The sequence below is a fragment of the Pyrus communis genome, chromosome 17 (genome assembly GCF_041283825.1).
Source record: "Pyrus communis isolate YQ-2024b chromosome 17, ASM4128382v1, whole genome shotgun sequence".
Lineage (NCBI taxonomy): Eukaryota > Viridiplantae > Streptophyta > Magnoliopsida > Rosales > Rosaceae > Pyrus > Pyrus communis.
The window spans coordinates 23,066,112-23,138,200 of record NC_142581.1 but is presented as its reverse complement, the minus strand read 5'-3'; the positions used below and the strand labels follow the sequence as shown (position 1 = coordinate 23,138,200).

At 36.8% G+C, this 72,089-nt stretch overlaps 4 protein-coding genes and 2 pseudogenes across 7 annotated transcripts; 3 read left to right on the top strand and 3 right to left on the bottom strand.

Moving 5' to 3' along the window:
* The first annotated feature begins 2,306 nt into the window (after window positions 1-2,306).
* On the top strand, window positions 2,307-6,325 carry LOC137709337 (uncharacterized). Of its 2 annotated transcripts, none has more exons than XM_068448423.2 (4): window positions 2,307-2,438; window positions 3,732-3,797; window positions 4,991-5,301; window positions 5,491-6,325. In XM_068448423.2, exons 3-4 carry the CDS (start codon window positions 5,023-5,025, stop codon window positions 6,238-6,240), a joined length of 1,029 nt encoding a protein of 342 aa, XP_068304524.2. In that variant the 5' UTR covers window positions 2,307-2,438; window positions 3,732-3,797; window positions 4,991-5,022; the 3' UTR covers window positions 6,241-6,325. The 2 variants fall into 2 exon arrangements, with proteins under 2 accessions (XP_068304524.2, XP_068304523.2); XM_068448422.2 differs by having other exon boundaries at window positions 5,413-6,325.
* Window positions 6,326-7,557: 1,232 nt separating this feature from the next.
* Window positions 7,558-11,850, bottom strand: LOC137708853 (uncharacterized). Of its 2 annotated transcripts, none has more exons than XM_068448009.2 (2): window positions 11,349-11,850; window positions 7,558-8,404 (listed from the first exon to the last, which is right to left on the bottom strand). In XM_068448009.2, the coding sequence occupies exon 2, from the start codon at window positions 8,356-8,358 to the stop codon at window positions 7,795-7,797; it is 564 nt and encodes a 187-aa protein (XP_068304110.1). In that variant the 5' UTR covers window positions 8,359-8,404; window positions 11,349-11,850; the 3' UTR covers window positions 7,558-7,794. The 2 variants fall into 2 exon arrangements, with proteins under 2 accessions (XP_068304110.1, XP_068304111.1); XM_068448010.2 differs by having other exon boundaries at window positions 7,558-8,394; window positions 11,349-11,723.
* Window positions 11,851-24,288: 12,438 nt separating this feature from the next.
* LOC137708851 (putative UPF0481 protein At3g02645) lies at window positions 24,289-26,414 on the top strand. The gene has a single exon (XM_068448007.2). The coding sequence runs from the start codon at window positions 24,525-24,527 to the stop codon at window positions 26,205-26,207; it is 1,683 nt and encodes a 560-aa protein (XP_068304108.2). The 5' UTR covers window positions 24,289-24,524; the 3' UTR covers window positions 26,208-26,414.
* Window positions 26,415-37,003: 10,589 nt separating this feature from the next.
* LOC148689635 (uncharacterized) lies at window positions 37,004-39,143 on the bottom strand. The gene is made up of 2 exons (XM_088689968.1): window positions 37,985-39,143; window positions 37,004-37,796 (listed from the first exon to the last, which is right to left on the bottom strand). The coding sequence occupies exons 1-2, from the start codon at window positions 38,219-38,221 to the stop codon at window positions 37,065-37,067; spliced, it is 969 nt and encodes a 322-aa protein (XP_088546094.1). The 5' UTR covers window positions 38,222-39,143; the 3' UTR covers window positions 37,004-37,064.
* A 199-nt stretch (window positions 39,144-39,342) lies between these two features.
* LOC137708603 (3-isopropylmalate dehydrogenase 2, chloroplastic-like) lies at window positions 39,343-43,906 on the bottom strand (annotated as a pseudogene). Its single transcript, XR_015958863.1, has 11 exons — window positions 43,684-43,906; window positions 43,313-43,442; window positions 43,107-43,217; window positions 42,877-42,919; window positions 42,667-42,806; window positions 42,104-42,190; window positions 40,925-41,041; window positions 40,709-40,815; window positions 40,504-40,558; window positions 40,270-40,422; window positions 39,343-39,738 (listed from the first exon to the last, which is right to left on the bottom strand). The product of XR_015958863.1 is annotated as a 3-isopropylmalate dehydrogenase 2, chloroplastic-like (transcript).
* A 23,247-nt stretch (window positions 43,907-67,153) lies between these two features.
* Window positions 67,154-69,118, top strand: LOC137709523 (putative UPF0481 protein At3g02645 pseudogene; annotated as a pseudogene).
* Window positions 69,119-72,089: the final 2,971 nt, after the last annotated feature.

Genomic DNA, 72,089 nt, shown 5'->3' with positions numbered 1-72,089 from the left:
ATCTATACTATTAATTAAATAGTCTTTGTCAACAAAATATGCACGGAAAAGACGATGTTAACCTTATGCACATAACTTTTTTAATGCGACGATGTAAATGGGTGGATAGGATAAGTCATACAATGAGCCATAATAATTTAGTTTCGAACTGGCTATTTACGTAGTCGAGTTTAAGACATTTCACTTATAAGTCCAGAAGAATACATATTAAATGTAGATCATATGGACGTAACTTAACCTCATTATAAACTCCAATTAGTACTCTGGTCAAATAACATTCCTCTTCACTTGTAATTGAGAAGTCTTAAGTTCAAATTTCATGAATGACGAGTTCGAAATCAATTTATTCCCTAATCGTTGTATCAAAAGTTTTTGAGTTAGAAATGATAGCGCCTTTATTCATTTAAACACGAGTACAATCAGAAAGTAGACATCATGGATTAAATCCGATTGTTCATCGAACCAACACGAATTCAAATTGAAAAATATGGCCATACGAGCTAGCCTGTGAGCCACTGAATTGGCAGACTGTCGAACATGTGAGACTCTCGCACCATTAGGAGAGCGGAGCCACAGTTTGATGTCCTCGGTAATCTTATTAAGAAGAGAAACAGATTCCGGCGGATAGAGCTCACAGCTTGCACAAGTTTGAATGAATCACTTTCAACCAGCAGGTTGGAGAAACGGTGTTCTAATGCAGCCGAAGACCTTCCCTAACTGCCGAAAATTCCACATGATTAGAGTTGGAGATGTCTGAGAATCTGCGACAAAACCTCCCACAAACTCACCATTGTTGTCACAAAAAACCACCCCAATGCTCCCTGTTTTGTTTGAGCCATGAAGACCCCCATCAACATTAACGTTCATCCATGACGGAGGGGAAGGAGGCTAGGATGACGGGGACAACAGCGGTAGAGATGTAGGGACTGATTGCACTGCAAAAATATCCTGCAACTGCGAAGAGGGATCCGTGTACACACCACCCCACAGTAATGAATTACGAGCACGCCATACTTCAATCATTAAAAACATAAGAAAATCAAAGTGACCTTTATGGCATAGAGGGCAACAAAACAATTAAGGAGCCAGTTGGAGGAAGAGGAAAAGAAGGCAGCTTTAGCATATGAACACTCCTTGAAGATGTGCAGCACCGATCCCGAAGAGGAACCGTACAAAACACAAGTAGTGCCCATATTCACAGCTTTTTCACCAGATTCTCTCGAGAAGTATATAGGAGCAGGCATTGTAAATACAAAACTTCACTTTTCCAGGGATTTTTGCATTCCAAAAGGTTTTCCAAAGAGGAGAGAGGCCATTCGAGCCCCACATGAAAAGTCCTCCTGGATGGGCCTAGGACCATCTTAGTCCCTTCATGACTCCATCTTTGGTGATCGTCTTTTGAGTTAAACTATTTATATTTAAAGTCCCAACACTAAGACAAGTCTCAACATTGGGACCGTCTTAGTCCCTTCATGGCTCTGCCTCTGATGATTGTCTCTAATTTATTTTAGTTTTGTACGAGGGATCATACTTGTAGAGCACAAGGAATTTTCTTTTGCCACCAATATGGGACAAGAAAGAAATCTCAACTCAAACACATAATATACCCCCACATTTGAGGTGAAAATCTATTCGGACATTTTACAATACCCACATTTGAATGCAAATTTAAATGCAAATGAATGCTAAATAAGGAATAACTTATACGCTTTGGACTTGAACTTTGTCTGGTGAGAACATATCAGATTTACATGGTGGCCTAATGAATATCAAATTTACACGGATCACTTCTTAACAAATAATAGTTTATAAGTTTTTGTTCATTTTGGTCATGAACATATCCTAGGTTTCATGAGCGAGCTTTATAGAAAGTAGAGTTTTTATGATTCTCATAAATGGAACACCACATTTACACTACATCGACGAAGAATTTTGTGCCTAAATTCCTCTTAATGCTAAGAAATCAATGTCGTTAAATGCATAGCGTATGCTACACATCGACACATAACACACTAATCACCATAGATATGAGTTGAATTTGCATGTCAACTTATTAAGTCTCACCTAACATGTTTACCCTATTGAATCTAAATCATGAAATCTCTAATTAACTAGGTTAAGTTTTCGTCAGATTTGACAAGATTTAAACCTATTTAGTCTTGATTTGCTCTACCATTGAATCATAATTGAGCGGTAGGTGAACACTAGTCCCTTCGATTATAGGGTTTTAGAACCATTTGAGTCAATTCTTAAAAAAAATAAAATAAAAATAAAAAAATCAAGAGCTTATTGTGGTCCTTCCTGCACAGAATCACTCGCAAAACACAAAAACCCTCGTTTTGCATATGATTTGTCATCTTCCCTCACACAGGGGAACCCTCTCGGCCTCAACCCTCTCCTCTGCCGCCCAGCGACGCTTGCTACTCTTTTGACTAATGGTAACTCTCTCTCTCTCTCTCTCTCTCTCTCTCTCTCTCTCTCTCTACCACATTGCCTATTCGGTGTCTTGTAGCTTAACCTCTATGCATTTGTGTGGTGTGTTCTTTTTGATTGTTTGAGTTAAGTTGTGTTTGGTAAGCTGGAAACGAACTGACTTGAACTTTCACAATTTGGTTTTCGTAATGTGTTATGCCTGTTCGAGCTGATTACCCATTGATATTTCCTTGCTGGGGTGTGACATTTTCCCCCCAAATTGCTTTAAATTGCTCACTTTCTGTTTGTCTTGCATCTCTTTTCTCATCTGGGTTGGAATGGTAAGGGCTTTTATGTACTGTTATGCTCGTTTTGTCAAATAGGTTGTAATGGTTCTGTATATATATTTAAATTTGTTCAAATGTCGCTCGGAGAATTAAGGGTGATGTCAATTTCGTTTTCATTATTATCTTTTATTTCTTGTGTTTCGTTTAAGTTGATTACGTTCTTCCAAGTCGATTCTCAGTATTTTTGTTTGCTACCCACTCATAGTGTGTGGGGTGCCCTACTAACCCAAGTAGCTAAGGCGTGCTTAATGTGACCTTGCACACCAAATGGTGGGTGCCCTACTTGGCTACAAGCCCACGCTTATAGGCTCGGCTAAGTTGATTCTGCTCTTAATTTCATGTGCTGCTACTTATTTCTTTTTATTTTGCATTTCAAGAATTCTATAATTTTGGTTTTATTTCTTTCGTGCATTTCCGCTGACTTAATTGTGATAAAGGTGAGAGTTCGGAGTGCAATAATTTATTCTCATCTTTCTTTGTAATAATCTCATGTATAATATTTACTCCAGTTTCATGGAAGAGAGATGCATCTTTAAGAACTTGAAATACTATTTAAAGTATAAATAGACGTCATGAAGTGGAAAGTGCAAGTAACACCGTAATTTTAGGAAAGTATTTTCAGGTGTACATAGCTAATTAAGACAGAGATAACTGAAGACTAGAAAGTTTAATGCTTTTGAAAAGCCTTTTGTATTCCATTGTTGTGAGGAGAAATACTAAAGAGATTCTTTGCGGTTGTACATTTCATGTTGTGTGCTTCTGTGCCACTGTTGATGTAATTGTTCTGTTAATTGTATTTTTGATTTCGTTTGCCTCTGTTAACTGTATTTTCTGTTTCATCTTTAATGTTCCGATCACTATTGTTGGTTTACACTTTTACTTTTATTTCATACGTTGTTTATTGTAAGTTTTTAATCAAGTTTTGTTTTGAACTGTTAATTAATTTTGTTAATTGTAATTTTATGGTTGCAGACTTGCCAGTTGAGTTAGCATAAGGCTCTTGAACTAAGGAGGTTTAATTGCAGTTTCTGGCTACTAGTAAGTTTATTTCTCTTCCACTTCCGATTACAATGTGTGAGAGTTCAATTTTGGATCATAGTCCTGTGGAAACTCTGATATTTGTCTGTGTGGAACCGCATCGGTTTCACTTCCTCCATCTGCAATTGTGGTGGTTAGAAGTGTGCCTAACGACTATGCCTGTAACCCTAACCATTGTAAATATGGTTACTATACAATGTCTTAGTAAATGGAGCTGGGAATTTGTTTGTGGTGGGTTTTGGGGCGGGGGTGTGTGGATTGTCAAGGGGTGGGAGACTGAAGCCTCTATAGTGTGCTAAAGATGGAAACTTGGGCTGATTGACTACAAATTTTAATTAGAAATTTTTGTCTTCTGTCAGCTAGCCTAGGATATAGCTTGAACTGGTTAACTTGTAGAGTCCAGGAGAAAAGGCGAAAAGGCGAAAAGCAGAAGATGTAACTAGTAATGCTAGTAACGTTATCTATGCAGGGTCTAGTGAAGAAGTGTGTACAATGGAGGAAGAAGGTTTTTTAGACATTTTCTAGTGTGCTCTGTGTTAAGTTTCATCCGCCATATTGCAGATCAAATTGTTTAGATAAGAAATAATTAGTGCGTAAAACTGTGAATTCATATAGATTTTTCTGTCTTTATTTTATTTTTGATTTATTGACACTTGAATTTCTATGTAAACTTCGGGAATTACACAAAAAGAAATTTAAATGATTGCATGGAGTCATGTTTGCTTGATTGGGGGGTGTTTGTGATTATTGCTGATATTGAGTCTGCAAGACTGCAAATGATATATAATCATATGAAGAGGAAGTTGAGGGACTGAAAATGCGTATGTATTAGTAAGGCGTTACACTCAACTTCTTGTGATCTGTTAGCTTAATTGGAACTTAGGGTAGATACACGGGACTTTTGCATGAATATTCAGTGAGATATGCAGTATCCTTCCCATAAGGCTACCAAATTTTAAAGCATTTCAAAACTCAAAAAGTTGTTAAGCGGTTGGAAGAGAATGTACATTTTCTGAAACTTGTAAATAAGATCATGCTCTAGTTTTTTGTTTGTGCTTTGTTCTTGTAAAATTTTGTAAATTAGGAGGCTACTGACCGTCTTGTGATTTGCTGTTGTGTTTTACTCTTTTGTCGAAATCAGCCTGCCAGTTTATGTTCATTTTGCTGTTGTGTTTTATTTGTTATTACTCCAGTTTTGTTGAAATTGGATGACACTAGACAACCAATGACAAGGGGAAAATCATTCACGTTGGATCAAGATGTTGCTGTTTGCAATGCTCGGTTAAGTGTCTCTCAGGATCTGCTCAATGTTGTTCCACAATCAAAATGTATTTCCTGGGATCGAATATACCAAAAATATGTTGAGATAACTGGTGATCAAAATGAGCGATCACGATGTTCTGTCCAGTCTAGGTGGAAAATAATTCTTGGAAGTTGCAATCAGTTTCATGAATGTCTTACCAAAATAGAAGAGAAACAAAGTGGATTGACAGAATCTAACAAGGTGAGAATTTGTACTTTCCTTCACCTTCTTTAAAGTATTTCTTAAATACTTTTCTTTTTTTTTTTAGTCATAATTTTCCCTAAATAGCTATCTTCTTAAAATCATGTCTAGGTTCTTCAAGCAAATATATTGTACTTGAAGCTTGAGAAGAAACGTTTTGCATTCAATCATTGCTGGGAAATTTTGCAGCATAGCATCAAATGGAAAGGTTTGACACCGGCAAAGAGGTCTGATATTGATACTATGGTTACAGACTGGTATGATCCTCCTATTGTGGCTGCAAACCTGAACATCACTTCCTCACCGACGAGGTCTGGTACTCGTACTATGGCTACAGACACAAATGTTGATTCCTCACCCAAGAGGTCAGATCCTCCTACTGTTGCTGCAAACTTGAACATCAATTCCTCACCGAAGAGGTCTGATCCTCATTCTATTACGACAAACCCGAACAATGATTCCTCATTCTCTTCACAATCAAAGGAGTCTGACACTCTCGTCTCACATGACACTGACAAAGATCCATATTATACAGCTGAATTTCTTCAAAGGAAACGATCCAGAAGAAGAGCTGAAAAAGAAGCATGCAAAAGAAGCAAGGTAGTAGAAACTTTGGATTCTCGTTTATGTGACGTGATGGAGAAGCTTACCAAACAATTGGCCGAAACAGATGACAGAAAGGCGAAAATTGCAGAAAGAAAGGTAAAGGTGATGGAGGAAGCAAATGAAAGGAAGCAAAGAGAGCATGATGACCGAATTATGAGTATGGACACCACCAACATGGAGCCACGCGCAAGAGCTTACTACGAGCAGCGAAAGAATGATGTTTATTTCAAAACTATGGCACACAGTAAAGACTCTTCCAATATGGATCTGCACACAATAGCTCACTACGATCGTAGTGATATTTGTACGAAAATGATGGCACACGATTCATAATATGAACATTGTTCTTATGAATCATGTTCTCCGTGACGATGTATCTTGAATTATGAATGAATCATGTTAGCTATTTTGCTGAGCATTTTTGTCTTACAAGTGTCGCTAAGTTTTAATTTTTTCTTCGCTTGCCAACTTATTCAGCAACATCATTTCATGAGAACAGAGCATCATTGGTGGCGGATCTCCTCCATTCGGCAGCCTTTCAAGGTTGAACCGCTGTCATCTCTTTCGTCACGGTGAGATCTTTATCCTCTTGGTGTTTGTTTGTGTTGATTCCTTGTCATTTCGACGAATCAATGACGCTTTCACTTTATATCTCACAAGTGTTTGAGGCTCTCTGAGTCATGAGTAGTTTCCCACCAAGCGATTGTGGGATTAAAGTGGAAAATGAAAATGATACCTTGCTGAAATTGGAAGTGAAACACATTTTCAGCATGGAACTCACTCATTTTAGTTTACTAATTTTGATATAACGATATACTTACACTAATGGGTTTGAGAAATAAATTGGTATCGAATTCGTCATTAATAAGATTTAAACTTAAGACTTATCACTTTTATTTTCTTTTATTTGATATAACAAAATCAAATCGCCGTGAGCGATGTCTTCGGGGTGGGGGTGGGCCATCACGAGCGCCGTGGTCGAGTTGCCAGACCTTCAGGAGCGGCGGCGCCGTCGGGTTGTCGCAATCTGCGTCGTGGATTGAGTCTACACAAAACAGTAGACAAATAAACGAACCTGTCCAATATAATCCTAGCCTAACCAGTCCAAAATACAAAATCCAATCCTATCCGTTCCACCCCTATGATACAAAAGCCAACTTTTGGTACATGTTCAGAATACAAATTTTAGGCCTAAAAGGTTTCGGAGTTCCTTTTAAGGTAGCAAGAGTACAGGAGCTCTCAGAAAACTTTGAAAAATATAAATAAAAATCAAGAGGTGGAACGTAAGAGCAAGTTTCAAAAGGGAAGTTGGTTGCATAGAGAGAGGCAGTAGCTTCTTGATCAGCTTCGACTGCAAACACCACAACTTTCCTGGAATGAGTACACCATCACAGTTGCCTCCCATGCCAATGATGCAACGTTGCGGTGTACCCATGCCATGTAAGCTTATCTCCAATTGATGTCGAGCTAGGTGAAGCTGTAAGAGATTCCTTTGGCTACCATGGACTTACAATAAATAATTCAATCATTTCGATAGGTTATAGTGAGGTTAACAGTTAGCTGGTTTATGTGCATTCGCAAATAACAATTTGGTTGTAGTGAAATTTGGTCCTACAGCAGTTCGATAGCAGCAACATCAAACCAAAATCAGAACGACAAAGACAACTTTATAAAAAGTACGACAATTGAAGTAAGAATAATCTTGCAGAAGTTCCTGATAATATAGAATTTATATCAAAACTCAGAATCTCTAATGAAAGTAACGTTCAACAAAATCATCCATATCCTCATATTGATCAAAAGCTGAAGATCGACTTACATGACCCGCACAAATCTTGGGAAGACACCAACACATCTGTCATAACCACTGAAAACCCGTCTAATTATTCAAAGCTCATCCTCCATCCTCAAGTACTCTCCAATATCAGTCTGGTGAAGCACCACAATTCCATTGGGGTCCAACTTCCTACAATCTTGAGTAGACTTGGCAGCAATCCCAAAACCCAAAGGCACATCTGACATTGAAAACACAACCACGCCATCACCTGGCACAATATTCTCTGTAATCCTCCCCAAACCACCTTTCAAAACATGGTTTCCGTACAAGAACGACATTTCGGAGGTAGGTTTGAGCCAGACCTTGTGTTTAGCATTTGATGCCAATAAACTCAGACATTGAACAGTTAAATGGAACTTGCCTCCATGAGTGAACCTACCGATACAGGTGCCAAGAGAGACTAGCTGGGTCCGAGCTATATTTGTAGCACGCTTTACTAGTGACTCGCTAACATAGTAAACTTTGTTCTTGTGGAGGCGAAAGCAGTAACGACCTGAACCGGGGTCTGGGCCTTCATGAGAAGGGTTCTCGACAATGTTTTTGAGGTTGTTGCCTGTAAACTTGAACAGCTTTTCAAACACTGTCGTGGTCTCAGTCTCGTCTAAAGGTCTCATCTTTGTCCGTGTTATGTCACCTAAGGTTCTGTACTGCTGATAATTCCTAAACACAGCACCATTCATTAATATTTAAACACTTTTCAAGAGGCACACAACCACTGGAGCATGGCTTCCCAGAACAATCACAGAATATTTCAGTCAATCGTTTTCATATTTATTTGGCAGAAACTTAATCACTCATGAAATGTATGCTTGATATACTCTTCGACAAAAAGTATGCAAAACTGTTGAGTTACATTAGTTAAACAAAAGCAAAAGGCACAAAAAGATGAACAACTCCCAAACCACCATCCAAGCACAATACAAACCACAAAATGTTATAGTAAAGCCAATACAAACTTATTTCATAAGGCAACATAACTATCCGAAACTGTGAAGAAAGCATTTGCAAAAAATATTTAATCAGTTTCTAAATACTGAGGTATTCAAACAAAAAACTACTCAAGTTAACTCAAGAAAGGGGAAATGGGGGAATTTCAAAACACAGATTGCCAGTTTTCTACCGTCTAAAGTTTTAATGAGTTGGACTTGTTATTCTCAGAAAAGAAAAGTCAGATGAGAAAACTACTAGTTAGTTGTAATGGCAATAGAACAAAGAAAACATAACTGAACTAAGTCCAAGTTTTAGGAAAATCTATACAATAACTGTTGAGCACTGAAATCCAAGGGCTCTGATACCTTGTTAGACGTACATCCACTAAAACCCCAGAAGCTCAAGTTGTTTGAAAAATTGACCAACAATGTAGATTAAGCAAAACACTAATAAAGATTGAAACAACGGCTTAACTTAAGTACTATTTAGAATAACGTCAGCAATGAAGTGAATTCGGATTCAAAGCTCCAAATGACAATGAGAAACATATGTATCTGTGTTAGGGTAAAGTGAAACTTTACGACAAGTTCAAAACCCCATAACTAACACTGAAAACCGTCATGGCCGACCCCGAAAATGCAAGTGGAAACTCACCAAGTTGCAGAACAAATCAGAAACACAAATAAAACCAATTCAAATGCTCAAACAGGAATCAGAAATTCAAACAGCAAGCCATAACTCACAGATGACATAAATTTAGGCAGAATAATAATTTCAAAAACCAAGTTAATGAATTAATCCTATGTAGTAAACCAACAAACAGAAACAAAAGCAAACAAAACCCAACAAGAATCAAAGCATAAATTTTGAGAAAAACAATAAATAAATACTAGATTTCTTATTCTTTTTATCATATTAACACAAAAAGAAAATAAGCTATCGATCTTACCAACAGGAAGAATACGGCGGAACTGAGGAGAAGCCTTATGAGGTGAGTAGATGGAGTGTACGGCAGCGCAGGGTGGGAAGCAAAGAGAAGAACAAGGAAGTTGGGCTGGGTTTTTTCCAGTTTGGTTTCAGTTTGGTTTCGGTTTTTTTTTTTTTCAACACAATCATAACATAAGAATTCCAACTAGAATCAAAGCCAATGAAAATAAACATTTAAAGTTCAACTAGAATTATCAATCAAGTCTTCCAAAGTCCAAACTTCATATAATTAAGATACAAAACATATAATAAGATTCAATTAGGGAACAAAAAAAATCACGATTCATAAAGCTTTTCCATAGACCAATTACATAACATAAAACTGTACATAAAGCTGTCCATCCAATGAGTTCATCAAATCCCTCCACCCAATCAACAAGCCTGATCATATGTTCATCCAGAGAAATAATGCACAGCCAAATGAAACCCAACTACTAGCCTTTTGTGCTTATGAACCTTGAATAATCAAATAAGTTATGCATCTCTTTGAAATGAACTTTAACCCCAGCGAATACAATAGAATGGAACTGTATTGCCTATAATTCTGAATCATTCAAAAGTTCCATGTCATTTGAATATTATCATTCAACAAATCCCCTTCCCACCTCTGTATTCTTACCATTCAACTTCACAGTACGAAAAATATCTATTATCCATATGATCCACGTTTTAAATAACTAAATATTTATCACCCATTCTTTGGCACATTTATATGTTATTACGAGGTTTATATGAAAACATTAAGCTTTTGAAAATCTAAAACAAATATAAAAAAAAGCGTGGATATCTTTATGCATTTGCACATATGTATATATCAAAACTACACTGCACATGAATGTAAATATCAAAGCCACAGTACTACTACCACAAATCAGTGTTTACTAACTTCAATACTCGAACATGTTTTGTATTCCATGCCATCTCAGCCTACTTATTTACTGATTAACTTCTACATGCCTACAATCAGTGGCCTTCTAGAACTACATTTCTGTGGCAGTGCCTAACCAAAACTGACATTCTAATGTTTAACCTTCAAGAAAAAATAATTACTAAAACATAAAAATCACAAACTAGATCAAACAGATCATACTGGATTAAATACACCATTGAAAGAAAAATTTGTATTGTAATTCAAGAATGTGGACATCATCATATAGCTTTAAGTTACTCTAAGCTTCCTCTCCCACAATTCTGAATCATTCAAAAGTTCCATGTCATTTGAATATTATCATTCAACAAGAAAATTTCTTTAAAAGTTATTTTCATTCCTATACTCCATCAGTCTTTCTGCTCCTCATCCAACAGAATCGACCCCCATCAACATAATATCATTTTCCTTTACTTCTCATCTCATTTTTTAAGAAAATATATTCAGCTTCTCGTCAAACCGACTACTTCTAGTCCCTTTCCATGCTATATTTTTACTCTCACAACTCCCCTTCCTACCTCTGTATTCTTACCATTCAACTTCACAGTATGAAAAATATCTATTCTTACCATTTCAATCAGATTCTTCTAATTGACAATAATAGTAAGCATTACTATCATAGGAACAACAAAAACCACTAAAAATCAAAGAAAATCGCAAAACCCATGAAATTGAAAAACTGCAGAAACGCATAAAATTGAAAATAAATCTGCAAAACCCATGAAATTGAAAAGAAAATCTGTAGAACATGAGACTAACCTTGCAAAGGAAGTCGTGGGTCGAGACTCGAAACGGCGAGAGGAAGTCGCGGGTCACGGGTCGCGGGGGCGACAGACTGAGAGTGAGACGGCGACACTTGCAAATCGGCGAGATGTGAGAGACTGACTGACTGAGAGTGAGACGGGTCGCAGGTCGCTGGGAAGGAGGAAGACGAAGACTGATTGTGTTGAGAGAGGGTGCGCGGAGCGGCGGAGGCGGGGAAGGAGAGGGTCCAGACTCCAGAGTACAGACAGAGGGATCAGGGATGAGGGATCGACGTCTAGGCCTTAGGGTTTCAGACTGAACGACGTCGACCAATACCAATACAAACTTTCAGACTGAACAAAACGCCGTTTCTAGTAATGAATATAAAACGACGTCGTTTTGAAAACATTTCAGTTCAATTCGGTTCGATTTAACAGTTTTGGTTTGATTTTTTTTTTAATTCGGTTTTTTCTACCTCCGTTTGGTTTTCGATGTTCTTCGATTTTCAATTTTTCGAACCCACCCTACAAGGAAAGATAGGTTTTGAGCGGCAGGTTAGAAGGGACTAAGTTATGATCACGTGTATTAGGGTGTAACAAAAGTACGTAATACATATGGGCCATGTGGCATTGTGACATTCAGATTTAGAATAGATGATGGGCCAAAGCCCACATCTGAACCATTAAGTGGGGCAGAAATAGATAGCCCACTGAGAGTGGGTGTAATTTTATTTATTTATTTATTTATACTGCGATGTTTTATATGCTAAGCGGATGAGAAAATAAATTGGTTATAAACTCATCATTCATGAGATTCGATCATAAAACTTTTCATTTACATGTGAATAGGAATAGTATTAGATTGTAGTATGTTTCTGCATTTTAAAGGCTTAATAATTTATTTTTATCGAATGCTTTTACACTAAGTGGTGAAGGATTTAGCCTCAGTGAGACAATGGGCAAGCCATAATGGTTTATTATTGGACTTGCTATTCAAGAGTTGAAACTAAGACTTTCCATTTGTTAATAGAGAGGCATATGACAAGAGCGTACAACTAAGCGGCAGACCTTTCCATTAATTTAATTATTAATTTTGATAGAATTTTATTGGTTATCACTTTTTAGTTTTATGTTTCATCCGACACGTTCATATCAACCTTTCCTATTATATGTGTTTGAAATTGTTAACAGATGTTAGGTTTGTGATTTTGGCATCTCCAACTAAGGAGTTAAATCGTAAGTGGCCCTTTACCACAGTGGTGGAAAGGAGTTGAGCGCTTTCATGATGGTATGAGTTCGAATCCGTAAGTAGCTAATCTAACATCTAATTTGACAAAGGAAAATTTTATTTAAACCCATGCAACCTCTTTTTTTATACCCAACTTAAAATTTTGAATTTTAATTGTCTATTTTATCCTATTGCATAATTACTATTAAGTACAAAATGTAATTAATAATAAAACTCAAATTTATCAATAAACCCAAACATTATAATTAAACGTTACGATCATTCTTTGTTTATTCTACGTTTATACTGGTTAAAACCCTAATAGCTCTCATATATAGGACTAGGTTTCACCACTACAAACATGGTTTTTCTTCTTGTAAAGACTATTGGTAAACTTATTCTCCATTTGAGATTAAATCTCATTCTACTTACTAAAATATGAACGCCAAATTCGTTCAATTCAATCAATCAGAAAACTATCCTAATGATCTGGTCTAATGTTCTTGCTGATGACTGACTTTTATTGATTAACGCTTATGTGGCCTCTAATATTTACATACACTTCCCACCAATTGTATTATCTGGAAATTTGCAGGTCAAATGTAGTATTTTCAGAGGTAAAAACTCTTCAGGTACAAGTCGTGTTGAAAAAGATATTTAGTTTGCTACAACACGAAAGCTTTTTCATTTATGACAGTTTGAGTTACTATCTACCTGGATTCCTAACGCCAAACAAAACGTAGTTTGTTGCTAGTTAATCATAATCAGGAAAGCAACAATTTCCTGATTACATTACACCTTAGCGAACGTATACAGTTCGAGATCAGATAACAATTAAGCTCAACGGGTTCCACAAATACAACATAACAAGGGGACATTTTTTCGAAGCTTCTCACAAGATATGAGGTCCGGACATCTGCTGAGAAAAAACCCACTCGTGAGCAACCCGGCGGTGTGCAAAGGCCATCCCCATATCCGCACCTCCTCAATTGCAGATTTATACAATGTGCAATGTGAGCTTAAAAGCAAACCATCCTAATATTTCATCATTAACAAGTTTGTGAATTTTGGAACAGACGTTTCAAGTTTATCACCGAATAATGCTGAATTGCTATTAAACTTGTAAAGCAGAAGTTTGATTACCAAGTACCTGACTATGTCCTATAGGTATCGTTTAGTATGCAGACGGGACGGGACGGAACGGAATGGGACGGGATGGGACGGAACGGAACGGAACGGAGATGGAGCAAAGATGCCCTCGGATGGAAACAAATAGGAAGAAGAAGGAGACGGAGAGGTTATAATTTTGTGTTCCACGGATGTGGAACGAGTCGTTCCAGGAGGGTGAGGTGGAACGAAAATTCACCCAAAACTCGTCCCGTGGAACAACTCGTTTCACCCATTTTAGGCGCACCAAACGTGGGACGGAACGCCTTATCCCACTCTGTTCCGTCCTGTTCCACGTACCAAACGGTACCATATAGAACTAGGATAGCTGCAATTCGAAACCCTCCCAGGAACAAGACCCCACATCTCTTTCTACAAGAACCTTAGCCTGCCATTCATATCATCCACAACCCAAGATTTTTAACTAACATTTCTCACCATCTCCGGCGACAGAATTGGTTTCAATGCACCCGAAACCATCTTATAAAACCCGCACATCGCCACATAAACCAAGCTTAAACCCAAAGTCAATCTCCAAAACTCACACGCAAAACCCCATTTTCTCTCCATCTTCTTAGTCTTCTTATTCGATTTCAATCTTACATCTGTTGAAGAATCAATGAGCTTAATCGGCGGTAACTATTCAGCAGTCAAGCGGCACAAGCTGCTGCGGCAGTTTCTGAGTTAAAAATCTAACAGATGTAAAAATAAATCTATATAATGAATTGGGTTTATGGGGGTATATTAGGTATTAAATTTGGGTTTAAAGAGATATTAATAGTTTAGTTAAAAATCAAATGGATGCAAAAAGTAAGTTGGGTGTATAAATAGGTTAGATGAGTTTAAATAAAATTTCCCTAGAAATCTACTATTTGACCAAAAAACAAAATTGAGGAGTTAAATCTATAGTAGAATGTCACGTAGCAAAATTTAAAAGCAGAATGAAACTCCACACGAGAGATTGTCAACCTCTTTCTCAAGACACCAACCATGTCACCAATTTTCTTATATTATCCTTGCAATAAAATAATATGGAAAATTTTTTTAAATGTCATATCAACTTATACATTCTTTTTCAATTTGCCATACAAACTAAAATTTTAAGCAATTTATCATATCAATTATCTGAAATCATGAACTTTTCATCTAACATCCGTTAGTTTTTCATAAAAATAAATCATGTACAACGCACATAACTTGTGTTCAAGGTTACTCACAAGATTTATATTTTAGTTTTTATTCTTATGCATAGATATATTACACATGGGGTGGGGGAATAAATCAGTTTAAGACTTTTGACCTCCTTTTCACAAGTTCTCTAATTTTCTTTAGCACGAACCAAAAACTTTTGGTTGGAAAAGAACATGTTAGGTTCATTTCAAAAACTTATTGTCAACAACATTAGGCTCACTAACATGAATTTTAACTAATTGCAAGCTATGAGAATTCAATGCTGTCATTTGTGTCTATAAAAAACAAAGGAGTTGACATGTCCAAAATAACTTTGAAATTCTCGAAATAATCTTGAAGGTAAGTGGGGAATTGAAATGTCTAAAATAACCTTGAAAATAATTCATGTGCAAGCCATATGGCTTATTTTGGATGCAAAACGTAATGGAGTTAGAGCGAGATGACAAAGTAATGATTTTAGAAAATTGATATGACAAATTGCTTAAAATTTTAGTTCATATGACAAATTTAAAAAAGGTGTATAAGTTCATATGACACTTCAAAAAATTTCCTGAACAATATTTACATAATAAAGATGAAACGACAATTATACTAATTTAAATTCTTCCAACTTTTCTCCAACCCTTCTCTCTTTCACGTTTTTCTTCCATATAAAAAAACAAAAGAAATGAAATAATTATCCTTATTACTTAGTACAACGGTTTTACGATATTCTTCTTCACTTGAAGTCATTGTTCTAAAAATTCCTGCCTAGCTCTGCCTAGGCGCTAGGTGGCTGGTCACGTCCCCAATTAGTCTCTAGGCCTTCAAAAATTAAGAAATTGTGCGTAGACCTACTTGGTGAGCGCCTAACAGTTCGTCTAGGTCTCGACTCTCATGTAAACAAAAAATTGATATCTTTCATCCAACACATTAAAATTTTAATTTAATTGTTAATTTGACACAATTGCTGGTTATCACTTTTTAGTTTTATGTTTCATCCGACACATTTATATCAGCCGTTCCTATTAGGGAAATTTTATTTGAACCCATATTTTGTATCTCAACACCCAACTTACTTTAAATACCTACATTGTATTTGATTTATCTATCATTATCTCTTTACACCCAACGTTATTTCTAAAACCGCCCTTACTTATCAAAACTCAACTCATTCGAACTTCTTTTTACATCCAACTCAATCTACTTAAAAATTAAAAATAAAACCCTAACCAGTCCATCATCTCCATGAAGCAAAGCCCCTTCTCTCTCTCTTTAAAAAATCCTTCCATCTCCCATGGTTGCCATTCTGCACCCCCATCTACTCCTCCATAGTCATCCAAACCTCTTCCTCTTCCTTTTCTTCATCATTTGACATCTCTAAATTTCTAGAGCACTAATTAGCTTAATAATTGGTATGTGTTCAATCGATTGGTTCAATTTTTAGGTATTGATTCCTTTTTCTTTTCGATTAAATGAGCTTCAGTTTAAAGTGTTTCATGAGTTTGGTATGTTTCAATTCAATGAGAATCTTCTAGACTCTATATTCCTATCTCTGGTAGAAAAATGGGTACATCCATGATAACTTTTGGTAGATCAATGAATATTTAACCGTGGATATTTATTTATTTATTTATTTTTTGTCGAAACCGTGGATATTTATTAGATACAAAAGTTGTGGACAATAATTCACATTACATTGAACTGTGGCTAAAAAGTATATCACCTTTGCACGTTTTAAAGGCGACCTCATAGTTAAGCAGTTTTTATTGTGGAGCAAAACTTTGGGAATTGATCTAACCTGGATGTGTAATTGAGCTTATGCTTTTTAATGATAAACTAATAAATATTTCAACCACATATGGATTTAATATTGTAGTATCTTTTAGCCTCTATATGCCACAAAAAGTTACGGACAAAAATTCACAATACATAGAATTGTGGTAAAAAAGTATATCGCCTTTGCACGTTTTATAGGTGAACTCATAGGTAAGTAGTTTTTATTGTTGACCAAAACTTTGCGAATTGATCTAACTTGAATGTATAATTGAGCTTATGCATTTTAATGATTAAATTCATAAATATCGCGACCGCATATGAATTTAATATTGTAATGTCTTTTAGCCTCTGTATTGGTTTCTATGGCACAAAAATGGGTACCTCCATGAGAAAATTTTGTAGATTGATGAATATTTTCAATCTGAATATTGATTAGATACTAGAAATTATAAGTTTATTCCTGAAAGTTTGGAGTGCCAAATGAGATTTTTGGAGTGCTAATAACAATTTTCTATATTTATATACATTTTATTTTAGTTTGGAAGTTGACTTCCTTTTTTTTTTTTTTCTTTTCTTTATCAAGTTAGGAGTATCATTGACTGTGACCCCTGTGCAACTAGTTGTTGATTTGTTTTGAATAATCAACATTATTTCTTACAATGTCTTGGGCGTATGAATAACAAAAAGAAAACGGGCGTATGAATAACAAAAAGAAAACGGTCATGATACAAGCTAAATAAGAATAGTACTAATTAGTAAACAACTTGTGCATGATGTTAGCTTATAAGCAAGTGGCATGAAGGGACAAATGTGTATGTTCCATGCATGACTTGGAATAGTATTAGTAAAGTCACACAGGCCAATCAACTTGTTGGAAAGTGACCCTTTACCACAGTGGTAAAAATGTGTTGTGCTCTTGCATGACGGCGTGAGTTTGAATTATGTCGGTGACTAATCTAACATCTAACTTACTAATGATATCGCTCGACTAAAAAAAAAAAAGGTCAAAATGTATGTAGTAGATGAACACAATCTCAAAATTTAATTAAACTCACATAACAACGATAAATAAAGGCATTATCACAACTTAGGGGTGGTGAGCAATCCCATTAAAATAGAACTTAATATATACATATTAAAAACAAAAACAAATTGATGCAAAATATCCCAACGACTAATACTATCCCAAATCATGCATGAAACATACACTTTTGTCCCATCATGCCACTTGGTTATAAGCAAACATCATGCATTTACTAATACTATTCCAAGTCATGGATGAAACCTACACATTTGTCCCTTCATGCCACTAGGTTATAAGCAAACATCATGCACACGTTGTTTACTAAGGCCTCGTTTGGCACACATTATTAAGCATCGGATAGGATTAATAATACGAGAGCGGGTATGGAGACTTACGTACTAAATAGTCGCCGGACTAACGAATCCGGTCCAAGTTAATTAGTACGCCTCACACCCGCTAGTTAGTATGCTCAAAAAGCTCAGTATAAATTAGTCGACCTCAAAATGCCTCGCACCCCTCTCGTGTCTGTTGCTGGAGATTCAGAGCTAAATCAGCGGAACCGCTCCCGCTCACACATGACACTTCAAAAAAGGTGTATAAGTTCATATGACACTTCAAAAAATTTCCTGAACAATATTTACATAATAAAGATGAAACAACAATTATACTAATTTAAATTCTTCCAACTTTTCTCCAACCCTTCTCTCTTTCACGTTTTTCTTCCATATAAAAAAACAAAAGAAATGAAATAATTATCCTTATTACTTAGTACAACGGTTTTACGATATTCTTCTTCACTTGAAGTCATTGTTTTAAAAATTCCTGCCTAGCTCTGCCTAGGCGCTAGGTGGCTGGTCACGTCCCCAATTAGTCTCTAGGCCTTCGAAAATTAAGAAATTGTGCGTAGACCTGCTTGGCGGGCGCTTAACAGGCCGTCTAGGTCTTGACTCTCATGTAAACAAAAAATTGATAACTTTCATCTGACACATTAAAATTTTAATTTAATTGTTAATTTGACACAATTACTGGTTATCACTTTTTAGTTTTACGTTTCATCCGATACATTTATATCAGCCTTTCCTATTAGGGAAATTTTATTTGAACCCATATTTTGTATCTCAACACCCAGCTTACTTTAAATACCTACATTGTATTTGATTTATCTATCATTATCTCTTTACGCCCAACGTTATTTCTAAAACCGCCCTTACTTATCAAAACTCAACTCAATCGAACTTCTTTTTACATCCAACTCAATCTACTTAAAAATAAAAAATAAAACCCTAACCAATCCATCATCTCCATGAAGCAAAGCCCCTTCTCTCTCTCTTTAAAAAATCCTTCCATCTCCCATGGTTGCCATTCTGCACCCCCATCTACTCCTCCATAGTCATCCAAACCTCTTCCTCTTCATCATTTGACATCTCTAAATTTCTAGAGCACTAATTAGCTTAATAATTGGTATGTGTTCAATTGATTGGTTCAATTTTTAGGTATTAATTCCTTTTTCTTTTCGATTAAATGAGCTTCTGGTTAAAGTGTTTAATGAGTTTGGTATGTTTCAATTCAATGAGAATCCTCTAGACTCTATATTCCTATCTGTGGTAGAAAAATGGGTACGTCCATGATAACTTTTGGTAGATCAATGAATATTTTTAACCATGGATATTTATTTATTTATTTATTTTTTTGTCGAAACCGTGGATATTTATTAGATACATATTTTCAATCTGAATATTTTGTAGATTGATTAGATACTAGAAATTATAAGTCTATTCGTGAAAGTTTGGAGTGCCAAATGAGATTTTTGGAGTGTTAATAACAATTTTCTATATTTATATACATTTTATTTTAGTTTGGAAGTCGACTTCCTTTTTTTTTTCTTTTCTTTATCAAGTTGGGAGTATCATTGACTGTGACTCTGTGTAACTTGTTCATTCGTTTTGAATAATCAACATTATTTCTTACAATGTCTTGGGCGTATGAATAACAAAAAGAAAACGGTCATGATACAAGCTAAATAAGAATAGTACTAATTAGTAAACAACTTGTGCATGATGTTAGCTTATAAGCAAGTGGCATGAAGGGACAAATGTGTATGTTCCATGCATGACTTGGAATAGTATTAGTAAAGTCACACATGCCAATCAACTTGTTGGAAAGTGACCCTTTACCACAGTGGTAAAAACGTGTTGTGCTCTTACATGACGGCGTGGGTTTGAATTTTGTCGGTAACTAATCTAACATCTAACTTACTAATGATATCGTGCGTGTGTGTCGACGAGGATGTCGGACCCCTAAGGGGGGTGGATTGTGCCCAGGGGTGTGATCCTTATATGTATATTCCCATCTTTACCTAGCACGAGGCTTTTTGGGAGTTCACTGGCTTCGGGTTCCATTGGAACTCCAAAGTTAAGCGAGTAGCGCGCAAGAGCATTCCCCTGATGGGTGACCCACTGGGAAGTTCTCGTGTGAGTTCCCAAAAACAAAACCGTGAGGGTGTAAGCGAGTAACGCGCGAGAGCATTCCCATGATGGGTGACCCATTGGGAAGTTCTCATGTGAGTTCCCAGAAACAAAGCCGTGAGGGTGTGCTGGGGGCCCAAAGCGGACAATATCGTGCTACGGTGGAGTCGGGCCTGGGAAGTGATCTCGCTCGGGCCGGGATGTGACAATTTGGTATCAGAGTCTAACCCTGACCACATGTGTGCCGACTAGGACGTTGGGCCCCTAAGGGGGGTGGATTGTGACATCCCACTTCGCCCAGGGGTGTGATCCTTATATGTATATTCCTATCTCTACCTAGCACGAGGTCTTTTGGGAGCTCACTGGCTTCGGGTTCCATCGGAACTCCGAAGTTAAGCGAGTAGCGCGCGAGAGCATTCCCATGATGGGTGACCCACTAGGAAGTTCTCGTGTTAGTTCCCAGAAACAAAACCATAAGGGTGTGCTGGGGGCCCAAAGCGGACAATATCGTGCTACGGTGGAGTCGGGCCAGGGAAGTGGTCCCGCCCGGGCCGGGATGTGACAATTTGCTCCATGGAGATGATGGACTGGTTAGGGTTTTATTTTTTATTTTTAAGTAGATTGAGTTGGGTGTAAAAAGCAGTTTGATTGAGTTGAGTTTTGATAAGTAAGGGCGGTTTCAGAAATAATATTGAGTGTAAATAGATAATGATAGATAAATCAAATACAATGTGGATATAAAAAGTAAGCTGGGTGTTGAGATACAAAATATGGGTTTAAATAAAATTTCCCTTCCTATTATATATGTTTGATTAGGGTTGTAAGGTTCGTGATTTTGGCTTCTTAATCTCCAACTGAGAAGTTAAATTTACAGTGGAATGTCAAGTAGAAAAATTTGAAGACAGAATGAAACTCCACGAAAGATTGTCAACCTCTTTCTCAAGACACCAACCATGTCAACAATTTTCTTATATTATCTAGTTGTCTTTTTCTTCACTTGTAAGTGATAGATCTTAAGTTTGATTCTCGCTAAAGACGAATTTGAATCACTTTATTGTTAGCCCATTATGAAGCTAAACTCACCCCTTTAGTGGAAATAATATCGTTTGTTACTCTTCCACGTTTTCTCCCACCCTTCTCTCTTTCACATAGAAAAACAAAAGATATGAAATAATTATTCTCATCATTTAGTACAACAATTTTGCGATATTTTTTTTCACTCGTAAGTTAAAGGTCTACTGTAATATCATGTTTTTATAAATAATCGTACATTCTCCATTTCAAAAAACAAAAAAACAAAAAAACGAAAAATGTTCACAGTTTACACACGCAACAAGTCGGGATACAAAAATGAGGGAAACAAAGGGCCCATTTTATTCATACAAAATCATATGAATAATGAATAATTACAGTGTAGAAATAGTAGCTTGGAACTTTCATCCCATTCCCACAGGGTTCTTGAAGCAACATGTGAAACACAAGTAGGATTAATTAGAAAGAAAACAATATTGGTTGGATGCAGTTGGTAGGTATTAGTAATCGTCGGATGGGTCAATGCGCAATTACGCTGAAAGACAATTTTTGACTTTTGAAAGGATAAGGACAATTAAATTAAGCATGAGGAAAACGCATTCACCACCATTGTTTTGTTTAATATCATAAACATTCGGTCAAAGTTCTTCCATGGCAGGATAAGTGGAAAGTACAACATAAACACGTCTTCTCTCCAAATCTAATTGCATTCAATGTCCCCAAAAATCAAAACTCTTTTGGCTAGTGATAAGGATTTTGAGAAAGTTCAAGATTAAGAAAATGTAAAGTGTTAGGAGTTTTTGAGAAAATTCTAACTGTCTTTGGACAGAGAATTTCTAATTTTCATAGAATTACAAATGATAGGAATTTACAATTTACATTAGTGCTTAAAATTTCGTAAGTTGAAATTTTATTGTTTGCATGTTGGCTAGTTAAAGAAAATAAAATAACAAGAATTACAAAATTTCATTGTTCGGATATTTTCTAAAAATTTTATACTACACAAGGATACAAATTGGAAAAAAAAACATTAAACTGGTCATAGTATCATATATTACTAGCTATGTTGTTTAACAAGTTGCGAACTTGTCGAAATTTGGAGTGTTAACAGGGTGAACAGTGTAGCACAACTATAAGGTTTTAACATGAAGTTTCGAAAATGGCGCGCTAGATTTCCCCTCTCGTGGAATTTGCGAAAGGAATCTTCATCCCCCCATTGTTTATTTTTTTTGTGTAGAATTTGTTGTTTCCCTCATTATAAGTTACTAAACAGGATAAAATAGCTTTCGCCTGCTGAAATCTTGACTTTTAAGAGGATTTCGTGCTTTTTGACGCATCCAATCACAGTGTAATACTTTGTTTACAAGAAGATCATAATTAAAATTGCAAAATTGAGCTACCTATAAAAGTAATTCGAATTGCAAACAAGGGACTTTCTGGAAAAAGAGAGTTGGCAAAGAATTTGGTTATAAGGGGTTAGACCTCATCTGTTTTGTCTTGGCTTTGTACAAGACTTATCTTCTGTCTTTTTGCTTAGTTATTAAACCCAAATCTACCAAAAGAATTATTATTTATTTATTTATTATAAAAAAGGGGACAACTAGTGTCAAACCATGTTATCCACCTCTTTCGGGGATCGAAAAGACTCACAGAGGTATTTCAACCTCTTCCTAACCACAGTCAAGCAGACTCACCAGCTTGCAGCCTACCAAGAGAATTATTAAACCAACCATTATTCACGGCTAAGGAAGGAACCATTATTCACGGCTAAGGAAGGAACCAATATGGTTGTCCTCTTTCGGCTATTCTGATGTAATTTGATCCAAGTTGACGAATTATTAAGTTAGGATAGGGTTTATGCTAATATTATGAAATGTAGGCCCTCCACGCCATAATTATAAAATATTAAGATTAATATGATGTAAATAGATATGAGTTTAGAGTAGTATGCTTTATTATCTGCACTTAAATTCGAATATACATCTCTTTGTAGTTTACATAAATTTAATGTAATTATCTTATTATTTGTAAAGTAAAAAGAGTAATATGATGTACACGAACTATTATCTCAACATTTTATAAATGACTAATGTAACGTTTTTTTAGTGGTTTAGATGAATTTAGTGTAAAAAATTAATAATATTACGTACACTAACTATTATCTCAACATTTTAGACTGACTAATATAACACATAATGAGATAATTACGTAATAATTGGTGGCATACTTAAAAAAAAAAAAAATCGACCACATCAATTAGGATTTTACTTTATTTTTTAATCACTATGGCTTGAAATTGAACTTGGAACTTCTTTCAAATACTGATAAAAAAGAGTTATCTTAACATCGTTACATCAAGAGTTAGTTTACTTTTATACATATCAAAATAACTTCTTTCAAACACTGATAAACGAATTATCATTAGATCAAAAGTTAATCTGTTTTTAGATGGATCAAGAGTTAGATGGTGGCAATAGAAGTATTGATTACTGATTAAGTAAGTACCATATACACCAATTAAATTTTATTTTCAGCTGCATCCAATTAATTAGACATGTTTATAAGTAGTCCTTTTTGTAGACTTGTCTTTGTTTTGAAGTTGACGATAAGAAAACTGCAGAATATCATCCCACAGGGCACTATCATCCCACAGGTTACACGTGAAATGGAGCCCAATGATTATGATTGTCACACACACTAATCGCATTAATGGAGCCCTTGTCTACATTAATCCTACTTGCACCAAGTGGGAATAACAAACATATAACTCACTGTCACCAATAGACAAATTATTACATATTTTTCATTATATTTAAGTGTTTCCTTTTTACCTAGTTTATTCGTATTTATTGAGAAAATTTTCATAGTGTTGGGAATAGGGCTAGGTACACTGAGTGTAATAATGCAATTAGTTGAATTTGTTTTTCAAGTTGCCAATTAGTTGTATTATTCCACTTGGCATTACAGGACCATGTTCTCGACACATTGAAAAATCTCACCTACTCATCACTCTACATCCTCTCTACTCTTGCTAACACCAATTACTTAGAAGGATTATAATTTGATATAATGAAGACATGCCGTAGTTAACTCAGATCTATGTCATGAGCAAGGTGAAAGACACCTTTCATATGGTAAACAATTAAAGCATGAGGAAAAACAATTGATAAATTCAAAAACACTCTTAAAGGTCACTAACGACAATATTAATATGAGGACTCTCTCCTTGGTTCTTCTCAGAACTTCCTCACAATCTGATCAGAAACTGTCATTCAACCCACCAAAAAAGTTTATGATCCTAAAAAAAGCTAGAACAACACCATAAACATGTCTTCTCTCCAACAAACTTTCTCTTCCAAATCTATTTCGAACTTCAACGAGTTCCAATGGGTTATTCAAATCCGAAAAACACTCGAGGAAGAGCTCGACGATGATACCGAAATCCCTGTTTCCGTTTTCAATGTCCCGAAAACCCTTTTGGCCATTGATCCTCATTCCTACACCCCACAAGAAGTTGCAATTGGTCCTTACCATTATTTCCGTCCGGAGCTCTACGAGATGGAGAGGTACAAAGTGGCTGCAGCTAAACGAACACAAAAGAATCTCCAGTGCCTTAAGTTCCAAAATCTTGTTGACCAATTGATAAGGTTTGAGCCGTGGATTCGTGCTTGCTACCACAAGTACCTGAATTTCAATGGTGAGACTCTAGGGTGGATGATGGCGATTGATGCATCATTCTTGCTAGAGATGCTCCAATTCTATGGAGCCAAAGAAGGGAAGATTTTGACAAGAGTTTCCTCAAAGATGTCACGCTTGGTTGACTATTCAGGCAGGAACTCAGCACACCATGCAATTCTAAGGGACTTGGTAATGCTCGAGAACCAAATCCCACTATTTGTGTTGAGAAAAATGTTGGAGTTTCAATTCCAATCGTTGGAAACCGCCGACGACATGCTGCTTTCGATGTTGATGGGATTGTGCAAAGAGCTTTCACCCTTCAAGATGAAGGATGAGGACGTGTCGAAGATCAAAGTCTCAGAATGTGCTCACTTGCTAGACTTTTTGTACCAATTAATCACCCCCAAACTAGAACGCCGGCCCTCTGAAATTGTAGAAGCTGAGGATCAAGGCGAAGGCGCAGACGAAGACAAGGATTCAAAATCTACGAAGAGCCCGAATTACGTTAAACAATTTCTTGGGGAAGTATGGAAGCTGCTGTCGAAACTAAACAAAGGGCCGGTACGTCTCCTTAAAAAAATACTTGTATCCGGACCTATTAAAGTAATATTTAGATTGCCTTGGACAATCCTCTCCAGCCTTCCTGGATTTGCACTTTTGAAACAACCTTTTGCTTATTTATTCTCCTCCCAAGACAAAGAAGAAATCAAACCCGAAAATGAGAGTTCCGTAAACATAACGCCATTGGTAGAGGAGATTACAATCCCTTCTGTGTCTGATCTTATGGAAGCCGGGGTCCGTTTCGTGCCAACAAAGGGTTGCATTTCATCTATCTCCTTTGATCCCAAAACGGTCACACTTTACCTCCCCGCAACTAGCTTAGATGTGAACGCAGAGGTGATCCTGAGAAACTTAGTAGCTTATGAAGCATCAAATGCATCAGGGCAGTTGGTTTTTACACGCTACACGGAAATGATGAACGGGATTATAGACACGAAGGAGGACGCAAAGCTGCTTAGAGAAAAAGGTATAATTCTGAACCGTTTGAAGAGTGATGAAGAAGTGGCCAATCTGTTTAATGGTATGAGCAAGTCGATTCGGTTGACGAAAGTGCCATTCTTGGACCAGGCGATTGACGATGTGAACAAGTATTACAACTGTCAATGGAAGGTTAAAATGGCAAAAATTTTCAAGGTTTATGTGGTTGGTTGCTGGCCAATTCTTTCTTTGTTGGCTGCCGTTTTTCTCTTGCTATTGATGACATTGCAAGCGTTTTGCTCAGTATATAGCTGCAGTCGCACATTTCGCATCAACACAACCACTACTACTTAGTGGTGATGCTTAATTTAGTTTTTTTTGGGTGTGTTTAATTAGTTAATTATGTCTTAATCCCTTCTATTCTTGCTAAAGAAAAGGATATGGCTGGGTTTGCTTTCTTACTTTATCTATATTTGTCTGTCTAAACTCTGAACGTATAAATTATTGAAAAATGTCGTCCAACCATTCCGGACAATAGATATGTCCAAGAACTAACTGGCAGCTGAGCTTGATGTTAGAGTAAATGTAGAATTATGGAGAATAATTCGAATGATGATTTTGAGGTACGACTTGAATCGTTTTCTTAAAGTGTTATTTGCCCTTACTCGAATGAGTTTGCTAAAGGGTTCTTTGGCAAATCACTTTCAAGATACAACAATGTATGAAATATTCGATTAGCAAAATTGAATTGTATTCCCTTATAAATAACTAGAAAAAAATTGTATGAATGTGATGGAGAGAGAAGAGAGAGCAAAGAAATTATGTAGACAACAAATTTCTAAATGATTCTTCTCTTATGCCAATTTTACCAATATATAGGGAGGGAGTATTGCACTCGTTAGACACATCATTTGGTTTGAGTATGCCTTTTCACCATGGGATACAACTTATTGCAGTTGTATATCCAATAGACATATCTGATACAAAACACAATTACCCAAAGGTCATATACGTTATAAAGCATGCGGTTAGATACCTGGTCAATGGGTATGTCTATTAGCCATAATGAAAAGCTGCATGGCTTTTCTTGAAAAGATGTAATTATTGGGCAAAGAACCCAACTCTTTTCTGCTAACTCAAAACGCACACATATATATATGCCTATTTTATATATATTCTTGAAATAAATAATAGGCATTTGTATATATATTCTTGAAATATTCTACAATCTTTCCCTATTTTAAGACTTGAGTCTTTGTTGAATAATATAATCTACCAAGCTACCTAAAACTTTACAAAATTTATAGTGCATTTCTCCCTTAAAAAGATATATAACTTTGGATTTGATGCAGTGGATGTATAATTTTCGAAAAATTAATTGATAGATTTTTAAGTTCAGCATGGCTCACTACTAACATTGGTGATATTATTGCTAACTTAACCATTTTTTGTTAAGTGCGTAAAATTTTATCATAGAAGACCTCGATGAGGGTCTGGTTTGGAAGATTCAAGATTGTACTTGATTACTTCAAAACTACCAGCAAGGAGATGATGTCGTTTGCTGGCCCTGCATGCATCCTAGAAAATTCTCGAGTGCAAGATAAGTTCAGCTCCTCAGGCCAAGGAAATTGCAGGGAGTTCTAATTAAGGACAATAGGGGGTAATACCACTACTAAGCGGGATTGTGCTCCACTGTCGCTGGAGTACCGGATAACTTATTCCCATAGACAGTGTAGAGATGGTACAAATAGATTAAAAAAAATGAATTAGTTTTCTAAAAGCTAGTTTGGAAGTGCTCGTAAAATAACTGAAAGCGCTCTTATTGAAACTAATTTTGGCTTCGAAAAAAAAACTGCTGCTTTGGTATTGTTGTGCTTTTAAAAAAAATTGTTTCTACTGTGCTGTGAAAATCTGAGATGCGAATCTTTCAGATCGAGTTATGTAGGGTTGTGAACCCTACCGTCGACATTTGACCGATGGTTGATTTTTAGTCAATGGCTTTCAAATCATTCTAGAACATCCTTGGAGATGTGTTTTAGGTAAGCTATGTGTTCTATTGATAAGAATTCTAAGACCTGATTTGATATTGGTTCTAGGCGACGATCGTTCGTGACACCTCGATATTTATGCTAGGGAGTTGTAGCGCGGACTTCAGGTGAGTGGGTCTTTTCCTTTTTATAGTGTGTGTGTGTGTGTGTGTGTGTGTGTGTGTGTGTGTGTGTGTGTGTGATTGATAGTTTCCATTTATGCAATTGAAAAAGAATTCCTTACGTATGTCTGGATCTGACTAAAATTTATAAGAATTAGTGAAATGACAGAACTTATGAAATATGCTACATCCTACAGGATGCACAGGTATGGTATGATTATTGATGTCATAATTATGTTTACGGCTATGATAGTATGTTGATTAAAATTATTGAATGGTTATGGCATGCTTATATTCATATAGTCTGCTCATCATTGCTATACCCAGGTGTTAGTGCTCAGCCCAGGGCTATGCTAGTCTTTCACGTGTTTTTCACATCAGTACCGCACGCTCGCCTTGGATCTAAGTAGATGCTAGTCCTGTCGTACAAATTGCAATAGGAAATTTCGACTCGTATGTGACAGCGAATAACATTAGTCTTCACGTGATTGTAGCACTAGAGCGTATATTATTACATCTAGTCTTGTCGTACAGGTCACATTAGGTGACTTCGACTCGTGTGTTAGTATAGATGGATGAGCAAATTAGTTCAGTCGTACAAGTCACATTAGGCGACTCCGACTAGTGTGCTAGCATAGGTTATTAAGCACCTGTTTTTACTTATATTATTGTTGGAATATTGTGCCGTAATGAATTCTTGAAATTTCGCAAGCTACGGTAAGTATTTTTATACTATACATAGTAAGTATATTATGAAAACTATACTTGTTTTACGGCGAGTGGTTATGATGTTTTCAGAAAGGTTTTTTTATAAAACTTTATTTTCAGGCTCACTCACCCTTATTTTTCGCCCCTCCAGGTTTTAGTAGCTGTGCTCTCGTGTCCACGAGGATTGTTGGCAAATCTTGGGGTAGACGGTTACCTTCGATGGTATAATTTCTCACCCTATTTTACTGTACTGTACTTAGGCTCTGTCATCACGTGTGAATTTGGTTCATTCCCGCTCATAGCGCACTCTTGTATTTAGGCACTTTTAGGTTTAAATTTATTCACATTTTCCACATCACTGCACTTTATGGCTTTGTCACCTTCCAGGTGTCGGCCAACACATCTCAATTTGGAATCCTAGTGGACATTCCGGGTCGAGGTGTGTCAACCCTCCAATGCAACCAAAAGGTAAAATAAAATAAAATTTCTAAGACAGTAAAATGGGCTTATTTCACCTAAATAAAAGAAGCCCTCCAAATTACGAACAAAGGAACATCGTACTAGATGAGGGCTTCGAATTTGCTTTTCCGACGTCCAGAATGACTTCTTTGTAAGTTGTGAGTGTCAAAGAACATGTGCTCACTATTTCTTGACATACAAGTAACTTGGTCAATCCGACTTAATAGTTGAGAAAATTATGGAGCCTTATATGGTTAGGTTTAGGAGTCCTTATTTAGTGCAATTAATTATGAAAACCTTAATTAGTTGACAAAAAATTTGTTACCATTTAGGACTATTATGAAATCCTAATTGATTTGGAATATCCCTTTAATCAATTAATAGGCCGGATTAAAGGGACGAGAGTCTATATATTAGGAGGTCCCTGCACCCACAACATTATCCTATCTTGTGCTAAAAACCCTATTTGATAGCAAGGACTCACAACTGCTTGAGTGTAGAAGACTCTTGTTGAAACCCTAGCAGTCATGGCTTCTTCTTTCTCTAGCTTGGAAGATAAGTTTATTTCCCTTTAATTGTTTGATTGGTTTATTGTAATTATTCATGTTTTATCTGTGATCCTAGTAACTTGTTGTTTTTCATTTACTTCTTACATATGGTATCAAAGCCTCTCAACTTGTCTAGGATTCGGAATTTTGATCATGGTTGGTTTTGAATATAACGGTAACATTCTAATATCATGCCATTACTTTTTATCCTTTACAATATGTAAAGCTTCCGCGAATAATATGATTCATTGATTTAATTGCTGATAATTCAATATGTGGATTGATTATCATATTGGCTTTGCAAATAATTATTTAGATGTTATTATTATTATTATTGTTATTATTTTTAATCTGACCCATCTGCAGAAATTACTTCTGCGTGTAGTTGTATTATTTTGTCCGCAGATACAAACCTGCTAGGGAATTTGCAAATCTTGGGGGTTCGGATTATTGGTAATCTGTTTGAACAAATTCTTGACAAACTAAAGGCATAATTATTTGTTGTTTTGGTTAAATGTCTTTTACTTGTTGATCCTTAGGCTTCCGCTTAATCTTAGAATATTTTTGTAATTACCTTTCTAACTACATTTTTGCAGCATGAATCACAAAGATTCATGGCAAAATTTATATTGTGAATGACTGTTGACCAACTTGTTCAATTAACTTTATGATTTAGATATCAAGTTACATCATACGACATATATACATAAGATGTATGGTGGGTGAAATATACATTATTCCAAGGATTTTGTAGTTTTTCGTCTTCCTTTTCCATCACATGATATCTCCGATGGAGTAAATTTGTTTGGTCGAAGGATCAGAGAGCTCCAGTACGCTGAAGATTTCCCCGTCATGATTGAAGCAGCCATGGTTCATTACCCATGTACTAGGGTTTATGCATCGAGCTTGAACTCAATTATGAAAAGCTTGCTCCCAAGTCTTGCATAATGAATTATTCGCCATGCTTTATTTTGGGTAGAGCTTCACGAGATTTGCATATCTTGCTTTAATTTGAATGGTAGTGTTAGTGCTGGGTTTCCTAGGACTCGCCCAAAACCCCTAATGAGCATATCCTGTTCAAAGGTGAGAATATGGACACTGACTTGGATACCATAGCACCAACATGTTTTATGCAGGCACACATGTTCATTCATATCTTAGATGAATGTGTGAACTCATTCTGCAGAAATTAGAAAGGTTTGAGAACCCTTTCAATTCCCAGATCTTGCGATCGTAAGGAGCTTGATCTATGTACACATATTAATGACGTGGCCATTTTGGTTTCATTTTTTAATTGTTTTCTTATCTTAAAGGCAGATTTTGATACATTATGGACGTGCTAAAGGTTATTTTAAAACTACTCTTGGTCAATTGTGAATTATTATGTAATTTTATCATGCTATGTTAGTATATGTTTTTTATAATTAAAAGTTCTCACATCATTTTGACATGAAATTAAATTATTGTAAAATTTAAAAGGAGATTATGCTACTGAAATTTTTCAAATTTCTGCAACATTGTCTGTTTGTGATATTTTTTGATATACCTATGCAACTCCCAATTTCATGAAATTTTAGTATGATATACACTGATATGTTTATCTTAAATCTGGAAATGTTCACGATAATTGGCTGTAAAATGAATTATTGGTGAATTTTTTAGTATCGGGTATATAGTGCGGAATTTCTGTTGTACATTCCATTTCGATTTTATTTTTAGTCCACTTATAAAATCTCAAAAATTATGTGATATTTCAGCCTTATGTATCTACTTCACTTCTGGAAATTTTCATGCATATTGAATGAAAAATGAGTATTTAGTGAATTTTTAATCTTAGGTCTGCATCACAGATTTTCTGCAGTTTATGCAGCACATCTCTTTTCGAATTAATTTTTTACTCAATTGTAAAAATTTAATAATCATAAAATTTTGGGAAAAAGTAGCCATATATGTCTAGTTCACATAAGAAATTTTACATGACAATGTAATAAGAATTGAATTTTTAGTGAATTTACAAACTAAGGTGGTACATATTGATGAATATTAGGACTAGAAACAATTGATTATGTTCTTAAATATTGTTTTCACTGATTTGTGAACATTTAACAATACTGATTATTTGACAAGTTTATTGTACCAATTTGTCCTTATTTTATGAAATTCTCAATAGTAATTAATTTTATTTAGTAATACTGATTAAATTTTGGTTGAAAAGTGTTTTGGTTTATTTTGCTCAAACTAATGTTTTATTTGGTCAGCAATTTTGACTATGATGATCATTGTCTTTTGAGACAAAAATTAGAAAGTGGCATCAGTTTACTAATTGATCATTTTGGTCCCTATCGAATAACTGAATAATCATGTTTCCTCTTTCAAGAACTTTATTGTTCAATGTCAATAACAACATACTCTTTATCTGATTGAATATTTTGAGAATCATTGACAATCCAATAAAATGGATTATTTAATATTGTTCTAAATGATTGTTTTGAAAAATCAGAATTCTAATTTATATGGTGAGTACTTTTGTCCCATAAGGAATTTCTGGAAATTACTCATCGACTATAAATTAGTATTATAGCAAATCATAAAGTACTTCTAACATATTTTCATCTGGCCAAAGTTGTTGAAAGTATATGTATTTTGTATGTTTTATGCTTTGGCTAGCTATGCAGGTATTTACTTTGCATGATTTGTTTCTATCCAAAGGTGTAACAATCATGCAATTTGCAGTTGATTCAATCATCCACACCTTGACTACTTCCTTAATGAATCTTGTAGAATCGAGAATGAATAGGTAAATTTGTAAATCTTTTGCCTTAATTTTCTCTGAGTTCTAAATTGGATTAAAATTATTGTTAAAAACAATTGATGTTATCGAGATATCTAAACTAAGTGTTTATTTTAATCGACTTTCTTTTAGAATTAAAACATAAATTTTGAGTTTGGATTCTCTTATTGGGTTTCATTTTTTTTATGACCTAATATTTTTTTTAACACATATGTGAGTTTTTTCTCTTGCACTAAAATAAAAGAAAAATTGTAGTCATTGCATAAGTTTTTTATTTATTTATGGAACTTTTTAATTCTAACCTACTTTTAGGAAACGTTTATGTATTTGATCTATTGATTCAACTTACTTGCATTTTGGTTGTTAATTAGACATTAACACGAGCCTATATTTTGTTATATGAAAACCAATTTCTCTAGTGTTTAATCTTGCAATTTTGAGTGTTTGTTTTGAGTGTTTGTCTAAGTGGGAGAAATAATGTATTATGGGCTTCACATTCATCAATTTTGTATGCTTAATGATCATGGTTTTGGTAGATAAAACGTACATTATGATACTTGTTTATATTTTATTGTTATACATATATATATGCAACTAATCTTGCAGGAAATTCAAGAAGGGTTAATGAGTATATTCTGCTCAAAAGTGTTTTGTTTATTAATTCTTGTTTGTTGTCCAAGAAATTGAATAGTGATTTATATGTTATTGATGAATAATTAATATGCTCAAAAGTGTTTTCTTATTCAGTCCAACTATAAATCAATGAATTGTTAAACATGGAATTGACAAGATTGTATATACTTCATCTGCTCAAAAGTGTTGAAACTATATACGTTTGCCCTTGTATTTTACGTTTTAACTGTGAAAACCTAATATAATCAGATTCTGTCCAAAGATGATTATGGAATTATATGCTTTTGTTGAAATAAGAAAACGTTCCGTTAAAGTTTTCTTTTTTTGTCAAATTTTAGATGAGTAAAACTAACCATATGCTTTTATATACTTTTTCAATTACTCACTCCTTTGCAATATTTGACATAGAGATGAAGTCAGAAAAAAAAAAAATTAGTAGTTGATGTTGAATTCTCAAAATTCGTAATAATATATCCTTGATTAATGCTTGATCAGTGGGAGTGTTTAAGAGGTATGTGTGTTTATTAGTGGGAGTTAAAAATTGCTTTTGTTTTATTGAATTGAAGTGTTAGTGGAAAATGGTTTAATAGTAAACTTTTATTCATAAATCTTGATAAGAGACTAATTTTGTAACAGTATATTGCATTTGCATATTCTCTTATTTTTATGTTTTAATTGATAGAAAATATGAGCCATGCTTGCATGAGGCTCAGTTCAAGAGTTGATCGTTTGCTTAGCAACCTGAATTAACGAATGATGTGAGGCAACATTGTGCTCGTAATTTGATATTTGTGGTAATAGAGTAAACATGTAGAAGCAATTACATATTATTTTCTATAATACTATATTTAAACTACTAGTGACAAGTTGTTAATGTTATAGTTGCAAACCTTGTGGGACTCATGGCGCCTTTACTAATCCGTAATCAAATTGAGAGGAATTGGATTGAGGAGGAATTGAAATAAGGTGGAATCAGAATCAGATTCATGTTGAAGTTGGTTACTAAAACTGTCAGGAATCGGAATAGGAATGATGTTAAGTCCATATAAGTTGTTTACTAATTCACTTCAATCGTAATGAAAACTAGGTTGATTACTATATTGCCCTTACATAAATAAATTATTTTCATACTAATTAATTTAATTCTTAATTAAATTTATATAATAAAATTCATCTATATAAGCATATATAAATGGGTTTTATTTATTTATTAAAAGATGGCAAGAATGATGTTGAGTTGTTTACTAATTCACTTCAATCGGAATGAAAACTAAATTGATGACTAAATTGTCCTTACATATATAAATTATTTTCATACTAATTAATTAAATTAAATTCTTAATTAAATTTATATAATAAAATTATCTATATAAAAATATATAAATAGGTTTTTTTTTTTTAAATGACATAATGAGTGTCAAATGAAGGGCAATGTTGGGATAATAAGAAACAAGTGAAGGCATAATAGGAATAAAAGATGCATTCCCAATTCCCTTACCCTCAGAGCAACTCCACCCCTAAAGATTTTGCGCCAGCATCCAGCCCATTTATCTACTTCAGTGAAAAGTAATAGACCCTAATGAACAGTAATAGGCCAAAGCATCTCCACCCCAAAAAAAAATGTGCTGGCACCCAGTCTAAAAATACGCTGGCACAAACGATCTTCACCCTTACAAAATGCGCTGGCATCCAGTCCATTTAAAATATTAAATAATTTTTTTTATAAAATAATAAATTAAAAAAATAGTTTTAATTTCGGATAGGATTTTTAACCAATCTCGTCACGCCACGTCTCATTATCCGAACGTACTATTTTGTGAATAGATTTCCGCTAAGATTTTCAACCAATCCCGACAATCCACGTGTCACTTCCTGTTTACAATAATTTAGGCAAGATTTCGATAAGATTTTCAACCAATCTTGTCACGCCACGTGTCATTATCCGAACGTACTATTTTGTAGATAGATTTCTGATAAGATTTTCAACCAATCCCGACACACCACGTGTCACTTCCTGTTTACAATAATTTAGCCAAGATTTCGATAAGATTTTCAACCAATCACGTAGTGCCACGTGGCATTGTCCAAAACCTCATCTTCTCTTTTTTTGTCTATATAAACCCTACATCCCTACATCCATCCTCATACTAAACTCAATCCTTTTTTTTAGCTCAGAATTCTTCTTTATCGTTTTCAAATCTTGAGTTCTTACAATGTCTTCTTCAAGGAGAGTGTATAAACAATTGCAAGAGCAGAAGAAAAGGTTGTTGGCACAACAGGAAGAATTGGTCAATCTTGACGAAGGTGGAGGTGGAGATGAGGTCTTCGCAATGGAGGAGGATGAGGATGATCACCATAGAAGGCGGAGGGCCTCACATTCCCGCTGTATCATGGAAGCTGTGGGTCAGATAGCCAAACCCAGACGTGCGGCAAACATCGATAGAAGAAGGGAAAGACGAGGTAAAGATCTCTTGGAAGATTATTTAATTCCCAAAAGCGTTTTCCCTGATCATGTTTTTAGACGTCGTTTTAGAATGCAACGAAGTTTGTTCGATAAAATCATGAGTGCTGTTTGCAACCATGATCCATATTTTGTGCAAAAAGAGGATGCTTTTCATGTTCTAGGTTTTCTTCCTGAGCAAAAAATTACAGCTGCCTTGCGAATACTTGCATATAGAGCATCTGCAGATCAAGTGGATGAGATCGAAAGGATGGGAAAAACAACAGTTCTGGAGTCTTTGATGCGGTTTTGCTCTGCAATTGAAGCCCTCTACACCAATGAGTACCTTCGGAAACCCACGCCAAGGGACATGCAAAGGCTTCTGAGGAAGGGTGAGATGTGAGGCTTCCCTGGCATGATTGGAAGCATCGACTGCATGCACTGGACATGGAAAAACTGTCCAAGTGCGTGGCAAGGAGCTTATGGCGACAGAAAATGAGCCAAAAGCATCATTTTGGAAGCAGTGGCTTCTTTTGATACATGGATTTGGCATGTTTTTTTCGGTGTTCCAAGAGCTCAGAATGACCTAAATGTCCTTGCCCAATCTCCAGTGTTTGACGAACTGCTACAAGGAAATGGGCCGAGATGCACATATTGGGTTAATGGTAATAAATATGAGGGACCATACTACCTTGCAGATGGTATTTACCCAAGGTGGTCAACATTTGTCAAAATAGTGCCACATCCGCATAGTGAAAAAGAGAAACATTTCGCAAAGTGTCAAGAAGGGTGTAGGAAGGATGTCGAGCGTTGTTTTGGTATCCTGTAAGCTCGTTGGGCGATTGTCAGGGCTGCAGCTAGAATGTTTGATGTCGAGGCTCTTCGATCCATCATGATGACGTGTGTTATTCTCCACAACATGATTGTTGAAGACGAGTATGATTATGATGCCGTCGATGAATACGAGCCGGATCCGATGAACAACTCAAGAACACAAATCTACTATACTCATGACCGGACCGAAGATCCCGTGCAACACGAGCTGTTGGAACGGGATGGACGTTACAATGAATTGATCGTTCAGCGGTACACTTCATTGGAAGAGCCATATTGGCACATAACTCGCTAGAATGATTTGATTGATCACTAGTGGGGATTGCACGAAGACGAAGATAATTAAAATAAGGCTTGTGGTTGAAGAATAAAGTGTATTGTTTTTTAAGTAATCTTATTTAGTGTGTTTTTTTTTTTTTAAGTTTATATGGTGAGGTTATGTAATTTTATTTGGTGTTTTTTTTTTAAATGTTTATTTGGTGAGTTTATGTAATCTTATTCAAATATTTAAATAAAGTACAAAAATTCATAAGAAATTAAATAAAGTTCTAAAAATAAATAAGAAATTACATAAGAAATTAAATAAAGTTCTAAAAATGTTAAGAAATTACATAACAAATTAAATAAAGTAGTACAAATAAATACGAAATTATACAAAGTATGTGGAGTTAGGATATGTGGTGCTAGGATCTTGGTTGCTAGGATTTCTGTAGCTTAAACCCCCTTGACTTGTTTCGGCATCTCTTGCACGCCTCCTTCGCACGACATCTCTTTTTTCTGATGTCCAAAAATATTTTGAATTTGGAGACATTCCTACTAGAGACTTGTTCATAGTGTCACGATCTGCTTGAGCCATCCTTTCTTCTCTAAGCATCTCATTCTCTCGATGAAGTGCTTCTCTAATCATCTCGTTCTCTCGATTAACTATTTCTCTTTGTCTCTCAGCCGCCGCATCACGAGCCACAGTAGCTGCTATTATTGCTGCCATAGCAGTAGCTTTTTCCTCATCTCTAGCCTTTTCCCATGCCATGTTCAATTCACCTTGGCGAGCAAGTTCCTCCATATATTTAGTGTAGTCATTTTTGGAAGAACTACCTTTTTTCTTTGATGCCTTTTTACCTTGAGGCTTGAGGGACTGACGAGTCGGTTGGGTCTTCGGCACTTCTTCAGGCGTCCCTTCTGTGTCTTCAAATGTGTTGGCTTCTTGTTCGGCCGTGTCTGCTTCTGGCGAACTGTATAGACCCATACCGTGCATGACAACTTCTGGACCGGTTGCCACAATTTTGTATCTAGGGCAATCTTTGACAATTTGCCAACATTCCCATTTGTTAAATGATTTGTTACGGTTCTTTGCATTGTAGAATGCTTGTGCTTGTAGTGTCTATAAAAATGTGGGATAAGATAGTATTAAAAAATACGGGTGTAACACAAATAAATAAATTAAAATATTGATAGGCGTGGAATGCATATAAATTACATAAGAAATTACATAGAAATTACATAAGAAATTAAATAAATTAAAATATTGATGTGGGTGGAATGCATATAAATAAATAAAAATATTGTTACCTGATCCGCTAAACTTGTCCCACTACGCAGATTATCAGAAGCATGATAGTATGGCGTTTTTCCAACAAGTAAAGGATGCGTTGAGTTTTTTCCAACGACCTTGACTAGATCTGGCATCTTTTCCATGTACATCGCAAAACGATTTCGTAATTTTACTCCACATTTCTCGTTTATCCATCTCATTACCCGTAATCGGGTCATGAGTAGTGTGAACCCAACATTCACACAACGTAACATCTTCAATGAGCTTCCACGAAGTCATTTTTTTCTCTCAAAGTGTACAAAATATTCAAATGTAGAAAGTGTAGAAAATATTGAAATGTGGTGTAAGGTGGAAGATGAGGGTTAGGTATTTATAGAAAAAATTAATTAATTTTTTAAAATTTTTCTGTATTTTTTAAAAAAATTTCACAATTTTTAATTAATTTTTAATAAATTTTAATGTTGTAATTAATCTGTGAAAAAAACGTGGATCGTTGATCTGTGATCAGACGGTCCATTTTAAAAGTCAATTTTAATTTTTTTTTACCGTTGGAAATCCAACGGCCTACAAAAACTAACCGTTGGAAATCCAACGACTCTGAGGAGGGCCACGTAGCCCTCAGCTGTTGGAACGCAAGTGGGCCTGAGACGCAGGCCACGCCGCCTGCAACCTTGTCTCCTACTTGTGCCCAATCGCGAGTGTTGTGCACGCGCCAATCCAATAGGCCGGCTTCTGGGTTTGTCCGAAATGGGCTGGTCTGTTGCCTGGCTTGGGCTGGGTGCCAGGCTGTTTTGCAGGCTGGAGGTTTTGGACAGGGTGTCAGGCTGTGTTTTGGACAGGGTGCTGGGCAAGTCCACCTCCGGTGGAACTGCTTTCAGGGAATTCAAATACCTCACAAAACTAGGAAATCTCGTTCCTCCAATTTTAGGAATTGGATTCCTTGTTTCGTATGGGCTCCACCACTTTTTTTATTCCTTAATATTTAGTAAACACTGGAATACTCCATAATTAGAATTCAATTCCCTTTCCTTATTCCGATTACCCTTACATAAACATGCCATCAGTGATCACCTACCACTTGGCCAAACAATGATCATGTTCTTGGACACTCAAGTGGGAGAATGTTAAGTTGTGAGTGTCAAAGAACATGTGCTCACTATTTCATGACATACAAGTAACTTGGTCAATCAGACTTAATAGTTGAGAAAATTATGGAGCCTTGTTTGGTTAGGTTTAGGAGTCCTTATTTAGTGCAATTAATTATGCAATTAATTATGAAAACCTTAATTAGTTGACAAAGAATTCATTACCATTTAGGACTATAATGAAATCCTAATTGATTTGGAATATTCCTTGAATCAGTTAATAGGCCGGATTAAGGGGATGAGCATCTGTATATTAGGAGGTCCCTGCACTTGCAGAATTATCCTATCTCGTGCTAGAAACTCTATTTGATAGCAAGGATTATCAGCTGCTTGAGTGTAAAAGACTCCTGTTGAAACCCTAGCAGTCCTGGCTTCTTCTTTCTCCGCTTTGGAAGATAATTGTTTGATTGGTTTATTGTAATTATTTATGTTTTATCTCTGATACTAGTAACTTCTTGTTTTTCAATTACTTCTTACATTCTTCACTCCAGAGATCATGTTAGAATAGCCCTACCGATCCCTCGTTTGTCCATGCTGACCGATGCATCAGTTCATACTGGAGACGGAACTTGGGAATCAACAGACTTCAATACCTCTTCACCCATTTCTTTGCATCCTACCAATTTCTGTATAAAGCAAATATCAGCAATCAATGGTCATCAATCAATCATATTAGGAGAAGCTTACACTGAATTATAAGCAACTGTTACTGCACAAATCAATGAGACATCAAGTTTGATTCGAGAATTTCAACTGAATCTTCTCGTAGACCACAACTAGAACAAAACACATTTTTCTCCTACTTCATTTTACTATAGAGACTGGTTTCACTCAGGGAACCCGTAGATTCAATTTAAATAGTTCCACCTAATTCAAAGACGATCATACCAAAGAATTTTAACACGATAAGTTACCTTGCTTCCTCAAAGACTTTTTAAAAGGATGCACAAAAATTACGAGGAGGAGATGCTATTTCATGAGGACTTAAGGAGAAGATAGAAAGCAGCTCTCCAAATACTATGCTACATTAATATTCCATAACATTTTTTTGTTTCAACAAAGGAAAGAGCAGTATAATATTTTGTGGCGATCACGTTTTCCAACCCAAGTGAAAGAAACAAAAAAGGCGCATGTGAAAAAATAAAAAATGTACATACAGTTCCAGTGGAATATATGTCACCAGTCCGAAACCCCCCATTCAAAGTATCTAGAACTGCATCCTCAATTCTCTTGGCAGCCTTTTCTTCACCTGAACCGTACTTCAAAAGCATAGCAGCACTGAGAACTGTCGCTAATGGGTTTGCTTTATCCTGCATGTTAGACCATTATATTCCATAATAAATGGCATCGTACCACCGAAGAGAAATAGTTTGATGTGTAGGCAAACCAACCTGTCCAGCAATATCAGGAGCAGAACCATGTATGGGTTCATAAAGTCCAGGACCATGTACCAATGGGAATTTTAATATAGTCAGATCAAAAGAATTCAAACTTACCCTTAGAACACCAAAAACAACTGGAAATTCCCATCAGAATAACATTCCTAACACATGTAGAGCGAAACTTGACCAGTGACAGACAAAACTTTGCATTACCGATTCCCCAAGACTAGCAGATGGCAGCATCCCAATACTTCCAGTGATCATTGAAGCCTCATCAGGTAATATATCGCCAAATATGTTGTTCGTTACAATCGTATCAAACTGCAATTTCATAGGCAAACATCATGAGACTAGCAATAATCATTTAGGACGCTTTAAAAACTTGTTCCTTCCGTCCTAAAATTTTCTCCTTAGTAGGCCTTAGACAAACCTGTTTCGGATCACGAATAAGCTGCAGTGCAGCATTATCAACATACATGTGTGAGAGTTCAACATCAGGATACTCCAAGGCTATTTCCATGATTCTTTTCCTCCAAAACATTGATGCCTGGATATCCATTGAATTAAATATACATTATAAACGTAAAATAGAACTTAAGCAACGGAAAGAAGAAAAGGCAAGAAACACAAAACAACACATGTTTCTGCCATACATGTTTTCTAGCATTTCTTTTCACAAAGAATAACTGACAGCATTGTGGGAAAATCTAAATATAGCCAGCACTGTGTTAATTAAAACCCTAACACTATTGAACTCGGTGAATTAGATTGGCTAGTAGATCTTGAAAGGCTCAATCTGATTGATTGGATCAATCAATGATGACATCGAAGACATTGTACAAGCATGTGTATCCATCAAACAGTTTCAAAATACCCGACACTTTCCAACATATTATGAGCTGATTATCAGTAGTGCATCCTTAACTCTGATTTGACATTCCGGCAAACCACCACAAGTGGTAGAATCATATCATCTCCCTTTAGTTTTCTTTAAGCCAATAGCACAAACTAAACAGGAATTGGACCCACTCACCCTCAAACCTTATAAGGAGGAGGTGTTATCAGACCCAAAATATCACACATATCTTATTATCCTTGGTACTTAATGTTTTTAGATTGTCATGAATTTAGCACAAAAAGTTATCAGCTTGCGCCTCTTTTTCTATCACATACAAATAATGAGGGTATACAAGTATGAAATATTTGGTTCCACTTTAATCAACAACCAAATTAGGATTACAAAAGGTTAGAATATAAAGGTCAGACATCATATGTTCGTAAAAACCAGGTTAAGCACCCATAAGTTCCTTTTACAATTGAATGATTTTATTGACACAGTGCCTAAGGGGCACAACTGGTTAACTCAAGGCAAAAGATGATGCTTGACTTGTAAAGCTTATTGTCATCTGTTCGAGAGCAATTAAAGAGTCAACTAATGGATTGGGAAGTTGTAAAGCAGAATAGCTAGGCTCATAGCATGTAACGCCATTATAACCAGAAAGAAAATGTTCTATGCCTCTATTGTGGCAAAATCTCGAAAAATCCTGACAACTTTCCAAATAAGAAAAAGGAAAACAAAAGAAATAAAAGTTCTTCAATTGAAAAGTACCTCCAACACATTTGCCTTGTCAACACTGGAGAGCTTCCCCTTTCACTTCCGAGCAGTCTCAAATGCAACACGAGTAATTCGATCAATCTGGCAAGAAGATTATTTCATGTTAAATAACCACTCATACACAGACCTGCAATTATAAAGTTCTGAATACAACTATAACAACAGGCCAGAAAAATTTAAAGTTCTGAAACTCACAGAAAGTTCTGAGCGGAATTTTTTTTTAAAAGAAACCTAACAATTTTCAAGTTCCAATTTCAAATATGAAATCATCTAATGGTTGGAACTGGTAAGTAGTCCCAATTCAGTGAAATGCTTGTGAATCCTTCGCAGAGCAAAGTCAACACAAACTCACAATGTTATTGCATATTTGATGAACCACTTCCCAAAAGAAATAGAAATAAAAGAAAAGACCTTGAGGCGATACCATAGGAATAATGGTCTTTGGGGGTGCATAAAGAGAAATTCTTTGGGTTTATAGGAACCATTTATGGCTGCCAGTATCATCAGAAAAACCAGAACTTAACGCATAACTTTCTGAAAGGAACAAAGGAAACTACCTCATAGGCAGCATACACCTCTGTACTGAAGCCAATCTCCTCACCATTTTCATTGGTGCCAAAACCCCTAGGACATCCAAAATATATACCTATTTCCAGCAAAAACAAGAATGACTTCATTAATTCAAGTGAAAAAAAAACTCAACACGAGCAAGTTCATGAAGTTGGTCGCTAGTTTAAATTTGGTACACTAACCTCCATAAGGTCAACCCCCCTCAGCTACTTCTCTCTTCAAAGTTGAAGCGTCCACTAACTTAAATAGTAATTAACGTAAAATGATAAGTTAGAAATATAGAAACAATGGTTTCAAGATAATAAATCAATTATGTGAACTCTATAGTTACTCAGTCGATAACAGATCATATGAAAACAGTTGCAGGCCTCAAATTTGAAATGAAGAACAACTAGTTTTAAGATAATAAATCAAATTCAATATTCACCTGCGGCAAAACAGTTGCAGGCCTCAGATTCGCAAACACTTTAAGACCCTTGCGAAGTTTAAGCAACCCAGTTTCTGGTTTCAGTGCTTTTCGTTCTTATCCCATTTGTACCTTAAACACCAACAATCAAATTAACTAAATTACATCACTTGAAAACGAAAGTCACTAAGAAATAAAACGGATTGAGAAGGACAATCACGACCTACCCCCCAGTTGCTCCTAGAAGAACTGCGTCGGACTGCTTAGCTGACAAAAGGGTCTCATCAGGTAATGGAACTCCATTCAAATCCAAGGCAGTTCCACCAATAGGTACTTCTTCATACTTAAACTCAATCCCTGGTTTATGCAAACACATTTAGTTATACAGACACCCAAATGTTATAAAATTACTAATTTCCCAGCAGAATTATTCGATTATACAGCAGACGGAGCAGCTCAAAATGTTAAACATAGACCCTGAGATGGGAAAAGTAAAAGACTTTTCCTTTTCTATTTTCCCACCGTTTCTCGGACACCAAACGGGTGAAATCGAAATAAAATTGACGAAAGGAAAAAAAGGAAGCAGAATAAAAGAAACCATCGATGGAGGCGGCGAGGTTGAGGACGTTCTTGGCGACGGAGATGACTTCGGGGCCAATGCCATCGCCGGGAAGCAAAGTGATGGAGTAGCGTTTAGAGGGTGAGGCTGCGGAGCAACCGATCCTACCCACTTTCAGGGTGTGTTTGGAAATGGGGTTGCGAGAGAGAAAGGAGCTGAAGGGTTTAGCGTCTAGTTGGAGTCAAGCAGGAGCAGCAGCCATTGTTGTCAAGCTAAAGCTCAGACTGCGCTTTGTTCAGGGTCCAATTACCAAATCCTGTTACTTTTCTCTTTGTACTTCGCATTAATTGCCCCCTTAATTTTCTCTTTGTACTTCATAATTCGAACTTTTGTCCCCATGGGGTTTTGTTTGCATTTTCCTCCTCTGTATGTTATTTTATTTTATTTTTTATTATTATTATTATTATTTTTTACAAACTATAGGACAATTTATTATTTTATAAAGTAACTCGATCATGGAACCTCGGATGTAAGGGCAAATATTCTTAACCAATTAAGATACAAACCAACAGTCAAATAGATTTTAATTCTACAATCAAATAGATTCTAATTCTTATTCATTGTACGTAAACATGTCATTAGATTCAACTATTAAATATCTATTATATTGATTAACAAAATAACCTTTGTCAACAACTTAACTTTGTTTTTGTCAACGATATATTTTCACTGAGGAGTGGCTTTTATAACGTAAATTTGGGTGATAGATGTTGGAAAAACAGCAATCAGTGATGCAAACTAATGTAACAACAGTATATTAAACACAGTAGGAATTTAATAATCTATTTCTATAAATATGTATATTTGAATAATTTGAATATGAACAGCAATTATAAAATGATTCTAGTAAAGGAAATTGAAGTAAACTGACTTGGTATTGAGATTGAGGACTGCCGATGATGCAATGTCATGTCCTAAATGATTTTTTTTTTTTTAATTTTTAAAACTAGCGATATTATCTAAGTCTAAGGAGAGAGATGTTTTTAGCCTCACAATCGGGGCTAGCAATTATGTGGTTCAAATCTGCCTTTGGTGAGAATTGAACATAAGACCTTTCACTTACATGTGAAGATGAATATCACTAGACCGTGTCGACCGTATCACCTGACACACTAATTGAGTCCCACGTGAGGATGCACGTTAAAATATCTCATATCGACCATATCTCTTAGAAAATAAGAGTTTAAATGCTAAATGATCCAAGAGGATGAATAAATGATATGCTTTGGAGTTGAACTTTGCCTAGTGAAAACATATCAGATTGACATGGTGGTCTAGTGGATATAGTTGATCTTGAATTATTCAGTGTTGTTGTCACGCCCCAATCCCGACACACGTCCAGAATTGACACGTGACGTCACCAAAAATCCGTATCTATCATATCCCACCTCCGGGATATGGGCAAGCACAACCCAAAAATCGAATCGCATAGTTATTTTTCGTATGTTTTATGGCTGCATCTAACCTCCCCGTTAGACTGCCTACGTACCCTAAACAGGGATCAAGTCATTCGTAGTTCGTCACGCACAATAATTGACATATAACACAGTCTGATTAAGTCGAAATGTATAACATTTCTCAATCAATCAATAGAACTTGACAAGTATGAAAATACTAGACTCAGGGTTACATAACAAACCCATCTAAAAAACATGATTTCCCCTCCAACTATATATAAATCATTATGTCGCAACATGATACCGCAATTCACAACATATATCACTTCAAAGAACCAACGAAGCACAATATCATTCTCTAGCCACATTTATCAACAAGTCTAATCATAACAATAACCATGATATCCAACATAACAATCTCACATGACGATTAACCTTTCCACTTCATCCATCACGTAATTCATCACGTTTTCCACATAAAATCGCATTTCATAGTGTGTAACATAGTTAAGAATTAACAAAGTACACATGATTCTCTAGATATATTAATCAACTAAACTCCTCATGATAACTACACTCATATCCAACGTCATTCCACAATCCCGACAATTAATAATGCCAACCATCACATCATCAATAACACATACAACACGTCGAAACACGTGGGCTAGAGTGACACAGTTCGACCGAAGACTACATCTTTGAAAAAGGGAAATTTTGGACCACCCAACGAAATCAAGGCATCAAAGGGGATTCCGGACCATCACTCAACGGGATCCAAATCAAGATATGATTCCGGACCATCACTCAACGGAATCCAAGCCGAACTCAGTTCCGGACCACACAACAGAACTGACAGAAGTCCAAGAAACATAACAACGGCTCGAAGAAACAAAACATGATTCAAGTTACTCAATTCCCAAAAAATCAACGAAACAATCTCGAGTAACAAATCCATATCACAATGGCTTATCGGTCCATTACTAGACCTCACATCTCGCAAGCAATTCAATATGCATTACAATCATGTGTCATAACCATTTCCAATACCCAAGTTAAATCACATTTCACTTCATCATACCAATCACTATGCTTCCAACATTATATTCCGATCCATAGCTTGTAACATATCAAGGAATTACGAAGCACAATATTAATATTTAATTACGTTAATCAATCAGTGAGATAACATATCATTTCACGAATTTAATTAAAAAACTCTACATAATTCCCAATTTGGGTTAAGAATAATAACATGGTAATTCTAATTTATTTTCACAATATCTATTGTGGGTAATTCCCATCTACTCGAATTTAGGATTCTAAGATCACCTTACGGAATGAACAAGAGCAAGGATTCCGGGCCACTCAACGGAATCCAACAACATTGGGTTCCGGACCACTCAACGGAACCAAAATATCAAGCGGTTTCTCATAATCTACCCAGACCTGTCATGTGTAAAGTCAATGCCAAATATTATGGAATTGGTGCACTGGCAAATCAGGCATCCAGACAAGCTGAGAGGCTCGGGTGAGGGACAATAAAATAAGCATGTGATACAATAATAAAATTAGCCATCAATCATAATTTATAAACCTTGGATATAAATCTTTCATAAGAAATCAATACCCTACTTTTGAAAACTCTGAGGGAGTCACCCAGACATCCAAAAGTTCATTTCAAACAACCATAACATCTCACACCCTTATTCACATACACACAATGAAAGTAGAATTAGGGCGACACTGCTCATCCAAACTAAACTCAATGAACTAATGTGGATACAATCCCGGACCATCACTCAACGGGATCGCGAAGTAAGAGGGATTCCGGACCATCAATCAACGGAACCCAAACCAAGATACGATTCCGGACCATCACTCAACGGAATCGCGGAGTGGAGTAGGAAGGATTCCGGACCATCACTAACGGAACCCAAACCAAGATACGATTCCGGACCATCACTCAACGGAATCGCGGAGTACATTGCATAACCACCAATCAATGAAACAACACATGAATCAAGTTACTCAAGTTATAAAGGCTCGATGAAACAAGAAATGAAATAACAAAACGAGCGTTGACACATGCCTCAAAGCAACAAACCCTATGACAATGGGTTAACGGGCCACCACTAGCCCTCACCTTCATCAAATCAAGCCAATCAAACAAAACAAACCATATTTCCAATATGCACGTCAAATCCCACTTCATATAACAACATCATTGGCTAAATATGAAAATTAACAATTTATAGGAAAAATGATTATAAAACCATTTCATATTCACATATATTAAAGTCACTCACATTTCATCATAACATACCATCTATGTACATCAAACACCTTTCGAATATGCACGTCAATTTACATACCACGATCATCATCAGTACACAAGCCAAATCATGTTTGATAAACATAGGTCTATGGCTAAATATATACAAATATATATATATAATCACATTTCAATAGAATCACATTATAAGACCAAGTCAAATTCACCGATGATACAATATAAGAAATCAAGGTAATAACCATATCACATATGTTCAAGTCACTCTCTAACCAATGTAGGCTCATTAGACTTCACTTAAGTCTCCCATAGTACTAATTTTATTATTTAGAACATTCCAAGACATGTTGACCATAAATCAATTATCGGTCAACGATGGGGTCCACAACAATCCGCAAATCTGATTTATGATCCATAACTTCCCAAAGTCCACATTATGCTTCGAGGATAACATACTAAAGTTTCATTTTGATCCAATGGTCGAATTGTCGACAATCACACAAACAAGTGGTGGTCCAAATTGATCACCACACCAAACAATTGAATCTTTGGAAACCAAGCTAGACATAGGTTCACATGGTCACTAGAAGGTATTTGAAACCTAGATAACACTCGTGAACGATCCCACGCACCGCCACACGCGGTGGAAGTCAAGATAGAGGGTTTACAAACCCCGAATTTCAACATTAACTAGATGAGCTCAAATTTATGTGGTAGCTAGAGCTCAACAAGGGAAACACTTTTCACAACTAGGCCGACGCTAAATTCTGACCAGAAACCGTCCAATTTCACCGGAAAAAACCGGATTTCTAGGGTTCTAAACACCCAACTCTAAAATGAATACGAAAGCACAAACTAAGCATACCCACTTGAAGATTATGAAGAGTAGATGAAGTTTCATACCTCACTCGAAGAAAATCGTTGTCGGAATCGCCGGAAAAATGATAAAACCGCCGGAAAAGTCGTGGACTTTGCGACCTCAAACTGCAAATATGGAAAAAAAAAAAAAAGGGGAAAATCTAACATCACAGAGATGTAGGGCTCGTCAAGAGCTTTCCATGGACACCAAAATCATCCAAAACGGAGCTCGGATGAAAATGATACAAGCGGGTCAAGTTTGGTGGGTTTATGGGTCAAATTTCCCCCTAAAACGGGTTAGTGCAGTTTCCCTCTCCCATTTTCTGAAAACCCCCCTCCTTTCTGGAGGTTTCCCTCCCATTTATAGCATTTTAGTAATATTACCAAAATGCCACCAACTTTAAACGACTCTAACTTCTCTATTCGGACTCGGAAATAAGATCTGTTTACGCCTACACACTCAGGGAATCAAACTCTACCTAACCAATTCAAGAGTTGACCAAAAAGGTCGAGAAAATTAGAAATGACTAAAGTAACCCTCACTTCATTTTTCTCAAATTTGGAGAAATAAAGAACTAGTCCCAATCAAATCTTCGAAATACGTCAAGAATAAAATAAAATCATAATTTTAGGGACGGGATATCACAGTTGTAGTATACTAAGACAATATGCCTCACACGTTTCACTTCTTAACAGAAAATAGTTTATACGTTTTTGTTCGTTTTGGTCTTGAACATGTCCTAGGTTTCATGAGAGCTTAGCTTCTTTACAATTCTCATAAATGTGACCCCACATTTACACTCACATAGGCGACATCGACTAAGAATTTTCTGCCTAAATGCATAGTTTATGCTACACATCAACACATAACACACTAATCACCATAGGTTTGAGTTGAATTTGTGTGTTCAATTTATTGAGTCTCAACTGTTTCACTTGATCATTTTACCTATTGAACCTAGATTATGGAATCTTCAATTAACTAGGTTAAGTTTTTGCCAAATTTGATAGAATTTAAACCCATTCCCCTTTCTGTAGACTTGATTTGCTCTATCATTGAATCAAAATCGAGTTGTAGGTGACCACGAGTCCATTTGATTACGTTTGGAACCTTTTAAGTCAATTCTTAAAAAAAAAAAAAAAAAAAAAAAAGGTCAAGAGCTTATTGTGGTCCTTCCTACACAGAATCACTCTCAAAACACACAAACCTTCGTTTTCCATATGATTTTACATCGTCTCTTCTCTCACACAATGAACCCTTTCTGCCTCAACCCTCTCCTCTACCACCCAGGGATGCCTGCTACTTTTTTTTACTGATGGTAACTAAGATGCCCCAAACCAGATATCCAAATGACACCTGGATGACACGTGTTGGTCGACACCCAAGGATGACGAAAGCCATAAGTGTATGAATCTATGAGGATATGAAGGGACAAGCAATTCAAAAACTAAGCAAGAAACAACATTCATAAGGAGATGCAACAATACAAAGCAGTAGAAACTATAAACCAATTCAAACATAAAAGGAATAAAGTATTCAACATTCACAAATCTGAATCAAGATATACGGGTATGTCCAAAGCATATTACTAAATAAAAATGCTAAAGAAAGGTAAAGCATCAAATAATAACAGATCATAAAAAGAAGTCATACTTATGTGGAAGGATGCAAGGGCACGGGTAAGGAAATGCCTAGAAGCTCGGGTCGTACTCTTCGTCGCTATGTCCTGAGGGGGCGCAAAAACAGAAAAGGTGGTTGACCATAATTTATATTAATACTAATAATGGGAAAACCATTTCTAATTTTCTGAACATACTAACCCTCTGTTTTGAAAACTCATATATATATATATATATATAATACTACATATAGGTTTTTCCGGAAACTCTACATGCCATGCAAACGTTCACAAAATCATTACGTATAAAATAGTGCTCAGAAATGAATATTCATGCCATGCAAACGTTCACAAAATCATTACGTATAAAATAGTGCTCAGAAATGAATATTGCCGCCCAAAAGCAAATCCATAAGTCTCATCAATATTATACTCTCTAGGGGTATCATAGTTGCCCGAAGGCAGTACCTGTCCATCACCAGAAGGTGAAGTTGTACGACATTAGGTTACACTAGTGAAGAAACCATGGTTCATCACTTGAAAGTGAAGCTATATGACTCCGGGTTACGACGGAGAAGAGGATGCATAACATCACACACCGACACTAGCCCTGGGCTAGTGAAGCTGGGGGTATATCATCAATATCATCAACTTCTCATTCGCCCGAAGGCAATATTTGTCCATCACCCAAAGATGAAGCAGTACGACTCCAGGTTACGTCGGAGAAGAGATATATAATAAATCTCTTCAAATGTGTCATATTGCCATAGACGTCTACATACCTGATTGTGTGGATGTGTTGTATGATAACTCGCTAGATACGTACCGAAAACATATCTCAAAATCTCATCTCATAAAGCCAAATTCGTAGCTCAAAAGTTCAAAGCCTTATTTCATAAAATCTAGGATAAACTATATTCATAAATCCATAATATCAATCATATATGATAGCCATATAATTTCATATACAAGAATCTAATAATTCATAATCTTTTGATAAAACGTAATTGCGATAAATCATAATTATTTCATAAACCGTAAATATAGAAATCTGGAAAACAAAATATAAAACATATTCAAATCATGAAGTGTGAAATGCATGCTAGGCTAAAATTTTATAAAGATATGTAAGTTTAGAAGGGGTCCATTCACAAGTATTCCACTACTAGAGAGCCACTCGAATTAGGGAGGACTAGATCACTTCCACTCAATGCACCTATACATAAAGAGAGTACATTTAATAAAACTCTACTAAAATGATGGAATTTCGGGAAACGGACAACGGATTTGGTTTTGGAACGTCGGAAAACCTATGAAATGACCTCAGGTCCCCCATGCGCTGAGATGGGTCACCAGAAAAGTCACCGGCACGGTGGCGAAGCACGGTACCTCTAGCGGAGTTGTGTGTGCTCCACGCGCCGGCCATGACACGCACCACATGTAGGCCACATGCCGGGCCAAGGAGCTTGGTTGGGTTCTGGGTAACTGGATTAGGCCAAGGGTTTTTGGGCCTAATAGGTTGGGCCAATATTGATTTGGGCTTGGGTTAGGTTTAGTGGGTTGGGCCTATGTTAAATGGGTTGGATCTGATTTGGGCTAAGCTAGTTATTGGGTTGGTTTTGGGGTTTCGGGTCGGGTTTGACTTGGTTCCACGCCGTGGGTTTAGCCAGAATCTGGGTAAACCTTCCCGAGCTTCGTTCAAGCTCAAATCAACACCATTTGCAATGATTCAAAAGCCAAAATGAAGCTTAACACAAGAGGAAGAGATTCATACCAAAATGAGGTTGTGCCATGGTCGAGATTGACCGGAAAATAGCTTGCAACCAACAGGGTTCGCCTAAAAATATGGAGAATGCTTCCCCAAGTTATTCCTGTGTTCAAACGTCACCAAGGTTCTCAAAATTACCCATATATAACCTAAAACGTGATCTAAAAGGGTCCTAAGAGGCTTACCTTAGTTGTACTACTTGCCGGTGAGATGCAAGCACAGTGATTGTGCTCTAGTATGTGCAAGGAAAATAGAGATTGAGGGAGGGGTGAGAGAGAAAATGGAAAGGTCCTAGTGGTGGTGTGATAGGAGCATATTCATGCGACTTAAATGGCTTGTTCTCGTACATTTACGTTATGTTTCTTTAGTTATTTTAGTTCTTTATGCTTCTTTTGTGTGTTTTCAGGTTCTAAGGGCTTAGGGAGCAAGAAAGTGCATTTTGAGGCCATTTGGAGCATTTTTGGGCATGGATTGGATAACTTATCCATGGAGCCAAAGTTTGGACGAATTTGAAGGCCTTATTTTCACTTTGGACATAAAACAAAGGGCCTAGCCCATTCTCTCTTATTCTATCCCTTATAGCCATGCAAAGAACCATCCATTCCATCAAAAACAATCCATCAATTCACATGCAAAACCACCATTAACATACATGCACCCAAACAAAGCCAACCTAGCTAACCCTACATGCATTATTTATTAGCATCTTTACAAGACATTATCATTGCATAACATTCCACTTCCACCTCTTTCCAACCTAATTCACATGCATATCAACCCTACATACATTAATTAGTCATTCTTTTCATATTACACTCAAATGCATTCACATGCATTTCAAGAAGCAAAACAACATTGTGCCGTGAGCTTCCCTTGCATTTTCAGCTTTCCTCCTTGCATTCACATGCATAACCAACCTAGTGTCACTCCCATTCATTCCCTTTAATTATTTAGCCATTATCATACATTTATTCTCCCATAAACAACCCAACAATGCCGTGAGTTCCCACTCCCATTTCCAACTTTCCATAACTTTTCCTAGTTGTTTTATTACATACATTCCCCCTTCATTATTCCAAACACATGCACCCATAATCATTCATCCCCTCCTAGCTGCAATATTCCCTCTTTTGTTCCCCCATTTCACCTATAAATAAGCATCCAACACTCCTCAAAATTCATTCACTCTTCCATACACATTTTCAGTTACAAACACTTCCATTTTCTGTGCAGTTTTTCTCCTTCATTGCAGCCACTATCCAACCACTTCCCATCCCTCCAAAACACTTCACATAATCCCCAAAGCTCACCTTAGACCTTGTGCTACAACAACGAGGAAGAAAAGAGTGCTTAAACGTTCATACAATTCAAGTTTGAGTTGTTGGAATGTTTAGGTGTTTCTTTGATTTCAAAGTTTAAATTTAATTCTCTTTGTTTTGTACGTATGAGAAGGGAAGAGAAGAGTGCCTAAACGTTCATACAATTCACGTTTGATTTGTTGGAATGTTTAGGTGTTTCTTTGATTTCAAAGTTATGAGGAACTAAACCCCCTTTAGCTAGGGGGTGATTCGAAACTATGTTTATATTTGCATTTTGAATTGATTACGTTTGGTTGGAATTTCATAAGTTGTGGATTCAATTCGTTTAACTGTTTGATTGATAACTTATTTATGTATGTTCATTGAGATTGCAAGCTTAATTTTCATGCATAAATATGACGCTAGAATATAAGTGAATTTCACCTAATCGTTATGAACTTATATTCACAAGTAGTAGAGGTTGCTTATAAACAATCGCGTTAAACGAATTCTTGGCATAAGTTTCATGCGTATTCCATAGTAACGAATGCCTCGTCGATGTTTATGATTTCCGTTGAACTTAATGATCTTGGTTAAATGTCTCTATCATGCGTATTCCATAAGTTAGGGACTTTGATTAAGAATAATTTGGTTGTAATGCGTATTCCATTCAATCCAACGAATTTAGGGAAATCTGAAAGTTAATCTAAGCGGATCTAATTAACTTGGAGCATTGAGTTTCACAACTTATCGAAAGACCAACTGAGAATCAATTTTGTTTGCAAGTGTAACATGTGTGGAGAAGAACCCCTTGGCTATTCCATCATCCATATTTTTATCACATTCATATTTACATTTTGCCTTTAATTATATTCTGTCTTTTTAATTTAATATCGTCCAACCACAATTCCCCCCCTATTTTGTTAAGTCTTAATCATTCGTATTTGTTTTATTTTTGTATCTTTAAGCTTTTGGAGTCATAAACAATTGCAAATTCGTCTAAATCAGGTTCTAGCTTCTATTTGAGTCAATTTGATTGTTTTAGACAATTTGAGTTTTTCAAAGCCATTCTGAGTCATAGTAGTCTTGTTAAGAGTATTTTAATTTAGTTTTTATGTTTTTAAGTCAATTTAGAAGGTTTTAGCAAGCCCTCCTAATCCCCGGTCTAGAACGATCCCTCACTTATCCATTCTACTACAATTGTCAAACGAGGGTTTAATTTGAGTGTCAAGTAATTCTCGCATCAAATTTTGGCGCCGTTGCCGGGGATTAGCAACTTTGCTAATCCTTTGTCTTTATTTTTATATTTTGTTTTTCGTGCATTCTTATTTCAGATTCTTAGTTTGTTTGTTTCCTTGTTTTTTAGGTACTGTGTATGACTCGTAGCTCTCGGCCTATTATAGAGAACATCTCCGACTTTGACGGTGATTTTGAACGCACTTTGAGGAGAACGAGGAGTCAACAAGAGCCACCACAACCTCCACCACAACCTGGGCTTGAAGAAGAAGAAGTAGGTGTAGAAGAAAAGCCCACGGATCAGATTTTTGAAGAAGAACAAGCCATGGCAGCAGATAATAGAACCATCAAGGAGCTTTCGGCCTCGGGTTTGGATAATGCATTGCCTCTTTGTATCCAATACCCCACGGCTGCAGAGGGGAAAACTGAGGAATTTGAACTCAAGTCCAGTTTGTTACACCATATTCCGAAGTTCCATGGCTTGTCTATGGAAGACCCCAACAAACACTTGAAGGAGTTCGAGGTGGTTTGTTCGAGCATGACCCCCGTCAATGTGGATGGGAGTATATTGAAGATGAAGGCCTTTCCATTTTCACTTATGGACAAGGCCAAAGATTGGCTCTACGAACTATCCCCGGGAACTGTGACTTCGTGGGAGAGTATGAAGCGTGCTTTCTTGGAGAAATTCTTCCCTACTTCGAGAGTGATTCTCCTACGGAAGAAAATTAGTGGTATTCAACAGAATCATGGTGAGACATTCCCGGCTTATTATGAGCGCTTCAAGGGCCTTGTAGCTTCATGTCCTCAACATCAAATGAAGGAGGAACTTCTCCTTCAATATTTCTATGAGGGCCTCCTTCCTATCGAACGTCAAATGCTTGATGCATCAGCGGGAGGAGCATTGGTGGACAAAACACCAAGGGATGCCAAGATTCTCATAGCCAACCGAGCGCTCAACGCTCAACAATATGAAGGAGTGGGCCAAAGGGAAGCCCCACGGCAACAAAGTATAAATGAGGTGAGTGCTATTTCTGAAATTCAATCACAACTTGCTAATCTTAATTCTCTTGTTTCTCAGGTTGTGATTGGTCCAAAAGCACAAGAACACCAAGTTTGTGGCGTGTGCTCAATTCAAGGGCATCCATCCGACAAGTGCCCTCAACTAATCGAGAATGGTGGTTGGGAATCTGCCAATGCAATTGGTTTCCAAGGACAAAATCAAAACAACCCATACTCGAACACTTACAATGCCGGATGGAGGGACCATCCAAACTTCAAATGGAGGGAGCCACAACAAGCTGCCCAACAAGGAGGCTTTAGGCCAAACCCCCCTGGTTTTTATTCCAAGCCGTATGCACCCCAACAATCCCAACAACCTTCGGCATCATCTCATTCAGGTACGTCTTTGGAAAGTAATCAAGCTATGCAATTACTAACCTCTATTTCGCAGGGGTTGCAAAATCAAAACAACCGGATAGAAAATAACGAGAAGGAGATGATGGATATGAAGAAACAAATAGGGCAGATTTCTGAGTTCCTTGGACAGATTAGAGAGCAAGGAAAGCTTCCTAGCTCAACCACAGTCAATCCAAAGGGAGGATTCGAATCTGCCAAGGCCATCACCCTAAGGGGTGGAAAAGAAGTTGGGACCGAGCCAAACAATCCCACATCTGCCCAGAAAGTAGATGAAGAGAAGACACAACCTGAGGCAGATCACCCTAACTCGGCCAAATCAGGTAATTTAAGTTCAAATTCATGTACTTCACGTCCTAATCTGCCCAATGTACCTTTTCCTCGTAGGTTCATGCAAGAAAAAAAGGAAGAAAGCGAGAAGGACATTCTTGAAACGTTCCGGAAGGTGCAAGTGAACATACCACTTCTCGATGCAATCAAACAGGTTCCAAAGTATGCTAAATTCCTCAAGGACCTATGCAATACAAAGAGAAGAAGGGCAAACAAAGAGGTAGTGAAGGTAAGCGAGAATGTGTCCGCTGTTTTGCAACGTAAACTGCCTACCAAGTGCAAAGACCCCGGTAGTTTCACGATTCCTTGTGTGATTGGACATAATCGTTTTGAACATGCCATGCTTGATTTAGGTGCATCCATAAATGTCATGCCTTATTCGATTTATGCATCTATGAATTTGGGTGAATTAAAACAAGATGGTGTAATTATACAATTGGCCGATCGTTCTAACGCGTATCCAAAAGGAGTTTTGGAAGATGTGCTTGTGCAGGTGAACCATTTAATTTTTCCGGCTGATTTCTACGTCCTAGACATGGAGGATTCAGCCCATTCTACATCTTTGCCGATTCTCCTTGGTAGGCCATTCATGAAGACGGCCCGAACGAAGATTGATGTATACAAAGGCACCTTGACAATGGAATTCGATGGGGAAGTGATTGATTTTAATATTTCTGAAACTATGAGATATCCCATTGATGACCATTCTTGTTTTTCCATTGATGTTATCGATTCTTTGGCGCAGGTATACCTTGAAGAATTGAACGAGGACGCCCTGGAAACAACCATCACTAAGGCCATAGAGCGCAAAAATGAAGGATTTGGGCCAATGCAAGGCCACGGCAAGGAGGAGGAATTTTTTGCAATGGGTTCTAGTGAAGAAATAATTGAGGTTGTGGCAGCCCTTGAGTCATTGCCACAACAATATGGTAAGGTTCCACTCTCACTTTCAAATTCAGTTTCCACTAAGATGCTACCTTCTGTTGTTCAGGCACCATCGCTTGAACTTAAGCCGTTGCCGGACCATTTGAAGTATGTGTTTTTGGGAGAAGGCGAAACATTGCCCGTCATCATTTCATCAAGTCTCACGGCAATGGAGGAGGAGAAGCTTGTGAGGGTGCTGCGAGAGCACAAAACGGCCATAGGGTGGACTTTGGCCGACATTAAAGGAATAAGCCCTACCACATGCATGCACCGTATACTTCTTGAGGAGGGGACTAAGCCATCCCGAGAGGCTCAACGCCGTCTCAACCCTCCGATGATGGAAGTGGTGAAGAAGGAAATAATCAAGCTTTTGGATTGCGGAGTGATCTACCCTATCTCCGATAGCCGTTGGGTCTCTCCAGTTCAAGTCGTTCCCAAGAAGTCCGGAGTAACTGTTATCAAGAATGATGAGAATGAGCTCGTGCCTACACGCATTCAGACTGGATGGCGAGTATGTATCGATTACCGGAAGCTAAATGCCATGACTAGGAAAGATCACTTTCCTTTGCCATTCATCGACCAGATGCTCGAAAGGTTAGCCGGTCATGCCTTTTACTGTTTTCTTGATGGATACTCTGGATATAACCAAATTGTGATAGCCCCGGATGATCAAGAGAAGACCACATTCACATGTCCCTTTGGAACATTTGCTTATCGTCGCATGCCATTTGGCTTATGCAACGCACCGGCCACTTTCCAAAGGTGTATGGTAAGTATATTTTCCGATTTTGTTGAAAAGATCATTGAGGTTTTCATGGATGATTTCAGTGTATTTGGGAGTTCATTTGATAATTGCTTGGATAATCTGACCTTAATTTTGAAACGATGTGTTGAAACTAACCTTGTCTTGAATTGGGAGAAATGTCACTTTATGGTGAAACAAGGTATAGTTTTAGGACATATTGTTTCAGAAAAAGGAATTGCAGTAGATAAATCGAAAATAGACCTTGTACGTCACTTACCCTCTCCTACTTCGGTTAGAGAGGTACGTTCGTTTCTTGGCCATGCAGGGTTCTATAGGCGTTTTATCAAAGACTTCTCCAAGATGTCCAACCCTCTTTGCCGATTGCTTCAAAAAGATGTGCCATTCAAGTTTGATGAAGAGTGTAATTCGGCATTTAACCAACTCAAGGAGAAGCTAGTCTCGGCCCCCATTATTGTACCTCCAGATTGGAGCCTTCCGTTCGAGCTCATGTGCGATGCATCCGACTATGCATTAGGAGCTGTTCTAGGACAAAGAAGAGACAAGCGGCCGCATGTCATATACTATGCCTCTCGGACTCTCAATGATGCCCAATTGAACTACTCCACGACGGAAAAAGAACTTCTAGCTGTGGTTTTTGCTTTAGATAAATTCCGTTCATATTTAATTGGTACTAAAGTAATCGTTTATTCTGATCATGCAGCTTTGAGGTACTTGCTCACAAAAAAAGAAGCAAAGCCGAGGCTTATCCGTTGGATTCTTCTTCTTCAAGAATTTGATATTGAAATCCGGGATAAGAAAGGAAGCGAGAATGTAGTGGCTGACCATTTAAGCCGAATGATCCACGAGGAGCATGAACATGCCGTGCCTATCCCTGAAACTTTTCCCGATGAGCAGCTGCTATCCATTGAGGTAAGTGAACCATGGTATGCAGATTTAGTGAATTACTTGGTGGCTAAACAAATTCCAAATGAACTAAACAAGCACCAACGTGATAAGCTTAAAAATGATGCACGTTTCTATGTTTGGGATGACCCTTATTTGTGGAAGTATTGCTCAGATCAAATTGTACGTAGATGTGTGCATGATTCTGAATTTCACTCTATTCTAAGCTTTTGTCACACATATGCATGTGGTGGTCATTTTGGCACACAACGCACTGCCCTCAAGGTTCTAGAGTGTGGTTTTTATTGGCCGACTATATTTAGGGATGCTAGAACCTTTTGTATGTCTTGTGATCGTTGCCAACGAATGGGTAACATAGGTACCAAGGACCAAATGCCGCAAACCCCTGTCTTTAATGTTGAAATTTTTGATGTTTGGGGCATTGATTTCATGGGCCCTTTCCCTCCATCTTATGGTTTCACTTATATCTTGCTAGCCGTTGATTATGTTTCTAAATGGGTGGAAGCAAAAGCCACCCGTACTAACGATTCTAAGGTGGTTGCAGATTTCGTGAAAACTAACATTTTTGCTAGGTTTGGAATGCCGAGAGTAATCATAAGTGATGGAGGGTCTCACTTTTGCAATCGGACCATTGAGGCGTTGCTAAGAAAGTACCATGTCAACCATAAGGTCTCCACACCTTACCATCCTCAAACAAATGGCCAAGCCGAGGTGTCTAACCGAGAAATAAAACAAATTTTGGAGAAGACCGTTGGACCAACAAGGAGGGATTGGAGCTTACGTTTAGATGATGCACTGTGGGCATATCGTACGGCATACAAAACACCCATTGGGATGTCACCTTTTCGGCTCGTCTATGGTAAGCCATGTCATTTGCCCGTAGAGTTAGAGCACAAGGCACATTGGGCCGTGAAGATTTTCAACATGGACATAGATGCAGCGGGAGTTCATAGGAAGCTCCAATTGAATGAACTTGAGGAGATTCGGAATGAAGCCTATGAGAATGCCCGGATGTACAAAGCCAAGACCAAAGCATTCCATGATAAAATGATTCGAACCAAGACCTTCACAGTTGGGCAGAAAGTGTTACTTTTTAACTCTCGCCTACGTTTGTTTCCTGGTAAGTTGCGTTCTAAATGGATTGGCCCATTTGTTGTTACTAATGTTTTCCCTCATGGTGCAGTGCAAATCAAAAGTTCAAGGACGCAGCAAGAATTCAAAGTGAATGGGCATCGATTGAAGCCCTATTACGAGATGTTTGAGGAGCATGTCGTGGAGGAGGTACCCCTCCATGCCGTGGAACCTAGTCAAGCTTAAACGGAGGTACCGTCCGGCTGCAAGACGTAAAAGAAAGCGCTACTTGGGAGGCAACCCATGCATCCGAAAAGAGAAGAGTGCCTAAACGTTCATACAATTCACGTTTGATTTGTTGGAATGTTTAGGTGTTTCTTTGATTTCAAAGTTATGAGGAACTAAACCCCCTTTAGCTAGGGGGTGATTCGAAACTATGTTTATATTTGCATTTTGAATTGATTACGTTTGGTTGGAATTTCATAAGTTGTGGATTCAATTCGTTTAACTGTTTGATTGATAACTTATTTATGTATGTTCATTGAGATTGCAAGCTTAATTTTCATGCATAAATATGACGCTAGAATATAAGTGAATTTCACCTAATCGTTATGAACTTATATTCACAAGTAGTAGAGGTTGCTTATAAACAATCGCGTTAAACGAATTCTTGGCATAAGTTTCATGCGTATTCCATAGTAACGAATGCCTCGTCGATGTTTATGATTTCCGTTGAACTTAATGATCTTGGTTAAATGTCTCTATCATGCGTATTCCATAAGTTAGGGACTTTGATTAAGAATAATTTGGTTGTAATGCGTATTCCATTCAATCCAACGAATTTAGGGAAATCTGAAAGTTAATCTAAGCGGATCTAATTAACTTGGAGCATTGAGTTTCACAACTTATCGAAAGACCAACTGAGAATCAATTTTGTTTGCAAGTGTAACATGTGTGGAGAAGAACCCCTTGGCTATTCCATCATCCATATTTTTATCACATTCATATTTACATTTTGCCTTTAATTATATTCTGTCTTTTTAATTTAATATCGTCCAACCACAATTCCCCCCCTATTTTGTTAAGTCTTAATCATTCGTATTTGTTTTATTTTTGTATCTTTAAGCTTTTGGAGTCATAAACAATTGCAAATTCGTCTAAATCAGGTTCTAGCTTCTATTTGAGTCAATTTGATTGTTTTAGACAATTTGAGTTTTTCAAAGCCATTCTGAGTCATAGTAGTCTTGTTAAGAGTATTTTAATTTAGTTTTTATGTTTTTAAGTCAATTTAGAAGGTTTTAGCAAGCCCTCCTAATCCCCGGTCTAGAACGATCCCTCACTTATCCATTCTACTACAATTGTCAAACGAGGGTTTAATTTGAGTGTCAAGTAATTCTCGCATCATGGTGATGGTGGTGTGGTGGTTGTTGTCTAGGTGTATGTATGTATGTGTGTGTGTGTGTGTGAGTTCTCGCCAGAGAGGAGATGAAAGAGAGAACAAGAGAGAGAAATGAGAGCGCTCTCGAAAGAGAGTGTTCACGGGTGGGGAAGAAAACACCCCAGAAATGGGGTGGGAAATCGTCACACGTCGGCCATGTAGAGGCCCAAAGTGGGGAAATATTTCCCCTTGTGAAATTACCAAAATGCCCTTAACGTTCAAAAATCTTAGAAGCTTCGTTTTAGCTCCAAACTAGATTCCGATTATGCCAACGTGTTCGTGTCGATGAGAACTACGGGAATAAAATAAATGAAAATTTCTAATACGTCAACGGACGAAAGTCAATGCTTCTGTCACTAGGGGTATTTTTGTAATTTTACTAATTATAACGCAAATTTCGAAGTGGGTCGTTATAGTAACTCTCTCCCTCTACCACATTCCCTGTTTGGTCTCTTGTAGCTTAACCTCGATGCTTTTTTGTGGTGTGTTTGTTTGCTTAACTTGTGTTTGGGAAGCTGGAAACGAACTGACTTGAACTTTCACAATTTGGATTTTGTAATGTGTTATGCCTGTTCGAGCTGGTTACCCTTTGAGATTTCCTTGCTGGGGTTTTGCCAATGTTTTGAGTGCGACATTTTCCTTACTCTCTTTCTGTCTTGCACGTCGATTTGTCAAATAGGTTGGAATCGTTCTGGATATATATTTCAATTTGTTAAAATGTCGTTCGGAGAATTAAGGCTGGTGTCAATTTTGTTTTTCATTATTATCTTTTATTTCTTGTGTTTTGTTTAAGTTGATTGTGTTCTTCTAAGTCGATTCTCAGTTTTGTTGTTTGCTACCCACTCATAGTGTGTGGGGTGCCCTACTAACCCGAGTAGCTAATGCGTGCTTAATATGACCTCACACACCAATGGTGGCAAACAAATTTCAAACACCAATATCCATTTCATAAGGCAACATAACTATCCGAAACTGTGAAGAAAGCATTTGCCAAAAATATTTGATTAGTTTCTAAATACTGAGGTATTCAAACAAAAAACTACTCAAGTTAACTCAAGAAAGGGGAAAAGGGGGAATTTCAAAACAAAGATTGCCAATTTTCCACCGTCTAAAGTGTCTACGAGTTGGACTTGTTATTCACAGAAAAGAAAAGTCAGACGAGAAAACTACCATGTAATGGTGATAGAACAAAGAGAACATATAGGCCTTGTGGCATTACAAAGAGAACCTATTTTCTCTGTTAGACATACATCCACTATAACCCCAGAAGCTCAAATTGTTTGAAAATTGACCAACAATGAATATTAGGCAAAACACTAAAAGAGATTGAACCAATGGCTTAAGTACTATTTAGCAATAACGTCAGCAGTGAAGTGAAACTTTCCAAGTTCAAAACCCCATAACTAACCTCGAAAACCATCACGGCCAGCCCCGAAAATGCAAACGGAAACGAACCCAGTTGCAGAACAAATCAGAAACACAAATAAAACCAATTCAAATGCTCAAAAAGGAATCAGAAATTCAAACAGCCATAACTCACATATCACAGAAATTTAGGCAGAACAATAATTTCCGAAAACCAAGTTAATGAATTAAACTGTGCCCTGCTTCGCCCCTTTCATCTACCATTTCCAAATCCAGATCCTGCAAAATTCGAAGCAAAATAGGCAAAAAATTCTGCAATATTTCCACTTTCAAAACCAGATCAAAATCTAAAATTCTAAACAAAAAAGCCAATTTCTTTTTTTCTTTTTTTTTTTTTTTACAAAAATCGTTGTGCGTCTGAAAAGCACAGCAATCACTCTAATCACACTGCACCTAGTCCAGACTCTCTGATCGCAAACCTTTGCCATTGACGCTGGAGAAGCAGACCCATGAATACCCAGATGACTTAGACTCTAATTTGGGTTCTGATTCGCCAATTGTGTCCCAAAAAAATTAGGAAGAAAAGAGGAAGATGAACGGAGAGAGATACGAAGAAAAAGATGGAGATGAAGAGGGAGATGGACCAATAAAAATTTGGAAGAAACAGAGGGAGAAGGACGGAGCAAAATAAGGAAGAAAATGGAGGATTACGGGAAAAGAATTGGGAATAGAGATGGGAGGTTTCTAGAATGAAAAAATCAGACAGTAGTAGTAATAAAATATTACTAAATATGTATTAAATAATATAAAATATTAATAAATATGAATTAAATAATATAATATTAAAATTTGTTATTATTCAGCTTTTTAGTCCGACACTACATCAAACGCTTCACTAAGTTAGTCCAGCTTAATCTAGTCTAAACCAGTCTAAATTAATCTTTAAAACTAATCCAATCTAAAATAACCCGATACAACAAACACATCCCTAGAAAAAAAACAATATTGATTGGTGGCAGCCGGTAGGTTTAAGTAAACGTCGAACGGGTCAATGCGCAATTACGCATGCTGACAATTTTTTACTTAACAAAGGACAAGAACAATAAATTAAGCATGAGGAAAACGCATCCACCACCATTGTTTTGTTTAATATAAAAAACATTCAGTTAAAGTTCCTCATGGCAGGATTAATCTAAAGTGCAACATAAACATGTCTTCTCTCCAACCCCGCACTCTCTTCCAAATCTAATTGAATTCGATGTCTCCAAAAGTCAAAACTCTTTTGGTTTTGGCTAGTGATTCAGATTACTTTGTAGGATAGAGGATTAGAGGGGAAATGTTCGAGATTAAGAAAATGGAAACTATAGGAGCTTTTGACAAAATTCTCATATGGATCGATAGTTTTTAATTTTCATAGAATTATAAATAACGGCAGTTTATAATTCACACTAGTTTTTAAAATTTTGTAAGTTGAAATTTTATTGTTTGGATGATGGATGAATAAAATAGAAAATGACGAGAATTATAAATTTCATTAATGTTCGGAAAATTTCTCAAGTTGTTATATTACATAAGGATACAAATTGAAAAGAAAACATTAAACTGGTCATATTGTCATATATTACTAGCCATGCTCTTTAGCAAGTTGCCAACTCGTTGAAATTTGGAGCGTTAACATGATGCACACAATGACACGGCTATAAAGTTTTCACGTGAAGTTTGGAAAAAGGTGTGCTAGATTTCCCCTCTCATGGAATTTGTAACACCCTCTTAGTGAGATTTATGAAATAACGTTTCTTTCGGCGGAAATTGAAGTTAAGAATCTTTGTCCCCTCCATTATTTATTGCGTGTAGAATTTATCTTTTCTCTCATTAGAAGTTACTAAACAAGAGAAAATAGCTTTCGCCCGTGCTGAAATTCTGACTTTTAAAAATGAGCTACCTACAAAAGTAATTCGAATGGCAAACATGGAACTTCATGGAAAAAGAGAGTTGGCAATGAATTTGGATATAAAGGATGTGTTTTGTCTTGACATTGTACAAGACTTATCTTCTGTCTGTGAGTTTAGTTATTAAACTCAAATCTGCCAAAAGAATTATTAAACTAACCATGATTCACGGCTAGGGAAGGAACCAATATGGTTGTCCTCTTTAGTCTATGCTGGTGTAATTCGATTCCAGTTAACGAATTATTAAGTTAGGATGGGGTTTATGCTAATATTATGAAATGTAGGCCCTCCACGCCACAATTATAAAATATTAAGAGTAATATGACCTAAATAAATATGAGTTTAGCCAAATTGATTAGAACAGTGTACTTTTCATCCACACCGAAGTTTGAATTTACATCTCTCCGTAGTTTAGATGTAATTATCTTATCGTTTGTAAAGCAAAAAGAGTAATGTGATGTACATAAACCATTATCTCAACATTTTATAAATAACTAATGTGACGCCCTTTTTCGTACTTTAAATGAATTTAGTGTAAAAATGAGTAATATTACATACACTAACTATTATCTCAACATTTTAGAATTAATGCGGATTGCGGCTCCCTAATAAACAAAAAAATATGGAAGGTCTCAGGTTCGATACTCTAAGATAGTGAGTTTGCTTGACTGTGGTCATGGACATGATGAAATTCCTCATAGCCTCACCAATCTGAAGGAAGTGGATAACCGTGGTGTAACATCCCACATTGACCAACGGAGAAGGGGTGATTTGCCTTATATGTACCTGCCCACCTCCATATAGCATGAGACATTTTGGGAACTCATTGGCTTCGGGTTTCATTGGAACTCCGAAGTTAAGCGAGTTTGGATGAGAGCAATCCCATGATAGGTAACCTACTGGGAATGCTCGCCTGAGTTCTAAGAAACAAAACCGTGAGGGAATGGTAAGCCTAAAGCAGACAATATTGTGTTATGACAGAATCGAGACTAGGATGTGACACGTGACTTACCACCAGTTGTTCTCATTTAAAAATAAAAAATAAAAAAAACTAACTAATGTGACACATAGTGTGATAATGGCGTAATAGTTGTTGGCAGACCTATGAAAATCGACCACATCAATAAGGATTTTACTTTATTTTTTAATCACTAGGGATTGAAATTGAACTTGAAACTTTCAAATACTGATAAAAGAGTTATAGTTAGATCCAGAGTTAGTTACTTTTACACATCAAATTAACTTCTTTCAAATACTTTGACCAAAAAAAAAAAAAAAAAAAACTTCTTTTAAATACAGATCAGATTTATCATTAGATCAAGAGTGAATTTGTTTTTTTAGACGGATCAAGAGTTAACTAGTGGCGATATAAGTATTGATTATTGATTTAGAGCACCATATGCACCAATTAACTTTTATGTTCAACTGCATTCAATTAAATTTTTTTAATGAACAATATTATCTACAATAAGAGAGAGAAAATGGGTTAGCCTCACAATGAGTTAGAAATAATTTAGTTCAAATTTATCTTTGACAAGAATCGAATATAATATCTGTCACATCCCGGCCCGGGTCGGATCACTTCCCGGGCCCGCTCCACCACCATAGCACGATATTGTCCGCTTTGGGCTTACCATTCCCTCACGGTTTTGTTTTTGGGAACTCACGAGCAACTTCCCAGTGGGTCACCCATCATGGGATTGCTCTAGCCTCCTTCTCGCTTAACTTCGGAGTTCCGATGGAACCCGAAGCCAGTGAGCTCCCAAAAGGCCTCGTGCTAGGTAGGGATGGGAATATACATTTAAGGATCACCCCCTGGGCGATGTGGGATGTCACAATATCTCTTAATTATAAATAAAGGAAAATACTAATATATCGTAGTATTAAGTGACAATTGCGTTCAAGTAATTAAACATGTTCATAAATAGTCGTTTTTGAAGACTTAAGTTTGTTTTGAAGTTGACGAAAAGAAAACTGCAGAATATACATATATATATATATATATATATATATATATATATATATATTCAGTGGCAATTGCGTTCAAGTAATTAAACATGTTTATAAATAGTCGTTTTTGAAGACTTAACTTTGTTTTGAAGTTGACGAAAAGAAAACTACAGAATATATATATATATATATATATATATATATATATGTTTATTATATGTATATATATTTATATATTTATTATATGTATGTATGTATGTATGTATGTATCCAAAATCCATGCGGAAAATGTCACATGGCACTGTCATCCCACAGGTCTTCTACACGTGAAATGGAGCCCAGTGATTATGATTCTCACACTACTACCTTAATCCTACTTGCACCAAGTGGGAATAACAGACATACAACTCCCTGTCACCAATAGACGAATTATTACTTATTTTTCGTTATATTTAAGGGTTTCGAACTTTTGATCTAGTTTATTCTTACTTATCTAGAAATTTGTCAGTGTATCGAAAATACAGGCCGGTACACCAAATATTATAACGCAATTGTTTAAATATTTTTTCTTCAAGTTTCCAACTAATTATATTATTATATATAATATGTCAGACCGTAATTCCAATACACTGAAAAATCTCTGCTACTCAGCACTCTACATCCTCTCCACTCTTGCTAACACCAATTACAAGGAAGGATTAGAATTCAATATAATGAAGACATGCCGTAGCCAACTCAGATCTATGTCATGACCAAGGTGAAAGACACATTTCATACCTTAAACAATTAAAGCATGAGGAAAACGCATTCACAATTGATAAATTCAAAAACACTCTTAAAGGTCCCTAATGACAATATTTAATATGACTCTCTCCTTAGTTCTTCTCATAACTTCCTCACAAGCTGATCAGAAACTATCATTCAACCCACCAAAAAAGTTTATGATCCTAAAACAGCTAGAACAACACCATAAACATGTCTTCTTTCCAACAAACTTTCTCATCCAAATCCAGTTCGAACTTCAACGAGTTCCAATGGGTTATTCAAATCCGAAAAACACTCGAGGAAGAGCTCGATGATGACAGCGAAATCCCTGTTTCCGTTTTCAATGTCCCGAAAACCCTTTTGGCCAGTAATCCTGATTCCTACACCCCACAAGAAGTTGCAATTGGTCCTTACCATTATTTGCGTCCGGAGCTCTACGAGATGGAGAGGTACAAAGTGGCTGCAGCTAAAAGAACACAAAAGAATCTCCAGTGCCTTAAGTTTCAAAATCTTGTTGACCAATTGATGAACTTTGAGCCGCGGATTCGTGCTTGCTACCACAAGTACCTGGATTTCAATGGTGAGACACTAGGGTGGATGATGGCGATTGATGCATCGTTCTTGCTAGAGATTTTCCAAGTCTATGGAGCGAAAGAAGGGAAGATATTGACAAGAGTTTCCTCAAAGATGTCACGCTTGGTTGACTATTCGGGCAGGAACTCAGCACACCATTCAATTCTAAGGGACTTGGTAATGCTTGAGAACCAAATCCCACTATTTGTGTTGAGAAAAATGTTGGAGTTTCGATTCCAATCGTTGGAAACCGCCGACGAGATGCTGCTTTCGATGTTGATGGGATTGTGCAAAGAGCTTTCACCATTCAAGATGAAGGATGAGGACCTACCAAAGATCAAAGTCTCAGAATGTGCTCACTTGCTAGACTTTTTGTACCAAATGATCACCCCCAAACTAGAACGCCAGCCCTCTGAAATTGTAGAAGCTGAGTTTGTAGAAGCTGAGGATCAAGGTGAAGGCACAGACGAAGACAAGGAGTCAAAATCTAAGAAGAGCCCGAATTACGTTGAACAATTTCTTGAGAAAGTACGGAAGCTACTGTCGAAACTGAACAAAGGCTTCGTACGTCTTCTTAAAAAAATACTTGTATCCGGACCTATTAAAGTGATATTTAAATTGCCTTGGACAATCCTCTCCAGCCTTCCTGGATTTGCACTTTTGAAACAACCTGTTGCTTATTTATTCTCCTCCCAAGACAAAGAAGAAATCAAACCCGAAAATGAGAGTTCCATCAACAGACCACCATTGGTCGAGGAGATTACAATCCCTTCTGTGTCTGATCTTATGAAATCCGGGGTCCGTTTCGTGCCAACAAAGGTTTGCATTTCATCCATCTCCTTTGATCCCAAAACAGCCACACTTTACCTCCCTGCAACTAGCTTAGATGTGAACACAGAGGTGATCCTGAGAAACTTGGTAGCTTATGAAGCATCAAATGCATCAGGGCAGTTGGTTTTTACACGCTACACGGAAATGATGAACGGGATTATAGACACGGAGGAGGACGCAAAGCTGCTTAGAGAAAAAGGTATAATTCTGAACCATTTGAAGAGTGATGAAGAAGTGGCCAATCTGTTTAATGGTATGAGCAAGTCGATTCGGTTGACGAAAGTGCCATTCTTAGACCAGGCGATTGAAGATGTGAACAAGTATTACAATAGTAGATGGAAGGTTAAAATGGCAAAATTTTTCAAGGTTTATGTGGTTGGTTGCTTGCCAATTCTTGCTTTGCTGGCTGCCGTTTTTCTCGTGCTATTGATGGCATTGCAAGCGTTTTGCTCAGTTTATAGCTGCGGTCGCATATTTCACATCAACACTAACACTACTAAGTTAAATCTAGGTGGAATGTAAAGTAGCAAAATTTAAAGGCAGGATAAAATTCCATGAGAGATTGTCAACCTCTTTCTCAAGACACCAACCATGTCACCAGTTTTCTTATATTATCCTTGCAGTAAAACAATATTTACATAATAAAATGAAACGACAATTATACTAATTTGAATTCTTCCAAGTTTTCTCCCACCCTTCTCTCTTTCACATTTTTCTTTCACATAAAAACAACAAAAGATATGAAATAACTATTCTCATCATTCAGTACAACAGTTTTGTAATATTCTTCTTCACTCGTAAGTAAGAGGTCTACCGTAATCTCATGCTTTTATAAATAATCGTACTTTCTACATTTAAAAAACAAACACAAAAACAAAAAATGTTCACAGTTTGCACACGCAACAAGTCAAGATACAAAAACGAGGGAAACAAAGGGCCCATTTTAATCATACAAAATCATATGAATATTGAATAATTACAGTGGAGAAATAGTAGCATGGAACTTTCATTCCATTCCCACAGGGTTCTTGAAGCAACATGTGAAACACAAGTAGGATTAATTGGAAAGGAAACAACATTGGTTGGTGGCAGCCGGTAGGTATTAGTAAACGTCGAATGGGTCAATGCGCAATTACGCATGGTGAAAGACAATTTTTGACTTTTGAAAGGATAAGCACAATTAAATTAAGCATGAGGAAAACGCATTCACCCCCATTGTTTTGTTTAAGATCATAAGCATTCGGTTAAAGTTCTTCTATGGCATTAATGGAAAGTACAACATAAACATGTCTTCTCTCCAAATCTAATTGCATTCAATGTCCCCAAAAGTCAAAACTCTTTTGGTTTTGGCTTGAGATTCAGATTCCTTTGTAGGGTAGAATAGGGGTGGGCAAACGGGTATAAGAACTATGGATCGGGACGGATATGGGCCAGTTCCAATTTTTACGTTAGAGAAACGGGCGGGGCCTTGAAATTTTAGGTGCAAGCCGGGTCCAAATGTATAAAAAAAGGGGCCCCGGACCTACCGTTTGTAATTATTCACTATAGCCCCCTTCTTCCGCCTTATATTGGCTCTCCCAACCATGGAAACTTTCAGCTTCCTCGAGGTCCTCCGCTACGGTAGCAACGACCATGATGTCCTCTCCTGCCTCAAGTTCTTCGATTGGGCCGGCCGCCAGCCCGACTTCCACCACACCCGCGCCACCTTTAACGCCATCTTCAAGATCATTTCCAAGGCCAAACTCATGTCTCTCATGCTCGGCTTCCTCTGCACCTACCGCAATCAAACACTCATGACTCAACAGTGTTGCTCACTATGGCTAGACAGCGTAGCTCGCGTCGAGATCTGGAGGCTGGAAATGGTTGTTGAAACGAAGAAGAACGTCGGACAGTTAATGAACGGACGGAGCTGGGAGAATTCGAGATCGAGGTCGAAAAGAGTCAGGATTTGGAGGCCGTTGTGATCGAAGTTAGGATTTAGGACTCTGGAGACTGAGATGGGTGAGGGCCAAGTCAGCGGAGGAGTAAGGGATATTATAGCGCAAGGGGATGTCGTTGTCGCCGTTAAGGCGGCAGTCGATGGTGGTGGCGGCGTTGCCGTCGGTAGAGGATTTGAGGGTGAGGAAGATGCAGTCCAATAAGGCGTTGTTGCGGGTCTGGAACCATTCTCCCATCAAATCTCAGAAATTAGACAAATTGAAAAAACCCAGTAAATCTTAAAGATCTTTAGCAGGTCTCGATCTCGTTGGCGACACGGAAGATATGAGCTTGAAGGCGAGAGCGGAGGGGACGACCTTTTTGTCGAAGACCCTCTGTGGAGAAGGTGATGGTTCGGTTCCTGTAACGATCGAGAGAGTTAAAGAAGAAGAGAGAAAAAAAAAAAGACCTGTGGACTCGGGCCGTGCCCAGCCTTAGGATTTGAGGGGAAATGTTCAAGATTAAGAAAATGGAAAGTAGAGGAGCTTTTGAGAAAATTCTCACTTTGTATGGATTGATAGCTTTTAATTTTCAAAGAATTATAAGTAGCGGGAGTATACAGTTTACACTAGTTTTTTAAATTTTGGTAAATTGAAATTTCATTGTGTGCATACATAAAATAGAAAATGACGAGAATTACAAATTTCATTAATGTTCAGATAATTTCTCAAATTGTTATACCGCACAAGGATACAAATTGAAAAGAAAACATTAAACTAGTCATATTGTCATATATTACTAGCCATGTTCTTTAGCAAGTTGCCAACTCATTGAAATTTGGAGCGTTAACCGGGTGCACACTATGAACAGTTATAAAGTTTTAACGTGAAGTTTGGAAAATGGTGCACTAGATTTCCCCTCTCATGGAATTTGTGATACCCATCATAGTGAGATTTATGAAATAACGTCTCTTTTGACAGAAATTGAAGTAGGGAGTCTTCGTCCCCTCCACTATTTGTTGCGAGTATAATTTGTCGTTTCTCTCGTTAGAAGTTACTAAATGAGAAAAAAAAAACTTTTTGCGTGCTAAATTTCTAACTTTTAAGAGAATTTCGAGTGTTTTTTACGCATCCAGGCACAATGTCATACTTTGGTTACAAGAAGGTCATAATTAAAATTGCAAACTTGAGCTACCTATAAAAGTAATTCGAATTGCAAACATGGAACTTCATGGAAAAAAGAGAGTTAACTGAGAATTTGGTTATAACGGATGTGTTTTGTCTTGGCATTGTACGTGACTTATCTTCTGTCTTTGTGTTTAGTTATTAAACTCAAATCTGCCAAAAGAATTATTAAACTAACCATTAATCACGGCTAGGGAAGGAACCAAGATGGTTGTCCTCTTCTGTCCATGCTGATGTAATTCGATTCCAGTTAACGAAGTATTAAGTTAGGATAGGGTTTATGCTAATATTATGAAATGTAGGCCCTCCACGCCACAATTATAAAATATTAAGAGTAATATGACCTAAATAGATATAAGTTTAGCCAAATTAATTAGAGCAGTGTACTTTATCATCCACACAGAAGTTTGAATTTGCATCTTTTTGTAGTTTAAATGTAATTATCTTATCGTTTGTAAAGCAAAAAAAGTAATGTGATGTACACAAACTATTAACTCAACATTTTATAAATGACTAATGTGACGCCTTTTTCGTACT

Excerpts from the sequence above, each read along its gene's own strand:
- LOC148689635 (XM_088689968.1), bottom strand. The coding sequence starts at position 38,221 with ATGTTACGTTGTGTGAATGTTGGGTTCACACTACTCATGACCCGATTA. Across the intron at positions 37,797-37,984 it reads GGACAAGTTTAGCGGATCAG|ACACTACAAGCACAAGCATT; the intron begins GTAACAATATTT and ends ACATTTTTATAG.
- LOC137709337 (XM_068448422.2), top strand. The coding sequence starts at position 5,023 with ATGACAAGGGGAAAATCATTCACGTTGGATCAAGATGTTGCTGTTTGC. Across the intron at positions 5,302-5,412 it reads GATTGACAGAATCTAACAAG|GTTCTTCAAGCAAATATATT; the intron begins GTGAGAATTTGT and ends AATCATGTCTAG.
- LOC137708853 (XM_068448009.2), bottom strand. The coding sequence starts at position 8,358 with ATGAGACCTTTAGACGAGACTGAGACCACGACAGTGTTTGAAAAGCTG.
- LOC137708851 (XM_068448007.2), top strand. The coding sequence starts at position 24,525 with ATGTCTTCTCTCCAACAAACTTTCTCTTCCAAATCTATTTCGAACTTC.